The sequence below is a fragment of the Arvicanthis niloticus genome, chromosome 9, assembly GCF_011762505.2.
Source record: "Arvicanthis niloticus isolate mArvNil1 chromosome 9, mArvNil1.pat.X, whole genome shotgun sequence".
NCBI lineage: Eukaryota > Metazoa > Chordata > Mammalia > Rodentia > Muridae > Arvicanthis > Arvicanthis niloticus.
The window spans coordinates 29,896,399-29,968,487 of NC_047666.1; the positions used below are offsets into that span (position 1 = coordinate 29,896,399).

Consider the following 72,089-nt stretch of genomic DNA (forward strand, 5'->3'; position numbering starts at 1 on the left):
GAAGACTACTTTCTTGGTTTTTCTATGTTGTATTTCCCTCCTTGTGTTAGAGTTTTCCATCAATTGTCCTTTGAAGTGCTAGATTTGTGGGAAGATATTGTGTAACTTTAGGTTTGTCATGGAATACCTTGGTTTCTCCATCAGTAGTGATTGAGAGTTTTGTTGTGTATACTAGTCTGGACTGGCATTTGTGTTCTCTTGGGGTCTGTATGATATCAGTACAGGTTCTTCTGGCTTTTATAGTCTCTGGTGAGAAGTCTGATATAATTCTTATAGGTCTGTCTTTATATGTTACTTAACCTTTTTCCCTTACTGCTTTTAGTATTTTTTCTTTGTTTTGTATATTTGATGTTTTGATCATTATGTGACGGGAGGTATTTCCTTTCTGGTCTAGTCTATTTGGGGTTCTGTAGGCTTCTTGTATATTTAAGGGTATCTCATTCTTTAGGTTAGGGAAGGTTTCCTCTATAATTTTGTTGAAGATATTTACTGGCCCTTTAAGTGAGAGTCTTTACCCTCATCTATACCTACTATTTTTAGGTTTGGCCTTCTCATTGTGTCCGGGATTTCTTGGATGTTTTGTATTAGGAGCTTTTTGCATTTCGCATTTACTTTGACAGTGTGTCAGTGTTTACCATGGCATCTTCTGCACATGAGATTCTCTCTTCTATCTCTTGTATTCTGTTGGTGATGCTTGCATCTATGACTCCTAGCCTTTTTCTTAGGTTGTCTATCTCCAGGATAGTCTCCCTTTGAGATTTCTTTATTGTTTCTACTTCCACTTTTAAATCCTGGATGGTTTTGTTTACTTCCTTCACCTGTTTGTTGTGTTTTCTTGCAATTCTTTAAGGAATTTTTGTGTTTCCTCTTTAAGGGTTTCTACCTGTTTACCTGTGTTCTCCTCAAATTCTTTGAGAGTGTTATTTATGACCTTCTTAAAGTCCTCTAACATCATCATAAGAAGTGATTTTAATTCTGTATCCTGCTTTTCCAGTGTGATGTGGTGTTCAGGGCTTGCTATGGTGGGAGAACTGGGTTCTGGTGATGCCAAGTAACTTTGGTTTCTGTTGTTTAAGTTCTTGAGCTTGCCTTTCACCATTTGGTTAACTCTAGTGCTACCTGCACTCACTGGTTCTGACTAGAGACTGTCTTTCCATTTATCTTGCTTGTGTCAGAATTACTCAGGGTCCAGATGTCTCTGTGATCCTGTGATCCTATGATCCTGAGCTCCCACTGCTCTGAGTACAGTGTCTCCTCTAGAATGTCTCAGGATAAGGTGTCTTCATGAGAACAGACCAGCTAGGTGTTCACTGCTCTGAGTGCAGTGGCTGCTCTAGAATGTCTCAGGATATGGTGTCTGCTGTTCTGAGTTCCGTGGCTCCTCCAGGATGTCTCAGGGTATGTTGTCCCCTGCTCTGAGGTTGGTGACCTCTCTTTGATGTCTCAGGATATGGTTTCCACATGGGAGCATAACAGCTGGGTATTTGCCACTCTGAGGTCAGTGGCCTCTCTGGGATGTCTCGGGATATGGTTTTCCACAAAAGAGCAGACTGGCTGGGTATCTGCTCCAGCCACAGTGATCCAAAAAGGGGTGGAAGGGGAATAGTATTCTGCAGGGGATAGTATTCTGTGGAGTTTGTGTGCCTGAGGGCTCCTGAGAACTTTCTACTCCCAGCTGTGGCTCTGGGGTGTAGGGCGATGTGTGACTGATCTTACCTGCCTCTCTGAGGTCAGTGGTCTCTCTGGGATGTCTTAGGATATGGTTTCCACATGGGTGTAGACTTGCTGGGTGTCTGCTCCAGCCACAGGGGTCCAGAGAGGGGCAGAAGGGCACCATTTTCTCATTCTTAATTTTAAAGGAAATTCTTTCACATTCTCTCTATTTAGTATATCATTGGCTATAAGTTAGTCATATATAGCTTCTCTTGTATTTCGGTAAGACTGCTCTATTCCTGCTTTCTTCAGGCTTTTATTGTGGACAGATATTGAATGTTTCCAAAGTTCTTCTTCTGAATCCTTACATGCCATGCTGCATTTATTGGTTTGCCTATTGAGCCTCTCTTACATCCCTGGAATAAAGTAAGATCATTAATAATCTATGAAGCTTCTTCATGTGTTTTTTTAATTCCTTTGCAAATGTTTTATGAAGAACATTTGTAGCTATGCATATCAGAGAATTTGGTCTATAGTTTTGTTTTTGTTGTATGTTTATCTGGTGTCAGTGTGATGCTGGGTCACAGAATGTATCTGGTGGTGTTTCTTCCTTCCCCATGGTCTGGAAGAGTTTGAAAAGCATTGCTGTTGGCTCTTCTTTAAATATTGGGCAAATTCAGCAGTGACTGCATCTGCTTCCAGACTCTTCTTTGTTGAAAACTATTACTGTTCAAATTCCATTATTTGTGGGTATTTTAAGATATTTCTATTAATTTTGGTTAGTTCATTTTTGCTAGATTTTCCAGTTTTTAAAATATAAGCTTTCAGAGTGTCCCCTAGGTCTCATTGTAATCTTTTGTAACACTTCCTTTTCATTCCTAGTTTTATTAATCTGGATTTTCTTTTTATTGGGGTTAGGTTCGGCTTTATCAATTTTCCTTATTTTTGTAAAGAACTAAATCTCCCCCCTTTTAAATGTATATGGGTGTTTTGTCTGAACTTATGCCTGTGTAGCACATGTATGTAGTACCAGCAGATGTCAGAAGAGGGTATTGGATCCCCTGGGACTGAAGTTCCAGATGGTTGTGTGCTGATATGTGGGTGCTGAGAATCGAACCCAGGTAATCTACAAGAGCAGACAGTGCTCTTAACTGCTGAGCCATTACTCCTGCCCAAAGACTTAACTCTGGATTAACCTTATGTATTGTTCTTTTAGTCTTCATTTCATTAAATTGTTCCCTTCTCTTCAATATATCCTACCATCTAATGTTTGGGGTTGGTTTATTCTTGTTTTTCTGAGACCATGTGTTTGTCATTGTGTTATTTGTTTATGACCTCTCTGCTTGTTTAAGTACTCAAAGCCATAAGCTCTCATTTTAGAGATACTTTTGCTGTACTTCAGATGTTCTGGTAGGTTGTGCTTCATTTTCATCGATTCTAGGGACTTTAGAATTACTCTGCATTGTCTTCCATGGTCCACTCTTCACTCAGGGTATTATTGTTCAGCCCCGAAGTACTTGCACTGCTGAAATGTGCTTCTATTCTGTATCTTTTGAGTGGAATTCTCCCTTATATTAAATCTACTTAATCTGTGGTGAAGTTTAACTCTGAACTTTCTTGACTGATTTTCATTTGGATGACCTTTCCAAACAGGGGAAGACATTGAAGCTACCTATTGTTGTTATTTTAGGATCTACCTACCTTTAATGTTAGAAATCGGGAGCCCTAATATTCACTGCATATATGTTTATAATTGTTATGTCTTCCTGAAGAATTTGTTCACCATGGTACTATGTAATGGCCTTATTTATCTCTTTTAATTTTGAAGTCTATTTTATCAGATACCAGAATAGCTACACCAGCTAGTTTTAATCTTTTCTTTGCTTTATAAATGGATATTTGCCAGTTGACATTTATTTCTATTTATGTGTATGGTATGCATGTATGTCTATGTGGGAATATGCCACATTAGTGCAGGTGATCATAGTGGCCAGAAGAGGTATATGGATTCACTGGAGCTGGAGTGATAGACATTTGAGAATCACTGATGTTGATACTGAGAACCAAAGTAGGATCCTCACAGGAAGTGTTCTTAATGGCTGAGCCCTATCTCCATCCAAGTCTTTGACAGTTATATGTATTCCTTGGAGTCAACAGGTACTTGTATCTGTGTGATTTTTTGTTTTGTTTTAGTGTATTTGTGTGTGGGGGGGTATAATTTGTCTGTGTGCATGTATGTGAAGGCTAGAAGATGACATCAGGTATTATCCTTTGGAACATGGTTAATTAAACTCCTTTGAGGTGGGATCTTTTTTGCCTGGAGCTCATTAATTAGTCTACATTGGCTATTTAGAAATCCCCAGAATGGATGGATGGATGGACAAAGTGATTGATTTCAGCAGAATCTCATTCTGTATCTCTGGCTGTAGCTCATAGGTAGCCTTGCACTCATGAATGAGCTTTCTGCCTTGGCCTCTAGCTCTTCCTGCTCCAAGTCATCCACAGACCCCATTCTACATGACTCTCACATCAGCCAGCACAGCATCTTCATGTTTATTCACGTGGTACCATGTGTAAAATCCTATTTTCTTTTAAAGCTGATTAACAGTCTAGTGTAGAGGGCCTACACTTTGTTTATCCATCCTTAGAACTGTTTTATCCATAGACTCCATTTTGTTGTCTGTCTGTCTGTCTGACTGTCTTTCTCTGTTTCTCTCTCTCTCTCTCTCTCTCTCTCTCTCTCTCTGTCTCTGTATTTTTATCTCTCTTTTTCTGTAATGTGTGTGTGAGAGAGAGAAAGAGAGAGAGAGAGAGAGAGAGAGAGAGAGAGAGAGAAGGAGGAGGAGGAGGAGGATATGAGATGAGATTTTCTGGTTATTTGATAATTATATTAATAAGTGTTTATATACATACTTTGGCAAAACAGAGGTAACTGAGAAAATTGAATAAATGAAGATTACCACAAGTTGTCATCAATTGCTGTGGATGATCCAGGCCATGACAAGAAATAGTTGTTTTACATTTCCCCAAACGATACAGTGGGAAGTACAAAACACTCATGTATCTGGCATGTGGTTTTTCTTTTATGTATACCATCACACATTTGACAATAAATAGGTTTAGCAACAACAAAAAGACAACTCTGTTTTTCCAGTGAAGCTCATACAAACTGCTTTACAATGCATAACTGATGCTAGTACCTTGGTTCATCTTAAAGGAATTTATCCATCCCTGAGTAGCATCATGCTTACCATCCTTCCAAATGTGGATCTGAAAATGGTAATTTTATGTTTTTCAGTACTGAGAATCAAAAAAGGACTGACTGTGGCATAGCCATGGACTGTGAGAATGTGGACACAATACAAAATCTGACCATCATTGATACTTCTTATGTAGGAGACGATACTGTCCAAGGTGTACATCAGCACGAAGAAGCTCATGAGACACAGAATGGTCCTCATGGCTCTTTGTTCTGCAGATGGTTTGAGGGAAAGGCTGGTGCTATAAAGAAACTGGGACTGCTTCCTATGTCTATATAGAAAAGTTACCATGGACCCACTTGAGAGGAGCATGAGACCTACAAAGATGATGTCCCTGGAGGTCAACAGTATAAAAAAGTGTGATGGACAGAGTAACTCATGGGTGCCAGAGAGCAAGATGCTGTGAGATATATAAAGCTAGGTGAGGTCAAATTAGGCTTTGCAGTTATGTATGTAATAAGGGGACTACTAATGACCGTATAGAAGACACCCAGGAGAAGAAGGCAACTTAGCATATGCCATGGAGATTTGTGCTTGAACTTTGCTAGGCAGGAGCTTCTGGGACTGAGGGTAACAGCCTGGAGGATACTGAGCAGGCTGGTGGAACAAAGAGAGAGGGTCCTAAAAAACCTGTACAAGGACATAACAAACTTGCATGTGGTGTCATCCCACCTCCTCCATGGCATAAAAATGTCTGTAGTGACTAAAATCAAGACTATCAGCATCAGCAGGTGGATTAGAGACAAGAGACCAATGGGCAGGTCAGTGAGTCTGGACCTCTGCCCATGAATGAACTTGAGGATGTAGAAGAGAAAAAGGAAGCTGTTGCCTAAGATCCCAATGCCAGCTCCAGAATAAATAGTGTTTCTTATCTTAGTGTTATGTGACAGTCTATTGATGTTATTCATTTTAAGGCTGAAAGAAGCAGGTGGAAACTGTGCAGGGAAAATAGCATAAAGATTCCTTACTCCAGATCTAGCCTTGCTCAACAATTTTAGACGATGACAGCCCCACTACTCTCAGTACGACATGTCAATGTTCTTCAGTTCAGCCTTATTCTACTTACTATTGCCTCCACCTAAAGGTGGCCAGAAGCCACAGCCACTCTCTCTGCTGTTTCAACAGTTATGTGACCCATCCGTATATAAGCTTTCTTACATATTAAAACTGCCATGTGTTGGACTGGAGAGATGGCTCAGTAGTTAAGAGCACTATCTGCTCTTCCAGAGGTCCTGAGTTCAATTCCCAGCAACTACATTGGGGCTCACAACCATCTGTAATGAGATCTGATGCTCTCTTCTGGTGTGTCTAAAAACAGCAACATTGTACTCACATACATAAAATAAATAAATCTTAAAAAGCCTGCCATGTATCATGGAAATATTTCTTTTCCTATTGATTCACATTTGAGGTTTTCTGAGAAAACAGCAATGTCTCTCAGTTCCTAGCCTGCACAAAGCCAATGAAAACCTTAATTCTATATCAAGATATAATTCTATACCAATGTAAGAAATTATAACTTCAATTTTAAATGAATTACAACGATTTCTACCACTGTAAGATTATGGCTACACAATGATTTGTTCAATAATAAAATTAGTAATCCATCCTATTTCCTCCCTGTTCAAACTTATGACTATTTTATCCCTTAAAATGACAACCTATCTATAATTGGTAAAGTAACCATAGCTCAGACACTCAAACCCAAGGGATTGGGCTGATGACTCTTCATGGCTTCTTCCTGCTAAATTGGGGCAATGAGAAATTCTTTAAAGGGGTGTTCAGGGGAAGGAAAATTAGAAAAATTGGTTAGACTTCAGAATTCTAGCTTTAGCAGCTGTTATCCAGTCTCTGTAGCTTAGATGGCTCATGGCTTGACTGAAGTTCTGACTGAATCCATCTGAAAGGTTAGATAAGGCGACATCATCTGGAATCAGTAGCAATTTCTGAATCTGTTCTGGAAGCAAGTCTCTGGACAACATCAGGAAGCAGGGGGCTGGAAAAGAAAGTCAGTTCAACATCTCTGAAGATGGCTCTTTTAAAAGCTGTACATTCTGTAATATATGAATCTTACAACCAAAATTTTAGTACCTTGAAGACATTCATATGTCTTGTGCAGGGTGCACAGATCAGTTAAGGATGAAATTTGCTCCTTGTTTGAGCAGGGGAAAGACAACTGTCTTTTTCATGAGTTAACTTTATCAATAGCCAATTGTAATAAATCTCCATTCATGCCATATGAAGGAGGGCACAAAGAATATTAAGGATTCCATAATCAACAAGATTTATTGTCTCATTTTAGCTGAAGGTTTGGCTAGAGACATTTTTATATCTAAGCCAGTTACTGAGCTGTTTCAATATCAAAGAAGCAGAAGATAAAGTTATCTGTCCTGTTTGATTTTCTTGAGTTTTTCAAGATCTTTAGGGAGTCTTCCTCTGTCATATCTGATCCTTATCACTCTGAAAGGGGTCCAAAGCCTTTTCTCTTTTTCTGCCACCACAAATGAAGAGGCTCTCTCCTAAAATAGCATGTTCTTGGTCCAGTAACCAGAAATCACTAAAGGTATAGCTTGACTTCTCTCCTAGAGAAATTTTAATATAACCACCAAACAAATAACAACACACATGTTGATAATTAAAGCAATTCAAAGCAATTAAAACAATCTAAACAAATGTTAACCATGGAGACAGTGCCTCTTCACCATCTCCTGTTTTTCATCTTTTAATTAAAGATCAAAAGCTCAATATTTTATACATCTATGTATATTTAAATCCCCCCTACTATGGAGATTAATATCTCTGTTGGTACATATTGTAGTATGCCACTTTCTCTTTATATAATTCTCAGATCCTAAGTTTCTACTGTCTGAGATAGGTTAGCTCCCTATCCCCTGCTTTTGATCTAATTTTTAAGGTTTGAAAGCCTCAATATTTATTATCTATATTTAATTCTTTTATAAGCCTATTTTCAGGCTCTCTTTTTGTCATACCAGGCTAAACAATCCCAGAAATCCCATGTGAATTATGTTCAAAGATTTTGAGAATTTGCCCTGGTAAGACTTATAAATTTCTTTAAAGCATGTTTTCATTTAATCTCTCTTACTTCTCCCTGCTGTGGAGCTTAATATCTCTGTATACTTAAGAACATTTAACCAATTACCATTATATTCTTTTCTATCCTTAAAATGAATTAAATCAAATTCATAAATCTTTTATTTATCTGGTGCCTGGAGGCAGGCAGATTTTGTTGTCTGCTTCTCATTGTCTTTTTCCTAGCACCTGGCCAAGGAAACAGCCAGCCTTTTGCACAGCAGGGGCTCCCAGTATCTCTGAGCTGAGGCTCTCTCTAGTGAACTGTGACTTTGATAGCTTAGAAACAGCTTCTCCCCTTCTTTGGACTTATATATCAATTGTGTGTGTGTGTGTGTTCCATCCAAGAATCTCTAAATAATTTCAAAAAATGAGTTTTAACCCACCAAGTTGTGTGCCATCCTGTAGAGGGAGCTGGCTACACCTTTTTGGCTCCTGGAGGGTTGTACATGCACAATCTGGGTTTGCGAATGAAAGACACACACACACACACACACACACACACACACACACACACACCAGTTATTTTTAAATGCCTTGGCTAACTCAAAGGCTGGGTGGTTGTAATCTTCTCCTGTGGCTAGCATTTCCCTCCTGTAATTCTGGTTTAAAGCCCTCTAACACTATATTTTATCTTTGTTGCCTTGGCTCCTTCTGGGCGGCTCCCTAGTCTCTGCTGCCCAAGATACTTCTGAGCAGCCCTTTCAGGGCCACATTACTTCTCACCTACATTTTGGATGATTTTCCTTCTGAAGCTTTAAATCTGATCATCTCCCTCTGAATCATAGTGTTTGTTTCTCTTTTTTTCTCTTAGTTCCCAGTCCAGGCAAATCAGTCTGCCTGCCAAGCCATTGGCCATTGGCTCTTTACTGATCAATCAAAAAAAAAAAAATTGGGGACAAGGACTTTCAGTGATTGGATATGCAGATTCCCAATTTTGGGGGTCTGATTAATTCAAAGCATTGGAACTAATCCCCAACAAGATTTGGTGAAGGATCATCTAGAAGATATTATTCTCATGCAATGCAAGCATTTAATTTAGTTCAACTATCATAATCCTAAATTATGTAATAATTTAGAAATTATTATACAATAAATAAGCAATAATTTTCATTTGAATATCAAGAGCATATTTGTTGTCTGCTTCTCATTGCCTTCTTCCTAGCATCTGGCCAGTGAAACAGCCAGCCTTTTTGCACAGCAGGGGCTCCCAGTGTCTCTGAGCTGAGGCTCTCACTGGTGAACTGTGACTTGGATAGCTCAGAAACAGCTTCTCCCCTTCTCCTGGATATATATATATATATATATATATATATATATATATATATATATATATATATTGTGTGTGTGTGTATGTGTGTTCCATTCAAGAATCTCTAAATAATTTCAAAACTGAGTTCTAACCCACCATGTTGGGAGAAAGGGGATGGCATCTGAAATGTAAATAAAATATCAAAAAAAGATGTATGCTGTGGCATACACACCCCAACCCAATTCACAAAATGAATGAAATGAAAAAAAACTAAGGTAGATGGTCAGTTTAAAACTTTAAAAATGAGATGCTCAGTGTTAAGAGAGTTTGCTGCTCCCACAGAGGACCCAGGTGTAATACCCTCCACTCCCATGGCATTTCAAAACTGTAACTGCAGGTGCGTAGGATCCAAATATTCTGAGAGCCTCAGACAACAGCCATGTGTTACAAATACATACATGCAGGGAAAAAAACGCTAACACACATTAAAAAATAAACAAATCTAAAAAATTAAGTACAAATTTTTCTAAAATAAAATGATATAGCATTATTAGGAAGAGTTAAACTTTTACAAGATTAATAGACTGTGAGTTCTGTGTACTAGAAGAGCTTTAAATAAGTTTATCAAAGTTTTACCAAGTGATTCATGTTGGATTACCCTGTTCTTTATATAATGGGTTTGATAACCTTGATCTCAATTTCAGCAGAATTCAAAAACAAAACAAAACAAAACTGGCAGAAAACAAAAGAAAGAAGAAGGAGGAGGAGGAGGGGGGAGGAAGATGGAGGAGAATACAGGTTGATTCACAGATATGTTATACTCTGTCTATTAAGAAAAAGAAATGAGTCACAGAAGAGGTGACATAGGCTTGGGAAAGTTTCCTCCATGTGAGAGTCAGAGGATGAACCAATTTGATGGACAGATCGCGGAAATAATATAGTCAAGGAGGAAGAAGTGACCAAGAAAAACCCAAACCCTCTTTTGTTAGAGTCAGCCATAGTAATATCACCTGCAGGATTATAGAGGTAATAATATAATATTATTATATTATTATATATATATATTATATATATAATAATATAATAATTATTATATAGGTAATAATTATTATATTATTGCCCTGAACTACAGACTTCAAGGAAGTGAGGACTGCAGACTGTGCCATCCTGCAGTTACTGCAATCAGGGAGAACCCTGTAGTGCCTGGCATAACCAAATGAGCCTCGCACAGATGACAAGTGCTCAGGGCAGGGACCTGAACTTGTGACCTGGAGGAAGATAGAGAGTGAAATGGGAGGGGAAAACCCCTCTGCAGATGCCCTGCAGGATGGTGCTTATGGCCCTGTGTGTGCACTGATCCAGGGAGAAGTAGGAAGGACAGACACATCTGTTTCCTCCTCCTCAACATGAAGTCAGCCTGCCCATGTCCTGGTGCAGAGAGGGTGTGAGTAGCGCATGGTTTCTGTCAGGGCGATCAGCACCTGTCCACTCTCACATTTGTGAATCAGCCAATTGTGTTCGCACCATCACACAGCTCACGTTTACCATGTTCTCATCCCCTCACCCCCTCTGTGAGCCAACGTGAGATGGACACAGGAGTTTGGACGTGGAACAGACTCCTCCATCTGCTTGTGGGACTGTGATGGGGTGGAACTGAACAGTGTGCTCTCTTTGTTGCACAATTCTGTCTGGAAAACTAAGAGGACTCAGGGAGACGCTGATGCATCAAGGAAGAAAGCCACCAGCAAGCAGGTGTTAGTGCTGTGTCTAGAGAGGCCATGAAGAACAGAAACTGCAGGAACACTGGGGCAGATGCCTGGAGAACATCCTGATTAGGAAATGATGGCTACTTCTGAAAAGTATCTTGACAATTAATCTCTGTCATCTTTTAAAAACTAAAACTGTTGTGGGTACCTCTTGGGGTTCATACTTGCAGCTAGGATGCCGACCAATATTTACACATGTACCCAGAAACAATAGCAGAGTTAAGTCCTCTTTTGAAATACAGACTCAGGAGGCTGCAGCAGAGAAGCCTCAGGTCTGACCCAGCTGCCAGCCTGGGTGACCACAGCCTGCAGCAGACTCTTCTTGCCTTTTCAGCTCAGTGAGAAAACACCAGCCAAGACTGGCTCTCTGCACAGCTCTCACTCTCCCTCTTAATCTTATTCACTGCGTGCAGCAGTAAGAAAGATGTGTGCCCATGTTTGCCTGTCCTGATGGGTTTATGAAAAATATAGACAGAGAAAATCTGAGAGCTAAGCACAGAGCAGGACAGGATGCAGCTTGACCAACTTTCTCTGACTAGGGCAACAGAAGGATGGATGGACACAGGCTTTGTTTCTCATAAGCTCTTGGAATTTGGATCCTGGTTCTTAAGACACCAGGAAGAAAAACTATAAATGTGTTCACTGTGTGATTAATATCTGGGAGCTGCCTCATGAAAGTGCCCTCAGAGAACATGTGTAGTGCACAGACAGTGAACCAAGAACACTAGTGTATAATTTCTGAAAGTAAATCTGGATAAAATTCCTTCAGGAGAAAATATTGGTGAGAACCTTGAAGTAATGGGAGGTCGTTCCTTACTGGATGACACTGGTACATCAAGGACATTTCTTTCCAAACACAATGGAATTGTTTTTAATTACTCAAAATATAGAAGTTGCATACATCATAGTTTTGTTTCAGTTAAGAATATAATAAAAGTAAAGATTTATATGAAGCTATGAAATGAAAACATCAGTTTTTATAATAAGTACACACATAATTTTAAATCACTATAATATACTACATCATCCAAGGAAAAAAGATAGAATTCTTCATGGTGGGTGATTTAATTAAAACAAAATGTAAATATGAAACTTTGGTGTTTCCAATGGAAAATTAACTAATTTTAGGGGTTTTAGGAAATATCCTAAGTAGAAAACATGCTCTTTACCTGTGTAGAGCATAATCTCCTATGGCTGTCAGAGCTCAGCGTCTCCTTTACAGACACTGAAAACCTTCCTACAGCCCCCAGCTCCACCTCCCACAGCCTGCCTGGGACCCGACCACCTTCTGATTTTGCACTTGGGTGCAGGGCACTTACCCAGATGGACATGTCATGGGGGGACTCTGTGACTGAGGAGATCCTGCTTAGGTGAAGGGAGTCTTTAATGCATTTCTACAGCTTTCAGTTTTCGTGTCTGTTGAGGATGAGAAGTTCCCGCTGGGGAGCACGGAAGCATGGCATCCCAGTGGAGCACCCTACCTCCCTGTTTATCTCACTCACTGTGTCCTGGATGACAGCCATCTGCAGAGGGCTGAGGACAACTTTGAGTTCCCTTGCCACACCTGTGGGATGGACCAGAAAGTTTATATCATACAGACAAGCCTAATTTTTCTCACTTTACACCTTAGACTTAATTGGGACTAATTTTATTCTTTGTAATCCCTGTCTTTAAGATGTGCCCCTTCCATTACTTCTCAGGGCTCTGGGGGTCCTCTCCCTACAGTGTTGAGTGACAGCCTGTCCCTGGGCCAGCCCTCCCATGGAGCACCTGGTTTCCATTTAGTGTTGGTTCTGTGTTCCCTGGTTTCTGAACTGTGTTTCATGCTGTAAGACGTGAGTGTGAAACCAGATACTGTGGTAGGAGACCATGGAGATGAAATCTACTCTGTCTTTGGTGCCCCAATTTTAAGAGGTGGAACCTCAGAAAAAGAGATCAGTCTCAGAAAGATGATGATGAAATTCTGGGCAAACTTTGCTAGGAATGGGAATCCCAATGGTCAGGGGCTGCCCCATTGGCCAGAGTATGACCAGAAGGCAGGTTATCTGCAGATTGGAGCCACCACCCAACAAGCCCAAAGACTGAAAGATAAAGAAGTGGCCTTCTGGACTGAGCTTCTGGCTAAGAAGCCACTGCAGACAGGACACACTGAGCTGTGAATGAGAGGCTATGCCAGCCTCAGCCTCAGCCTCAGTCTCAGGGGAGCCTAAATGAGACTACTTCACATGGAAGATGATTGTGGCCAAGGGTTTGGGGAGACTGCAGAATTGTGTGGTGGGAGTGGGCAGAGGCCAGGGAGAGAATATTTGCACATGTGGACTCAATTTGAAAAATAAATTTTGTTTCATAAATCAAATAAATATCCTAGATCCTAGATTGGAGATGAATCTGTGCTCCTCAGAGAGAGGCAATGTCACAGGAAGATACCTCTGCAGAGAAAGCTTTTGATTATCCAGAAACCTAAAGACAAGCAGAGGGGAAAGGAGTGGGGATTTTGGTTCACCTTCTCTTTGCTTCTGATTGATGACATCAATACATGAAGACATTTACTTTAAAGGGTTTGGTGAGTTGTTAAGGGGAAGTGGGGGATAATAGGAGAGTTCCTGGAATCACAGATCCAAGCAGAAGTTACACACATAAACTGATTTTTCCGTGTATATCTATGATAAGTGTATGAGAAAAATCCAGAGCAGGTATGAAACATCAGAAAGGCATGAGGCCCTGCTCAGATTTTCTAATCCTAATGAATGAAATCTGAAATGAAAAATGAAATAAAAAAGTACAGGCTTTAAAAAAAAATAAAAGTGAATCTAAAATAAAGTGATATCAAAACCAGAGATGAGAGTCAAAGCTGAGAGCCACAGCCAGGTGAAACATGGCTTGGAGTGAGGCCACGTCTGCTTAGATCCCAGCCTCTGAGGAGCAGGAATGGCTACCACTCCCTTACTAACCTCAGGAAGAGTCAGTGCTTTGTCTGAATGGAACCATATGCATTGTGCTTCAGTCTCATGTGCAGGCATGGTGCACTACCTGCATCCAGGACTCAGGAGATTGAAGCTGGGCATATTTAGTTCAAGAGCAGCCTGGGTGATTCACAGAAACCTTATCAAGAAAAGCAGCCATTTTAAGGAGATCTTCAATTAGCTATTCAAAATAGAAAACAATCTCAGTGTGTTCAAGACTATTCCCCACTTTCTTTTCTATGAGGTTCTGTCGATCTGATTTTACATTAAAGTCTTTGATTCACTTGGACTTGAGTTTTGTGCAGACTATAGATAAGGATTTGTTTGCATTCTTCTATATATGGAGACCCAGTTAGTTCAGCACCATTTGTTGAAAATGCTTCCTGCTCCCCATTACATAGTTCGGGATTCTTTATCAAAAATCAGTTACCTATTGGTGTGTGGATTTACATCTGGGTTTCAATTCCATTCTATTGATCAACCTGTCTGTTTTTATGCAATGTGGATTTCATTATTATAACTCTGTAATAGAAAATTGTTTTAGCTATCTGCGTGTTTTGTTTTTCAACATGAAGTTGAGTATTGTTCTTTCAAGGCCTTTAACATGTTGTATTGGAATTATTATGAGGATTTTTCTTGACTGTAGTTTGCTTTTGGTAGAAAGGCCATTTGACTATGTTAATCCTAGTGAACCATTAACATGGAAGATCTTTCCTTCTTTAGATATCTTCTTCAATTTTTTTTCGAAGATGTTCAGTTATTGTCATACAGGCCTTTCACTTGCTTTGTTAGAGTTACTCCAAGATTTTGGATATCATTTGTGGCTATTGTAAAGGGTGCTGTTTCTTTGATTTCTTTCTCAGGCTGTTTATAATTTGTTTGTAGGAGGACTACTGATTCTTTTTATGTTAATCTTATATCAAGACATTTTGCTGAAGGTGTTTATCAGCTATAAGAGTTCACTTGTCAACAAATTTGGGGTCACTTATGTATACTATCATATCATTTGCAAATAATGATATTTTAACTTCTTCCTTTTCAATTTGTATCTCCTTGATCTCCTTTAGCTGTATTATTGCTCTAGCTAGGACTTTAAACACCACATTGAATAGATATGAAGAGGATGAGCAGCCTTGTCTTGTTCCAGATTTTAGTGGAATTGCGTTAAGTTTCTCTCAATTTAATTTATTGTTGGTTATTGGCTTGGTGTTTATTACAGTTATTATCTTAATGTATGTATCCCTGATTTTCCCAAGACTTTATCATAAATAGTGTTGGATTTTCTCAAAAGCTTTTCAGATTCTATTAAAATGCTTGTAGTTTTTACTCTTAGCTTATTTATATGGTAGATTTCATTCATAGATTTTCATATGTTGAACCATCCCTGCATCTCTGGGAGGATGCCAATTGGATTATGGTGAATTGTCATTTTGATGTGCCCCTGAATTTGGTTCAGAGTATTTTATTGAGAATTTTTGAATCAATGTTCATGAGAAAATAATTGGTCTTTTCTTTCTTTGTTGAGCCTTTGTGTGGTTTGGGCAACAAGGTGACTGTGACCTCATAAAATGAATTTGACAATGTTTTTTCTGTATCTATTTTGTGAAACAATTTGAGAAGTATTGGTATTAGCTTTTCTTTGAAAGTCTGGTAGAAGTCTTTACCTTCTGTCCTTTGGGTTTTAATAACTGCTTCTATTTCCTTAGTGATTATATATCCATTTAAATTTTTATCTGATCTTGATTTAACTTTGGTGAGTGGCATCTGTCAAAAACATTGTCTATTATTTTTAGAGTTTTCAGTTGTCTGGTATACAGGTGTTTAAAGCATGAGGAAATGATTCTTTGGATTTCCTTGTGTGTTTTTATGCTCTCCTTTCCCACTGATTTCCGTAATTTGGATATTTTGTCTCTGCCTTTTAGTTAGGTTCAGTAAGGGTTTGTCTGCCTTGTTGATTTTCTTCAAGAAACATTTTTTTTTGTTTCATTGATTTTTTGTTTTTTTATATTTTATTTTATTTTTTTACATTTTATTTACATTTCAGATGCCATCCTCTTCCCCATTTCCCTTCCCTAGAAAACCCCTATCCTATGCCCCCTTTTCCTTCTTGCTTTTATACATTTTTAAAAATGTTAAACAAAGGCTTTATGAGTTTGGTAATGTTCAAGCAGAAGTGTAACCCAATACCCAACCTAGATATACCAACTATATTTGACTGGTGGAGACCTGTGAAGATCTGCCTCCATGCCCCCTCTCTTTCTCTCTCTTCTTCTCTCTCATCAAATAGCTTCTCTTATCCTTCATCTTCTCCTCTCCTTACACCATCTCTTCCTCTCGGTACTCCTTCCCCCTTTGCTCCTCCTACATGTTACCATTTCCTGTTAAAATAAAATTTTTTTCTCAAAATACAGTTAGAGCATACTTATTCCTAATTGTACCAGTGAGGTACAAGATAGTCCTAATACCCTGTCCATCATTTTGTTGACTAACCAGAACCTCTGTTATCTCTACTAACTAAAACACTTAGTTTTGAACCTGGCTTTTTTCTTGGCTTTAGAATGAATGGCAGCTGAAAATCATCCACTCACATCTTTTCTCTCAAAGTAAATATCCAGGATTGGCTATGAGACTATAGGTCTTCAACCCCGTCAGAAATCCAGAATGACTGAGTTAACTGAAGTTATGGGAAGCACTAAATATAGCTTCTAAGACTTAGCAAATTTATAGAGATCGCTGAACACCTGGAAAGCCCCTATACTACTGAAGTTTGGAGCATCAAATCTTCAGCCTTCTAGCCCAGAATCATCTGACAGACCTTTGTGATGCAGAATTATTAAGGGCTGATTACTCTGTCTAGGCAGATATAATCAGTCGACTATTCTGCATGTGTGTCCTTTTCTGAACAGTAATTTGTCTGTAGATGGAAAGAGGCAATTCTTGCCTAGTGGCTGTCACCGCACAATTGGAGTATCTCCAAGGATGCTCAATTTCTTCTTAGAATCCACAACAGGAAGCTGTCAGGAGCAGACAGGTCTCTAATCAAAATGAACATTAATATATAAATAATTGTTACATCAATTCTATGGATTTCTGATGTTTTGAAAACCAACTGTCCATGTAAGGTAACCTGGACTGTTGTCTGTTAACTCCTCTCAGCTATTTCTAAATAAAATATGGAAAACACCCTAACATTAAACTCAAAGCCATGAATATGCTATAGTCCCCTAACTCATAGGCTAACTGTCCCCAATCAGTTAAAAAAGTTAAAGAAGGACTGGGTCTAAGCCTTGTATTTCTAAATGTGTTATACAGGCACAATGCCCATGAGAGTATCAATATTCATCTCACTTTTATATCAATAAGAAGCTCGTACCAATGAAAACCTTAAATTTGAAATCAAAGTAAATTTTGTACGATTTAGGAAATTATAGCTTCATCTTGATATTAATTATACAGATTTCTACCAATAGGTTATGACTATGCAATAAGTCCTAGCTAGTCCTCCCAGTTCCAACAAAACCACAACTTTTCCCTAGAAAGACAGACCAATATTAACCATCTTAGTCGCCAAGCCCAAGGAATAGGGGTGCTGACTCTTCTTTAACTTCTTCAAGCTGATTACAGGCATTGAGATATTAGAAGAGGGGTGGGGGGAAGAGTAAATTGATAAGCCTCTGATGCTGTGTCTTCACTGCATCCAGATGGAATTCCAGGACATTGGAGGTTTGGGCAGGTCTGCTCAGTATGCTCAGGATTTAGAAATTTAGGAGGCAGTTTATGTTAATGAAAACAGCATCATAGAAACAGGAAAATCTCACCCTCATAGAAGCATAAGTAGTGGGGATGGGATAAGGGGTTCCTGGGTGGTGGGGGGAATAGGATAAGGGGATAAAAAATTGAAATGTAAATATTACAACCAATTTTTAAAAGGGGGAAAAAAGTTGTTAGAACCAACATCTTTTAAAAAAAATGTCATCCCTCTTGGGAAAAATTTTTTTCTTGATACTAAAACTGTTCCTGAGAATTGTATATTGCAGAATACACAGCCTTGGTGTATCTTCTCATTATTGATTCTTTGTATCCTTCTCTTGGTTTCTATTTTATTGATTGCAGCAGAGGACAGCTGAGTCCAGGATGAGACTGGACTGTGGTGAATCTCTTTTTCCAGTAACAAAGGACTGTGGGCTCCTTCCTCCCTGGATGCCCCCACCTGGTTACATGTGTACAAAGGCTTAGTCAAGGACTTATTCTCACTTTGTTACAGCCACTGAAAGACTGGTCCAGCTTGAGACCTATGCCATGAGAGGAAGTCCACCCTTGACACTGCTAATGATTTTTTGCTATACTTGCAGACAGGAGCCAGCATAACTGTCATCAGAGAAGCCTCACACAACAACTGATGAAAACAAGCAGAGAGAACTACAGCCAATCACATTAGATGGAACTCGAGGAATCTGTATTTCTATTTCTATTATTATCTATCTCCAAGCTTTCTCATTGAACCTGAAGCACACTATTTCAGCCAGACTGGTAAGGCAGTGAGGTTCTCATTACTTGAATTACAGGCATTTGCATACATCCTTGACTTTCATTTGAGTGTTGTGGATCTGACCTCTGAAACTCATGCAGGTACAGCAATTATTTGTCAAGTGAGCCATCTCCCAACTCTCTCCCGAAGGTTACTACATGAAAATCACTCCTTGTCCATTAACAGTGAGGATCAAGTAAGATGGAGGACACAGTATACTGGTCCTGGACCCTACCACCTCTGGAATAAATAAGATGCTGCAGAAAGTAAGTAGCTCACAAATGTTGGGTTTCATTGAACCTTTAAGAGAGGTCTTAGAATATATCCATTAGTACTTGTTAACAGTCTGAGCTCTGGAGTCAGTCAGCATGGATATGAAGTCTCCTCTGTTACATAATGATGGATCCAGGAACAGATCTGCAGCCCGTCAGAGACCCCTTTACTCATCTGTTAGATAAGAAGGGCTGTGCTTACTTCTCAGGATGTTGTGGAAATAAGAAAACAGTATATAGTAGGTGCATTGTGCCCAGCGAGTGCTCCTTAAGTAATCCTGGGGGAGGGGGGGTCTGACTATGTAGCCTCACCAGAGGACACCATTTCTGTGGCTGGCCCACAGAAGGCACTGCAAACATTATCTATGAGAAAGTATTGTGGCTGTTGTCACTGTAGACATAGCTGTGATGAGGAATATCAGCCTCTGTGATGAGAGAGCTTGTGAGCATAAAAACTGTATTTCCAATATCCATTGCAGGTTTGAAGAGGCATGAATGATCTGACCAGTGCTAACTAGGCTGAAACTACTGGGCTTTTTGTTCTTTTCATTTACCTGTCCCAAGAATCATTCTTTTATTGACATGTGACCCTTTGTCAAGCAATGTGACTTATTAAAAATGAAGAGAGTACATGTAAACTACCCTTTTGCCAGCTTCTTTCCTCCCATGACCCAAAGTTTGAGTTATATCCTTCTGTTAAAAAAAAAAAACCCTAAAAATTGTTATTAAGTATATGGCTTTGTAAGTCTGGAATGTGTGTATAGCATTGACTCATTTGTGTGAATTGGTCTTTTAAAGCATTGAGTGACACACATACTATCACTTATGTGAAAACATACATGACAAAATGTGATATTTCATTGCTCATGTAAAAGCACATTTCAAGCTCATGTCTTTAAGACATCAGCTAATACCAAAGACTCACATGTCTGATCTGCTATTTACATGGGACTTTTGCAGGAAACTCCTCCAGAAGACACAACACAGGACACACAACACTGGAGCTGCCTTTAGCTGAGTGCCAGAAGCAAGCATGGCTCTGGCAGGAGGTTTGCTTTCCCAGGAGAGACTGAGAACAAGATTCAGGCGAGCAGAGAATGGTTTTAAAATCTGTGTTTGGTACATGTTTGTCATAAGGTTTTATTATAAAAAAGACACTCTAGTGTTCTTAGATTCTTATTATTTGATGTTAGGGGAAATACTTTAAATTTGTGTGTGTGTGTGTGTGTGTGTGTGTGTGTGTGTTCATGTCTGAGCATATAGGAACCTATGCATCTTGGTATGCATTTGGAAGTCAGATTTCCACATATTACACTGGTCCTGCCTTTCCACTTTGTTTAAGGTTGGGTCTCTTGTTATGCTCTACTGTGTGGGCCAGGCTAAGCACTGCAGAGCTTCTTGGAAATCACCTCCCATCTGCCCATAAGAACTGTGGGGTGAAAGATGCTTGGTACTCACTGTCTAGAGCTATGTGGATGCTAAGTATCAGTTATTTTTGTACAGTGAATACTTCATCCACTGAACCTCAGGGGCACAAGAGACAATGCTGTCATGTCTGTATGAAGATAATATGTCTATATTATGAGGAATCACAAAAACCATACAAAGATGCCATTTGAGTATTCTAGCCACTCAAGTGCATACACATCATAAATCCCATAAACACACAGATCGAGGACACTTGTTTCCATGCTGAATTGAAAGTCTGTCTATCAAGATAAAACAAAAAATTGTTGCCTTTTTGTTGGGAATGACCCTGCTTAAACATTCATGTCCTAAATCTGCCATAGGCCTAAGTTAGCCATACATGCCTACTGACACAATGTCTTGGCCTCTGTGGGAAAGTACTAACCCTAGAATAGATAGCTATAGATCTTGTAGACAGGTAGCCTTGGTGGAAAAGTACTAACCTAATCAGAACAAATGAACAATAGATCTTATGGACAGGTGCATAGTGACCTGTTCTACCCTGCTTCTTCTGTGAACTCTTCACCCAGACCAATAGTTCTTATGGACAGGTACATGGTGACCTGTTCTGCCCTGCTTCTTCTGAAAACTCTTCACCCAGCCAATATCCTGTTCCTGAGAACACCTGCACTCTCCAGAAACAAAGAAGATCCTACACCATCCTCCTACCCACATCCTGCTTCTATGTGTATATAACCCCGTGTGGAAAAATTAAAATTTGACAGGTCAATCAGACTTCCAGACTTGCTGTCATTTCTTGCATACCCCTGTCCCCCATTATCTCTTTCAGGTGGTCCCCTGGTTCCAGTCTACCGCCCTGCTGGTTTGGGCACCTTTGAATTGAACTTCCAAAAAAGAATGTATTTTGTGTCTCTGAGTCTAACAGTATTGTCAACCTCTTCCAGTCAATTCAAGGAAGCCTTCTTTTCTCTCACTGAGTTATCTTACTTTCCACAGCAAGTTCATGGTTTGTCTGTGTTCCACTGTTGCTGAAAATAACCAAGAGCTAGACAACTAAGCTGAAGCCAGAAGTCAGCTTAAAATATGGAAACAATGAGCCCAGAGGACATCAATTCAAAAGCTGAGTTCCAAGTAAATTTTTAGAAATAATTTTATGTCCCCTGCCTGCTTACCTTAGCAATCTAGAATGACTTATATGCAACTGGCTTATTAAACTTCTTAATACGGTGTATTCAGCTGCCTCATAAGCAGTAATGCTTCTCCAAAACAGGATTATCTGAAGCTATTCATAGTGCAAATTGAAGGAGAGGAGCAGAATTTCAGGAGAGCTGTTGGGTAGAGTCTTGAACCACCAGGGAACTGGCCAGTGTGCTGTGGAGATTTCCTGTTGTTAAGGGCTCCATCCCACAGCACCCTGTGCTGGAATTGCCTTGCACTTAAGGATTGAACACTATCACAAACCATATAGAGGACTTGTTTTAGTCATACATTCTGTTAATTCTAAATGGTTGTTTCTACTTTAAATCCTGGAAATTTTAAAAACTTGTTATTCTTAGTATTACTGTGCAAGTTACTGTGTGACTTTTGCACATAGTTTTATTTTGAAAATAATTTGTGTAATTCATTTTCTTTCTGCATCATAGCACTACTTATGGCAAAAAAGTCTCTCTATTTGGCAAAACAAATATAATAGGAAATTTAAATATCAAAATGTATTAGAAGTAGTCACATACTTACAAAGAGTGTAGGATTTTTAAGAACAAGATGGGCAAGAAGTACTTCACAGGGCTCCCTTAAAGACTCATTTAGAAATAAAATAAAATAAAATAATATAAAATAAAAAACATATTTGTCATATCTCGAAGGATGTGTGGTTCAATCTTCTGTTACATGTTTTCCATCATGTTGTTAAAGAAATCAGTTTAACAGAAAAACAATTTCATATTTCACATCTGACAAAACACATAGCATGCCATGATTGACATTTCTGATGCCAACACATTGGCTTTTCTTAAAGGATCTTGCCAGTCAGTAAAAACTCAAACATTTATCACACATGGATCTCAAAAAGTTAACAATATGCATTTCACTGCTCATAAACACAAAAGGGCTGACTGTGGCATACATGTGTACCACAAAGATATGGATGTAGTAAGAGGTTGGATCACTCAGGAACATAGTTCTTGAGCAGGAGACAATGCTGTCGAAGATGGACATCAGCACAAAGAAGCTCATGAGCATCAGGACGGTCTGGGTGGCCCTTTGCTCTGGGGATGCTTTTGGGGAAAGGCTGGTACCTTGTAGATGCTGGGCCTGTTTCTTGTGCCTGCACAAGAGAGCCACCATGTACCAAGTCGAGAGGACCATGAGACTAATAAGAAAGACTTCCCTGATGGCCAGCAGTGTAGTAAACATTCTTTGCATGAGGTAACTCAAGCGTAGACTGCAGCAGGACTGAGTAACATAAATGAAGTCATTCATGGTCAGTTTGGGGGTGGCAATGATTGATATCCAGAGGTGACTGCTAATTAACAAATAGAGGACACACAGCAAAAGAATGGCACATGAAATATGATGGGGAGATTTATGCTTAAAATTGGCTAAACAGGAGCTTCTGGGACTGAGGATGATGGCCTGGAGGACACTCAACAGGGTGGTGGTACAAAGGGAGAGACCCCACAAAATTCTGTTCCGGTAGACAAGAAATTTACATGTGAGGTTGTCCCATACACTCCAATAAATGAAAATGTCTGTGGTTAAGAATACCATGACCAGTAGCATCAGTAGTTGGATTAGGGACAAGAGACCAATAGGCAGGTCAGTGAGTCTGGGCCTGTGCCCAGAAATGAACTTGAGGATGTGGAAGAGAAGAAGGAAGCTGTTGGCTGAGATTCCAATGCCAATTTCAAAGAAAAGGGTGTTTCCTATGTTAGAATCAGTATGGAGTATGTTTTTATTCATCATATGTGAGAACAGAAGCTGAGAAAAATGTGGAGCAGTGCCTCATCCTGAACAAATCCACAAGTATAACTCTCAGACCACTCTTCTACCCTCAGAAAAACACAGTGGCCCATACACCTTTATTCCACTGAAGACCTCAGCTCCACCTCACACCCCACAGACCATCTCACCTGTCCTAAGCTGAGCCATGATTGGGTCCTGTGTTCCTTGGTGGTTGTTTCAGTGTATGAGCTTCTTCAAAATTAAATACTGCACACAACATAGATTATGTCTTTTTTTATTTAGCATGTGTGGTTTTTCCTTGAGCAGCAACAGCATCTTAATGGATTTCTTATACAATATCTCAATTGCCAGGAACATTACAGTCAGAGTTTTACTATTTTGGGTGAGTTTGAATGAGAAGGATTGTGTGAAAGAAACCAGTCCTTCCCAATGAAAGAGGTCTCATGGATTGTGTATGCACTTATTCTATTTGGGGCTATTTCACTCTATTTTTTAAAACCAATTTTCTTAATATATTTATATAGCAAATGTTGGGAATTGTAATCTCTGAATCCAGAAGTTTCTTTTTCCACACACTATCTGTCATTTCCTCCAATTGTGACTTTGAACACTCTTAGGCTGGGCTCCAGTCACCCCTACCTGAACATACACACAGCCACATGTGCCTGTGTCAGGAGGATACTAGATACATAAGATCATGCTGTGCACACACCAAAACATCCAGTGTTTCAGCAAAAGATGGTCTCTGTGGATATTTTACCTGCTGGTTCTCTCATACAGTGCCTTATGTTTGTGGTCTGGAAGAGTTAAGGCAATTCCTAGTGACTGGTCAGCTACATCTCTGCCAGAAATAGAAGATAAAAGATAAAAAATTACAAAACAGCAGAACATTGGAGCAGAGTCCTTTCCAGAGAACTTTCATGAACAATTCAGGCTTTGAGTGATACTCTGTAAGTGCATCTTCCATGTTTCTACTCTCAGTCCAGATCATCCTCCAAGAGATGAGCAAAGTGGGCAAATGACAGCAGGAGCACACTCCATGTCTTCCTTCAGGATGTGAAGTCAGAAGGAAACAGAACTACAATTAAAATAGTTGGGGTTATTCCAACTCAGTCTTGAAAGAGAGGCTCTATAGGTGTCTACAGTCTCTCCCTTTCATAATTGAGGTTTGATAATTCTCTAGATTCCTGATATGACAACTACAGGTTTATATTCATCAATGTCCTGTATATTTTGTTGAATTGTTGCAGTTTCTTGACTAGACACTGACTTATTGAAACACCATGGCCAAATCCACCTTGGCAGGAACACCTTCATTTCAGGTTACTGCTAATAATCCATCATCTAGTGTTGTTGTGGGAAGAAGTTAATACAGATACTTATAGGCAGGAAGTGATGCACAGTCCTGGTAGAGTGCTATTTAGTGGCTTTTTGCTTCATGGATTTCCTGGTCTGTATTCTTAAGTATTCACCAGTGCAGAGTCTACACTCACACTGAGCTGGGCCCTCTCACATAGATCACCATCTGAGAAAATTTGCTACAAATATGCCCACATGTCAATCTGGTGGGGGAATTATCTGAACTGAAGTTTCCTTTCCTCTTTCCAAATGATTTACCGAGTGTCAAAACAAAGAAACAAACAAACCAAAACAATGGTCAAGGTGACCCCTTGACTAGTTGACACACAAAAACATCACTGGTGAACAATAACCATGTCTGTCTCATTTTCCTGTTCTTAATATATCATACTACTATACACATCACAATATAAAAGTTTCACATTTTAGAAATTCAACCTCCTTTAAATCTTTAATTCTCTATCAACACGCAAAGCCTCTCCAAAATTTTCAGTCTCTAACATATTCATTTTCTCTAATATTTTCAAAGTTTCTCTAAAATGCAGATAGTCTGTAAAACTCTAAAGTCTCCATAAAACTCCAAAATCCCTTTAAAAGTTTAAAGTTTCTTAATTGTAGGCCCCTGTAAAACAAATAACTTAAAATATTTTTTGTTCCAAAAGGAAGAACCAGGACACAGTCACATTCAAACTCAACAAAGTTGAACAGTGTCAAAGTGTGTCAGCTTTCTGAGACTCACTAACCATCCTCTGGGCTCCTACCCAGTGCTGCAAAACCCATCCATAGCACACACAGCTTGTCTCCTAGACTCACATTGGCTGCACCCCACAGCAGCTGCTGCTGTTCTTGGCAGCTATCCTGTGATACTGACATCTCAGATTTCTTGGGTTTGCACTTCAACTGGGCTGAAGCTTCATCTCTAGACTCTCCTTGGCTCTTTTCATGGACTCTTATCCTGCCATAAGGTAACAAGCCAGAGTGTCATTCCCTGATCCCTTCCTGCCTTCAGAACCAGTACCACCTGAGAAACTCTTAAGCTACCAACTTTGCTGCAAGTATAAGATGCAGCCTCAGAAATATCTGGATTATTCTTTCTGTGTGCTGAGCCCAAGAAAACGTAAGATTTTTAGTTGTTTCAGCCAAGCAAATGTTTTACTTTAGTGGTTCTTAACTTAAAATATAAATTACCCTTGTAGAATCTTTCAGGGACTACTGAAGTTCCCTCTGGAACTTCATAGGACAGCCTCCATCATATGCACTGGTCTCAGCATTATATTCTAAGACCATACCAAAAAATCCACTAAGATATCAGCATTCTATGTATTTTACAGCCCAAAGTTCCAAGTCTTTCCACAGTCTTCCAAAACACATGGTCAGGTCCGTCACAGGAATACCCCATACCCTAGCACCAATTTCTGTCCTGGTTAGGCCTTCTGTTGCATTGCATAAAATACCATGATGAAAAGCAAGTTGGGGAGAAAGGGATTGTTTCACCATACAGCTTCTAGTTCTTCACCTAAGGAACCTGGGGAAAGAACTCCAGACAGGAGCCTGGAGGCAGGAACTGATGGAGAAGCCATGGAATAGTGTTGTTTACCACATTGTTCCTTATAGCCTTCTCTGTCTACATTCTCATGGTACCTAGGACTACCATACCAGGTGTGGAAATGTCCACAGTGAGCTGGACCCTCCCACATAAAATCAATCATCAATCAAGAAAATGCATCAGGGCTTGCCCATGAGCCAGTCTGGTGGCTGCATTTTCTCAGTTGAGGTTCCCTCTTCTAAAATAACTCTAGCTTGTGTCAAGTTAACATGAAACAATGTAGCATAGACACCAAGCCTATGCGGCATGCAATTTTGTCAACAAATTCCTGTTAAAATTTATCACTGAAAGTCAAGGTAGTAGGTGAAACTTTTTAAACTTATTTAGAGCATGTAATATTGTAATGGATGATATTAACAAGAGGTATAGGAGATCAAATTCACAAGTATGAGGTACTGGATAAGGCCTTACACCTGAGGCAGGAAATTGGTGAAAACATTTAACAAATCTGATTTTCTGAAATAAAAATTCTGTAGCATCGTTAGAAAAGGTTAATTCTCTATAAGATTATGGATCATGTGTTCTAGATAGGTTACATAATATATATATATATATATATATATATATATATATATATATATTAAATTGATGGTGCTTAATTATTCCCATTGTATTTTGTAGTTCTTTACAAAACTTATGGCTTTGTTTTCCAAGTACCAATCACAAGAATGAGAACACAGTAGTGGGGAGAAAGAGATAGTTCTGTGTCCCAGTGGTCAAGGAAAATGGCAGTTGCTTTATAAGACATATGTCACCATGAGCTCCGGATGTCATTTGTGATCTGTGTGAAGTGAGCAGCAGGAGCCTGTTTTATATACTTCTTTTCATGGAAGGGAAACGTTTTTAGAGTTTAAAGTAGTAGCTGGCATCATATGCACGTTGGCACTAGCTGAATAAGAAGTACAAGAATTCCAAAATGCTTTCTCTCATGGTGTTTATGGAGATGTGCATTTTTATATAACTACACTGAAGTAATCAGAAAATAAAATCAAAGAGTGAATAAAAGAAGAAAGGGAATGAGAAACAGGGACAAAGAAAAGAGAAAGGAAACAAAACAGAAATTTATCTTTAAGAACAGACACATCAATTGCCCTGTCCCACCGCCCAGGCAGTTTGCTATCAGCTCTGCAGAGCAGGTGCAGGCTGTGCCAGTGTCAGGGTCATTTCAGAAACCTCAGCCCTGCAAACCTGAAGCTCTTAGGAAAGTCAGGCAAGCACAGAGGCTGTGACTCCTCAGTGGTATTCTCAACAACATAACTTCAGGGATTTTGTCCTTGAAAGCATTGTGAAACCTTATCTTTCTGGAGGTAGAATTCCACAGTAGCAAAGGAAAACTTACAGTGATATGATTGCAGGTTATCACAAACACCATCTTACCAGGAAAGACATAGACAACATTTCTCTAGTCAATTTGCTATCTCTGAATTTCCTGGAGCATAAGATTCTATATAATATCATATAATATGTATAAGTGCTAAGCAGTGGTGCCTTAATTCCTGTACTTTAAAGTCAGAGGTTTGTGGATGTTCAAGTTCAAGGCCAAACTGGTCTACAGAGTGAGTTCCAGGACATCCAGGGCTACACAGAGAAACCCTGTCTTGAAAAATCAAACAAGAAAAAGAATCGGTAAAGCATGCAGCTTCTAAACAGATGTATAATTTCTACAGAAAATGTGCCCTTCCCTCAGCCTTGAGCAGGACTGAAAGACCTTGTTTACCACAATAGACCAAATAATAGGACCTAGGTGGACTTACCCACCTTGGCTGCATGTACAGCCTGCTACAGGAACTCAGAAGAATAAGTGCCTGGTGAGCTTGCTTTGAGATACCTGGCAGAGGCAAAGAACGGGTTCCCCCACCCATATCTGGCTGAAACAAGAAGGGGTTTGGTGGGGCTTTCCCTTTAAATTTATAGCTGAACATTAAACTTCAGGCCTTCGTCGGAGAACTTTGTCTTGGCTCCATGTTTCTCTCACCCTCCATTCATCTCTTTCTTCTTTCCAGCCCCCTTTTCAGGTGAACTTAGTTGGTCCATGGCCACAGGCAGCTACAAGAAAACACTCTGGTGTGTATGAACTCTCTGCAGATACAAGCCAATAAGAATTCTCTAGTCTGTCTTTCAAAGCTGAGCCTCAGCAGCTCACACCTTCCTGGCTGAGAATACATTAGGAGACCAGGAGAGTGGACCCACACTCTCTAATGTGCAGAATTAAGGAACACTCATCTAAAGAGTGGGCAGGAAAGAGCAAGTTGTGACAGGCCTGGGATAATCTATTGTACCATGTGCTGTGACTGCATTATGTACATTGTAACAAAACGGGCTATTTTCAAGAGACATAAAATTCTAAATATAGTGTTCCCAGCACCAAGAAAGGTCACTGATTTCTGAAACAGGTCACATTAGAAGAAGCTACACTAGGGGAAAGAAAAGGAAGGCATTTGGCCAGATTAGGAAAGGAATCATGTGTGGAACAAGAAATGACAAAGTAGAATCTTAGCAGTTTCCAATTAAAGTAGATTGTGAAGGCTGTGGCTGCTCAGTGCGGAAAAATGGAAACTCCCTGTACAGCCTGAATCAAGGAAGCTCTGGCGTTAGCCTTTGTGTTATTCTACAGGTACCTAAATCATGAACAAGCATGACCTATAGGATAATCAACTAGAGGGGTTTGGTAGGTGACACTGGTCAACAGCTTGAGGTTGAGGTAACTCGGTCAGGATGTCTACCTTTGGGCCAGTCCTAAGTTAAACTAGAAAGACACTAGAGAGATGCCTGAAATAAATGAACTATGGGAATGTGATGGGCAAATCATGAAGAGCCCTTGGGCTGAGGGATAGCAGCTCTTTGTGAAAGACTGTGTAAGGATTGCATTTTTAAATAAAAAAAGCCTTGTGACTGAGTCTTCAGGCTCAGACTGCCAGTGGGATTGTTACCTGGTGTTTTTAAATAAGCCTCCAGAAACAGCAGAAATGGATACCTCAGAAGAGCAGCATGGCACAGACCCCCGCCATCAACATGGACCCCACAAGTCAGTGTTACAGCACAACCTGCTTCCCTCATCACCCAGTGATGGCTCCTGAGAGGCTGGGCTTTGCTTCTCAGCAACTCTGAACTTTCTCCCACTGCATATGTTGTGCATTTCTAGTATCAGAAAATTATAAGGGATATTAATTCAATGACTAGAACATAAAAATGATTAATGGACACAAATACCATGTCCATTAGGAACATGTTCACTGTTCATTAACAATCTGTGTCCTATGACCTCATCACCACAGTGATTCAGGTGACCACTCCTACCAGGCAGAGAAAGGCTAAGGAATGACATGATTGTCAAGTTAACCGGGGAATGGAAAGACTCTTAAGATGATTCTAGTAAATAAAGATCAGCAAGGAGATCTCTGTTAGGTGAGGGTTAACACATAACCTATATCTTTTTCAAAGGCTCTCAGAACTTCTAAATATTCATACTATTGAAGCCAGTATATCAACACTATTTCTCTTATGCTACATAATCAACAGAAACAAAATTAAGTACATTTGTTTATATTTAAATTTAGAACATTTCTCACTACCTTTCAAGAAGCAGACAAAGGATCACTTCTGAAATTTTCTGAAAATTATACCACACAACTTATGGATGATAAAGTAAACTTTAAAGTAAATTTAAATTACTTTAAAGTAAATTTAAAGTAAAATCAATTTTTCAGTTGATTTCAGAAAAATCAACTGAAATTAAAATTAACAGACATCTTATAAAAATTAAGTAATTTTAGGACCTTACACAGATGGAAGTGGCAGAGGCAGGTGGAATCTGAGCCTGAGGAGATCCTGCACAGGCTTAGGTGAAGGGCATTTAAAGTATTTCTGCAGCCTGTAATTTAAGTTACTGCTAGTGACAAGTTCGCACTAAAGAGCAGGGACATGTGGCACCCACTGGAACATTTTACCTGTTGAGTTGACTCTACTCTGTTGGATGACAGCCATCCAGAGAGAGCTGGGCGGAAACTTTTCACTGAGCTTCCTTGACACACCTGCAAGTTAGATCAGGACACAGTGTAGTCAACCAAAACTTGCTAATTTTCCCCTCATGCAAAATGAGTACAAACTAAATTTCTACTGCATAATTCATCTGCTTAACTGTGAGATCTCAGGTGCTGTTTTGAGCTTCCATTTTCTGAGTAAATCTACACAGTGGATGGCAGGCTGTTTCTTCCTAGGTCCTTCAACACTGGGAGAACCTTTATCCAAGAAATCTTGGTTCTGTGCCCTATGACTTCCAGATTTCCTTCTTTTAGTAAACAGTAAAATCAAATTTAAAGAAAATACAGAATTAAGGAAGTTTTGGAAGTTCTGGGGCTGTGTAATCATAAACAGCTTGAATGTAACTGTGCCCCAGGCCAACCCTAAACTGGATTCTTATTCCCAAGGAGCTAGCTTGAATTAGCTATTTCCAGAAAGAACTGGAGATTTAAGAAACTCAACATATGTAAAAAACTAAAGACTAAAACATCTAATATCTAAGATTTTACAGAAGGCACCTTGGGGAGAGGAACTCTGAGAGGAAAGAGAAGGCACCCATTTAATAAATACACAACTCATGACAAGGGGGAAGTCTGAATGCTGCACAGTGGCTCCATGAGCATTTTAATGCTCATACAACAAGCACATGTCAGCTGGGAAAGAGGAAGCCACAGCATGGAGGGCACTGGGAAATGTTCATCCCTTGCCCACCCCTCCCCTATGTGTGCTGGGCTTCTGTCCTAATCTCCTGCACAGGCCACTGCCATCCAGTTGTCACCAGGTTATGTTCTCTAAATGAACATTGGGGTGGGGTAGCAAAGGTGTTGGCCTGGCAGAGCAGGTAGTGATTGACCCCTGGCTACAGACAGGTGGAATGTAGCTGGCCAGGAGTGTGGCCTTGACTGACTGGATGTCAGCCACTGAGGAGCAGGAATGGCCCCCTCATCCTCAGTGATGCTGTCAGAAAGAGGCAGGCTTTACCTGAATAGAACCATATGCATTGTGCTTCAGTCTCCTTTGCAGATATGGTGCTCATGCAGACTGAAGGAGAGGAACAATGTTTCAGGAGAGGTGCTGTAGAGTCTTGAACCTCCAGGGAGCTGGCCAGTGTGGTGTAGATATTTCCTGTTGTTCAGGGCTCTATCCCAGAGCACCCTGTGCTTGAATTGCCTTGCACTTAGGGATTGAACACTATCACACACCATTCAGAGGCCCTGTTTTGGTCATATGTTCTGTTAATTGTAGATTGTTGTATCCATTTAAAATCCTGAGAATTATAAATCTTGTTATTCTTAGTATTAATGTACAATTCACTATGTGACTTTTGTACATAATTCTTGAAAGCTTTGTGTTTAATTCCTTATCTTTCTGGATCATAGAATTATTTATGCCAAATAATGTTTCTCTAATTTGTCAAAATACATAATAGGAAAATGAAATATCAAAATATATTTGAAGTGGTCAAACACTTACAAACTGTGTGGGTTATCTAAGACCAAAATGAGCAAGAACTACCTAACAGGGCTCCCTGAAGGCTCATTGAGAAATAAAACAAAATAAAAAATAAAATATTAAATACTTTTTCATATGTCAAAGTGTTTTGTTAAATATTCTGTTTCATGATTGTCATCCTGTTGGCTAAAATAAATCATTTTAACAGAAAAACAACTTCATATTTCACATCTGGTAAAGCACATAGACAGAACACCATGATTGACAGTTCTGATTCCTGTACATTGGCTCCCCTTAAAGATTCTTTTCATCAATAAATATTCAAACATTTATCACCCTCTTACACACGGACCTCAAAAAGTTAACAATATGCTTTTCACTGCTCATAAACACAAAAGGGCTGACTGTGGCATACATGTGTACCACAAAGAGTTGGATAGAGATAGATGTTGGATCATTCAGGAACATAGTTCTTGAGCAGGAGATGATGCTGTCAAAGATGGACATCAACACAAAGAAGCTCATAAGCATCAGGATGGTCTGGGTGGCCCTTTGTTCTGGTGATACTTTTGAGGAAAGGCTGGTACCATGTAGATGCTGGGCCTGTTTCCTGTGCCTGCATAAAACAGCCACCATGTACCAAGTTGAGAGGACCATGAGACTAATAAGAAAGACTTCCCTGATGGCCAACAGAGTAGAAAACATGCTTTGCATGAGGTAACTCAAGGGTAGAATACAGCAGGACTGCATAATATAAATAAAGTCATTTGTGGTCAGATTGGGGGTGGCAATGATTGATACCAAGAGATGACTACTAATTAACATATAAAGGACACTCAGCATAAGAACGGCACATGAGATGTAACAGGGAGATTTGTGCTTGAACTTTGCTAAACAGGAGCTTCTGGGACTGAGGATGATGGCCTGGAGGACACTCAAAAGGGTAGTGATACAAAGGGAAAGACCCCTCAAAATTCTGTACAGATAGACAAGGAATTTACATATACTGTCATCCCACCCCCCCCCCCCAATAAATGAAAATGTCTGTGGCTATAAATGCCATGACCAATAGCATCAGTAGGTGAATTAGGGACAAGAGCCCAATGGGCAGGTCAGTGAGTCTGGGCCTGTGCCCACTAATGAACTTGAGGATGTGGAAGAGAAGAAGGAAGCTGTTGGCTGAGATCCCAATGCCCATTTCAGAGAAAAAGGTGATCCTTATGTTAGAATCTGTGTAGCGTTTGCTGTTTTTATTCATTGTATATGAGAACAGTGGCCAAAGAGAAAAGAAAAGAACCTTACACATCCTTTCTTGGCAATTCTTTTTCTCTTACCATAATTCACTGAAGACCTCAGCTCCATCTCACACCCTACAGACTATCTCAATTGTCCTAAGCTGAACCGTGGCTGGATCCTGTGTCCCATGATCACTGCATCAGTGTGTGAGTTCCTTCAACATTAAATACTGCACACATCATAGATTATGGTTTTTCTTATTTAGCATGTATGGGTTTTCCTGGAGCAGTAACAGCATCTTACTTGGTTATCATCCATAATGTCCTCACTGTCAGCAACATGACAGACAGTGTTTTACTATTATGGGTGAGTTTTAATGAGAAGGATTATGTGAAAGGAACCAGTCCTTTCCAATTAAAGAGGCCCCATTGATTGGGTATGCACTTATTCTATTTGGAGCTATCTTTACTCAATTTATTGTAAAACCAATTTTTAAATATATTTATATAGCAAATGTTGAGAATTGTGATCTGTGAATCCAGATGTTTCTCATTCCACCCACAGTTTTCCATTTTCTTCAAGTGTGACCTAGAATGCCCTCAGGCTGAGCACAAGTCAGTCACCTCCTCCTGAACATATACACAGCCACGTGCCTGTGTCAGGCGGGCACTAGTTATAGAAGAACATGTTGTTTACTCACCAAACACAGCAGTGTTCCAGAGCAATATGGTCTCTCTAGATATTTCCCATGCTGTTTTTTCTCATCCAGTGCCTTATGTTTGTCCTCTGGGAGAGATAAGGCAATACATAGTGACTGGTCAGCTCCATCCCTGCTTGTAAAAAAAAAAGATAAAAGGTAAATAAATTACAAAACATCAGAACATTGGAGTGGAGCCCTCTCTAGAGATCTCAGGTCGACAATTCATTCTTTGACAATGCTCTGTATGAGCATCTTCCATGTTTGTAATCTCAATCAAGAACTGCTTCCATGAGAAGAGCAATGTGGGCTAATGTCAGGAGGAGCATACTCCATGTCTTCCTTCAGAATATGAAATCAGTGAGAAATAGAATTTCAATTAAAAGTGTTGGGGTATCCCTTATTACAGAATGAAAATAAAATGGTACAAGTCAATCTTGAAAGACGAGCTCTATAGTAGTCTGCATTCTTTCTTTACATAATTGAGAATTGTTTCTTTTCCAGATTCCTGTTATGCCAGCTACACATCTATATTGATCAATGGGTTAAAAATTCTTTAAGATTATTACAGTTTCTTGATTGGTTATTGAGTTACTTAACACCATACCTAAACCCATAAAATGCAGAAAAGAATTATTTTGCATGTTACTGCTAAGAATCCATCATTCAGTGTTGTTGTAGGAAGAAGTTAAGGCAGATACTTATAGGCAGGAACTGATGCACAGACATAGAAGAATGCTACTTACTGGCTTTTTGCTTCATGGATTTCCTGGTCTGTATTCTTAAGTATCCACCAGCCCAGAGTCTACACTCACACTGAGTTGGGTCCTCTCACATAGATCACCAATCATGAAAATATACTACAAATGTGCCCACATGTCAATCTGTTGGAGAATTATCAGAACTGATATTACCTTCCCTCTTTCTAAGTGATTTTCCTTATCTCAAAACAAACAAACAAACAAATCAAAACAGCTGACATAGCTGACACAGCTGACCCCTTGTCAGGTTGACACACAAACACATCACTGATACACTATGATCTTGTCTCTTTTGTTGTTCCCAAGATATCCTACTAATATCAACATTTCAATATAAAAGTTCCACATACTATAAAAGTTCAGTCTCCTTTAAAATTTCGAATCCCTTTACACATGCAAAGCCTCTCCAAAATTTTCAGTCTCTAAAATATCAAGTTTCTCTAGCATTTTCAAAGATTCTATAAATACATATAGTCTCTGTAAAACTCAAAAGTCTCTATAAAACTCCAAAATCCCTTTAACTTTCAAAGTCTCTTAAATTGTGTGCCCCTGTAACACAAATAACCTAAATATTTTTGTTTCCAAGAGAAAACAATCAAATCCCACAAAGTCCAACAGTTTAAAAATGTGTCACTGTCCTTTGACTCACTAAGAATTTCTCTGGGCTCCTCCACTGGACTGGGAAGGCCTTCTTGTGGGGCTGTGAGCTGTGAGAGGTAGTGGGGTAGCCAGTTGAGTCACCAGGGTGACCCTAATGGGATGGTAGGAGTTCAGTCTTGCTCCTGGGCCCTGGTTCCTTCCATTTACCTTCAGCCATTCACAGCCCCACCCCAAAAAGAAAGTCTTGTGTCCTTTAGTCACATAGCACAGGTAGAGGGCATGACTTCAGGCCACAGAGCCTCAAGAGATCTCCATATTAATGAGATACCTAAAGGCCAGAGGGCTTCACCAACTAAGCATTCCTTTCCAGACCCTCCTCCTTGAAAAGATATTTAACCTCAGGCCTGCCCTGAGGACATGTGGTAGAGCTTCATCCACTTTCCACCATGACAATAAATCTTTTTAAACCATGGACTTCCTTGTGTCTTTGGTGCCTTCAGTGGAGAAACTTGGAGGGGGCCTTTGACTAGTGAGCCACCTTCTAATCTCCCTTTGGGGACCTCTCTTTGTTCCAGCCTTGGAGCCCACCAACTCAATCAAGCTAGCTGAGCCATCCATGACCCAGCCAAGCAAGTCACCTTGATCAAGAGTCTTACTACCCCATGGGCACTGCCAGAGCTCACTCCCTCACTCCTCTCGGCTGTGAGCTGGTCTAGACATATGCCCCCTCCATCTCAGTCTTTTTGCAGTCCCCAACAGTGTCTGGGTGCCCAAGGGCTGAGACCAACAGTGTCCATGTCAACTGCCTCAACCGGGGATCCCCAACACAGGAGCTCTGCCCCCATGGGGTCTCAGGCTGAGATCTCCCCAAGCCCAGAGAAGAACTTTGTGGCTTCTCATAGCCTAGTGTTTGCCTGGCACTGTGTGGAATGAACTCAGTCAAATTCCCATGCTTCTGACTTCCTGAGCCATGGCAGACACATTGAGATCCACAACTCAGTCCAAGAGGACCCATGCCCATGCCTGAACCAGAGACCCACACCTTCTATAGCACACACAGCTTTTCTTGTAGACTTCACAAATTTTCCTAACACCATAGCACCTGCTCCTGTCCTTGGTAGATGTCCTGAGATGCTGATATCTCAGATTGCTTGGATTTGCACTTCAACTGGGCTTCACTTCAATTGGCAGCCTCCCTTTGGCTCACTTTAGGGGCTTTAACTCTGCCATAAGGGGACAAACTACAGTGTCACTCCCTGATCTCTTTCTGCCTTCAGAACCAGTACTACCTGAGAGACTCTTAAGCTACCAACTTTGATTCGAGCATGAGATGCAGCCCCAACTATATCTGAACCAGCATGTCTGTTTGCCGAGACCAAGAAAACACTATTCAGAAGATTTTTAATTGTTCCATGAAGGCAAAGGATTCACTTTAGTGGTTCTTAACTTAAAATATGAACAACCCTCATAGAATCTTTAAGAGACACTTGAAGTTCCCTCTGGAACTTCATAAGACAACCTCCATCATCTGCACTGCTCTCAGCTTTATATTCTAAGACCACAATGAATAATCCACTAAGAATTCAGCATTTTATGTATTCTACAGCCCAAAGTTTCAAGTCCTTCCACAATCTTCCAAAAACGCATGGGCAGGACTGTCACAGTAATACCCCATACCCTAGTACCAATTTCTGTCCTGGTTAGGCCTTCTGATGCTGTGTTAAAATACCATGATCAAAAGCAAGTTGGGGAGAAAGGGATTATTTCACTATACAGTTTCTAGTTCTTCATCAAGGAAATCTGGGGAAATAACTCCAGACAGACTCCTGGAGACAGGAACCAATGGAGAAGCCATTGAGTAGTGTTGTTTACCAGATTGCTCCTTATAGCTTGCTCTAGCTGTATTCTCATGGTGCCTCAAACACCAGCCCAGGTGTGAAAATGTCCACAGTAATCTGGGCCCTCTCACATCAAATCAATCATCAATCAAGAATATGTATCAGGTGCTTGCCTATGAGCCAGTCTGGTGGCTGCATTTTGTCAGTTGAGGTTTCCTCTTCTGAAATAAGTATAGCTGTGTCAAGTTGATATGAAACAATGTAGCATAGACACCAAGCATATGGGGCATGTAATTTTGTAAACCAATTCCTGATACAGAATAGAAATTCATCACGGGAAGACAAGGTTGTGGGTGAAATCATTTTATACTAATTTGGAACATGAGATGTTTTAGTGGAAGATATTAGGGAAAGGTAAAGGGGGTAAAATTCACAAGTGTATACTATTGATTAAGCCATTGAACCTGAGGCAGGTAGTTGGAAAAAACATTTAAAAGGGCTGATTTCCTGAAATAAAATATCTGTAGCATCTTTACAAAGGTAAATCCTTTATAAAATTACGGATAATGTAGTTTAGATTATATATATATATATATATATATATATATATATATATATATATATATATATATTATGTGTGTGTGTGTGTGTGTGTGTTAAATATTTCTATTGTATTGCGAAGTTTATGGGTTTGTTTTTCAAATCCCAGTCACAAGAATCAGGACATAATCGGGTGCAGATACAATTCTATTAACCAATGATCAAGGAAAATGTCAGTTGCTTTAAGGGACAAATGCCACCAGGAGCACACACTCTGGATGTCATTTTGTGATATGTGTGCACTGAGTGGCAGGTGAAAGTTTATACACTTCATTTCATGGAAGGAAAACACACCTGTAGAGTTTAAAGTATTCCTGGCATCATATTCATGTTAGCACTAGCTAAGAAGTACAAAATTTTAAGTGCTTTCTCTCAGATTTTTTTTCTGGAAATTTGCACTTTTATATAACTACTCAGAGATAATCATAAAAAAGAGTAAATAAAAGAAGAAAGGAAACAAGAAACAGAAACAAAGAAAAGAGGAAAGAAACAAAAAGGAACTTGATCTTTATGAACACATCTCCTTGTCTGACAAACAGGCAGTGTGGTATCAGCTCTGCAGAGCTGGTAAAATCTATACTTGTCTCATTGTCACTTCAGAAAACTAAGCCCCACAAACCTGAAGCTCTTAGGAAAGTCAGGCAGGTACAGAATCTGTGACTGACTCCTTAGTGATATTCTCAACCTCATTACTTCAGGGACAGTTGTTTTAAAATACTAGGAAACCTTATCTTTCTGGAGGTCAAATTCCACATTAGCAAAGAGAAAACTTAAACACTAATGTGATTGCCTGCCATCACAAACAGCAGCTTCCCAGGAAAGACACAGATGACATTTCTCTAGTTATCCTGCTTCCTCCAAATTCCACAGACAACACAATTTTATATAATTTTATATCATAAGAATCAGGGCCGAGCAGTGGTAGCACACACCTTAATTACAGCCCTTCAAAGGCAGAAGTTAGTGGACATTTGAGTTCATGGCCAAACTGGTCTACAGCTTCAATTCCAGGACAGTCAGGGCTACAGAGAGAAACCCTGTCTTGAAAAACCAAACATCTCAGGCAGGTTCCAGAGGATGGCTGGACTCTGTTGGATCTGTGGGTATACCTGTAGGATAATCACAGTAGGGAAGCAGCATCTCTGGCAGGGAGATGTCTGTAGGCTGGATACTGAGCATTAAATTGCTTGGGAACAAGCACCTTATGGCCTGTTGTTAAGATCCTGGAAAAGCAAAGGTGTTTGAAGAAAGTTTAGTCCTGGAAGATATCTTTGAGTCTGTTTTTGGATGACTGAGGGAGAAAAACAATGTTATTTTGTATCTGAGATTGGCAGCAACAGTTTGCCTGTAAAAGAAATTAGTTGTTAATTAAGACTCAAGAAATGGTGATCAGCACATTGACTTAACTGTGGAAGGAAATTAGATGGCTTTTAAACCTTGAAGAAATTATAAAGGTTGAAAAAAAATAATGTTGGACATATATCACAAATATTAGAGAGAAAAGGCAGCATTAAAATAAAAAAATAACACAAATTTTGGTTGAAAAACACAAGCATTGTTGCGCTAGGTGTTCCTGTTAGAAAGAAAAGGAAAATTTTTTGTTGAAAAACAGGAACGTTTGTTGCAGGCCCTCCTGTTGGGGAGAAGCAGTATGGCGGGTTTAGAAGCAGTGGGGAGGGGCCTTGCTCTGCCATGTGGCATCTGGGTGCTCTGGCAGAGAGGACCTGTATTCCACCTTTCTTTTTATTAGAAATTTTAATTGTACAGAAGGATCAAAAGGCTAACTTGAATAAAGTTTATAGGGAGAGACACATAGGCTTGGTAGGAGAGTCAAGAGTCAGAGAGTGAAAGGCTGTAGGAATCTCTCACCTAAGGAAGGAGTCTTAGGAGGGTCACAGCAGGCACTGTGACTTGAAAGACAGCTGTTGTCTGTGAAGGAGCCCTCTCTGTGGAGCTGGGGGATGGGCAAAGTGGAGGCTAGGGGATCGCTGCCATCTTGCCCTTGAGCTGGAGAGCGCATGGAGAGGGAGAGACAGAAAGAGAGAAAGAGGAGGAGGAGTTAAAGTAGAGAAGTTGACCAGGAACACATGGAGAAAGAGTGGGGCCTAGTCTTTTGAACTAGGCAGGAGCTAGTGGTAGCTAAAAATTAGAAGAAGCTAACAAGGAACACATGGAGAAAGAGAGGGGGGAGACAGAAAGAAGCCTGCCTAGTCTTGTGAATTAGGCTGGGGAATACTCACTGTCCTGGAGTTTCTGGGAGAGGTTTTCTGTGGGCAATAACTGGGGGGAACACTCTTGGAGCTGGCTCTTTCCGTGTTCTCTACCACCTGTAGGGAACGATATGGGCTCGTGCGTGGGTGAGCGGGTCCCCTGCGGAACCTCGGGCAGTAGGTTGGATTCCGATGGACCAGGAGTTGTGTTCCCTCGGGGACTCCATCTTTCATCTGTCTAATCTCACCAGCATTATGGGGAGGTCCACGGTGCCTGCCATATCGGCGCCGATCAGCAGCATAGCAGCTCCCTTCTACTGGAACTCCATCTGGGCCAGTCACATTTGTTGCTTTAGGACTCCCTTTTCCTGCAACCACATCAAACTCTACAATTTCTCCCTCCCCCACACTACGCAGATACTTGCGTGGATTATTCTTCTTGATGGCAGTCTGATGTACAAACACATCTTCTTTGGTGTCATTTTGGTTTATAAATCCATATCCGTTTTTGACATTGAACCATTTGACAGTGCCAAGGACTTTGATGGCGAGAACCTTTTTCTCTGCGTCCCTGCTGCCTGCAGAAGATGATGAGGCCTGGGTGGGCCTGGGGGCTGCGTCTCTGCCGGGGCTCCCTGCAAGCAGCGTGGCGGGTGCCTGGGCTTGGGGAACATTGCTGTCCGCAGGGCTCTTAGGCGCCGGGTCTGGGGGTGCTACAGATGTCGCGGTGTTGGCCGCAGCCTGTGGGAGCGTGGTGCCACTGGTGGTTGCCCCGCAAGCCTTGCTTTTGTAGCTTGAGGGCAGGGGACACGAGTGTTCACAGTCTCACTGTGTCTCCCGGCCCCAGGGATGGCAGGTTGTAGGGCAGTCATCCTTCCAATGTCTTGTCTCCCCACATTTGAGGCAGATTTTTTCTGTTTTTATTGCTGCCACAAATGCCTGAGCTATGGATGTGACCTGATTTGATGGGGTTCCTATTTCTCTGGTTGCTACAATCCACCTATCGTGATGCTCCTCTCGGAGACCCTGGCAAACTAGCCTAGACTCAGAAGTCATGCCTTCCCAAACAATGGTTTTAAGAAGAAGGTCTCTAGCTGTGGGGTTGGAGATTTTTCTTTCTAAGCTCATTTTAGTTCTGAGGATAAAATCAGATAGGGATTCTCCAGGCTTCTGATGAAGGGAGAGCAGGGAGTGGGCAGGGTCTTGTGACCCTGAAGGTGGAGTAAGCCTATTCCAGGCTTGAATGGCACAGAGGCAGACCTGATCATAGTAGCCTGCTGGCTGACTTGCCTGTTGTGCCCCAGTAGAGAAATCTTCCTGGCCAAAGAGTTCTTTAAAACCCCATGGAGTGTCATCTTCCCTTCCCTGGTTTTGCCTGACTTGCTGAAGACACTCATCATGATAGTAGGCCTCCCATTCTAGAAACATTGGATCAGGAAGGACAGAACGGCAAATATCTTTCCAATCTTGGGGGGTGTTTAAGTTGACAATATGGCTCTGTAGGAGGGATTTTGTCCACGGTGCATGAATGCGATCTTTCTTCACTGCCTGCCTGAGTTCTTTTAGGTCGGAGGCTTGGACTGGGTACCAATTAAGTGGTTTAGCTTGAGTGGGGTGGATATTAACTGGGAATGTTCGAGCAGTTTGGGTTTTAACTATGGATTTTGAAGGACTGCTACTTTTGTGGCTAAGAGGAGGGGGAGGGGACTTATATCTCTTTGGTTGGGAGGTAAGAGGGGAGGCAGGGGAAAGCTCCTTTGGTATTTTAATGGAGCCTTGCCTTTGGATGGGAGAGGGAGGGACTGGGGGGGGGCATGGTTTCACTTTCTCCAAGGCATAAGGGGTGAGGGGTGGGTATATGGATTTTATCTTTCTTATTAGTTGGGTAAGGGCCTCAAGGTCTGAAACAAGGTGATTTTTGGGACCTTGATCTTTGGGTTCATTTAACTGAGGAGCCCCAGGAGCTGTGTTGTTGTTCTCAGTCTGTCCTATTTTCGATGGTCCTATACATTGCCGAATTGCAGCTAAGATGGGCAAAAACTCACAAGGGCGTTTTTTATCTCTGTTTTTGATAAGGGAAGCTACTTTGCTCCATGAGTCTGGACTGTAAATATTATCCTCTGCCATGCATGGTGCTGTCTGAAGAACTTCCTCCCAAAACAAGGAGGCTCGCTTTTTGCCTATTCTTATCCCGTGGGTCTTTAGTAGGGAATATATTTGCCTGGCCTGAGGTGAACATTTATGTGAGGTGGAATTTCCCATGATAGAAAAAGAGGAGAAATGCCTTGTCCAATGGGAACGTTCCCTTGGCCTATTGGCTTTGGGGGATTCCACAATGGTCCAAGAGCGCCAAGCCTTCCTGCAGATTTAAGAACTGGCAGCAAGTGGCCCTTATGGCTTTTAAATGGCTGCTGCATCACCAGTTTTCTTTTTGTTTTAAAGAGAGTCTAGTTAGAGAGTCTTTGTCAACGCCCGTTTCGGGCTGTCGGGATTTAAGCAGAGCCCAGGGAAGCCTTGAACCAACACCAGAGTGGCTCTGGCCAGGAGGTAACAAAAGCTACCTTGGCTTACTTAAATCCGCGCGATGACTTCCAACTGAAACACAGGAGGAAAAAATAGATTGTTTGTTTCAAGAGTTGGGTGGCTTACTTTTCCCGAGGTATCAGTGGCTGCGTGGCTGTGTGGCTTCCAAGGCCCCACGTTAGGCACCAGATGTTGGGAAAAAAAAAGGCTGGGGATCCCAGGGTTCCTCCCGCCATGCTGTGGGTACTCGGCTGGGAACGCTCTGGGTTCCTCCAGCTGAAAGTTGGGCCTGGCTGCTCATTAACTAAAAGCCTCTCCCTTGCTCCCCACGGTTCCTCATAGCGGTGCAGCCCCAACACACGAGGAAGCCCTTGGGTTTCCAAAACTGGTTTATTCACATGGCAGATGGTGGATGGATCTGGATGCATACCCTCATAAACCCAGGATTGACCTGAGTTAAAAGGGGAGGGGAGAAGGAGGAGGGGCTAGGGAGGAATGTTTAATGGCTCCACCTCTGGCCTTCAGGTACCTCATTAGTATATAAATCTCTCTAGGGCTGGTTTGCGCCCTCCACTTGTGTACGTGACTGAAGGGTGAAGGTGGAATAGAGATTAGACCTCGTGTTAGGCCCAACAGGAAGGCATTTGGGCAGATAAGGAAAAGAAACTTGTTTGGAATATGAAATGACAAAGAGGAACCTGAGCAGTCTTTGATTGATGTCAATGGTGAAGGCCATGGCTGCTCAGGGCAGAAAAATTGACCCCCCTCCCCACATCCTGAATCTAGGAGGCCCTGGCTTTAGCCTTTGTGTCATTCCACAGTTATCCAAGTCATGGAAACACATGACACATAGGATCATCAACTAGCAGAGTTTGGAGGTGACACTGCTCAGTAGACTGTAGATGAGGCTACTCAGTCATGATGCCTACTTTTGGCACAGTCATAACCTTAAACCTAGAAAGACACTAAGAGGAAATGGTTGGTACACAGGGAAGGCAAAAACACCACCAAGTAGGTGCAGGTGCTGTTTTCCAGAGATGCCAGAAATAAATGAACTGTGGGAATGTGATGGGCAAACCATAAAGAGCCTTTGAGCTGAGGGATCACAGCTCTTTTTGAAAGACTGTGTATGAATTTTATTTTTGAATCTTAAACACTTTGCAGCTGTATCTTCATGCTCAGACTGGCAGTGAGAATGTTACCAGGTGTTTCTAAATAAGCCTGCAGAAACAAGAACAGATATCTCAGAGGAGCAGCATGGCACAGACTCCAGCCACATATACTGGACCCTACACAGTGCTGCAGAACAACCTGCTTTTCTCATCATTCAGTGATGCTTTGCTGCTAAGCAAATCTGACCTCCAGCCCAGTGAGTTTTTTGGGAATTTCTATTATCAGAAAATTATAAGGGGCATTGAACCTTCACAGCACCGAGGGCCTCTCCTCCCATTGATGGCAGATAAGGCCAACCTATGCTACATATGAAGCTGGAGCCATGGGTCCCTCCATATATGCTTTTTTGCTGGTTGTTTAGTCCCTGGGAGCTCTGGCAGGAGGGAGAATGGGATAGGCATTTTGTAGAGGGGAAACTGGGAAATGAGGCAAAATTTGAAATGTAAATAAATAAAATATCCTATAAAAAAGAAAATTATGAGGGATATTTATTCAACGACTAGAACACAGAAATGATTAATGAACACAAATATCATGTGCATTAAGACAATGTTCACTGTTTATTAACAATATGTGTCCTGCAACCTCATCACCACAGTGACTCAGGTGACTGCTCCTGTCAGGCAGAGTGAGACAAAGGGCTGACATAATTTGTGAAGTTAAACAGGGAATAAAAAGGCCCTTAAGATTCCAGTCAATAAAGGTCAGCAAGGAACCCTCTGGTAAATGAAGTTTGAACATACAACCCATTTCTTTGTCAAAGGCTTTTTGAACTTCTAAGTACTCACATTATATATATATATATATATATATATATATATATATATATATATATATTCACACTAATAGCCAGTATATCAACACTATTCCTTTTATGGTATATAATCAACAGAAACAAAATTAAGTTTTTATGTTTAAATTTAAAGTTAGAACATCACTCACTACCTTTCAAGATGCAGACAAAGGATCACTTCTGAAATCCTCTGGAAATTACACCACACAACTTATGGATGATAAAGTAAATTTGGTAATTAGTTCAAAAAATAAATTGAAATTGAAATTAAAATTAAAAGACATCTTATAAAAATTAAGTAATTTTAGGACCTCAAGGAAATGAATATCCCAGAAAGAAAATGTACTTGATCTGGAACACAGTGCCCTGTGCTGAGAGGCTGTCAGAGCTCAGTGTCACCATGGCAGAGGCTGAAACTCCTGCAGTGCCAGCGTTCCTCCTCCCACAGCCTGCTTTGGTCCCAGCCAACTTCTGATTCTGTACTTACCCAGGGCACTTACTCAGATGGAAATGGCAGAGGCAGGTAGAATCTGAGCCTGAGGAGATCCTGCACAGGCTTAGGTGAAGGGAGTCTTTAAAGCATCTCTGCAGCCTGTAATTTTAGTGACTGTCACTGACAAGTTAGCACTGGAGAACAGGGACATGTGGCATCCCACTGGAACAATTTACCTGTTGAGTTGACTCTACTGTGTTGGATAACAGCCATCTTGGGAGAGCTGGGCCAAACTTTTCACTGAGCGTTTTTGGCACACCGGCAAGTTAGATCAGGACACATTCTAGTCAGTCCAACTTGCTAATTTTCCCCTCATGCAAAATGAGTACAAACTAAACTTCTACTGCATAATTCACCTGCTTAACAGTGAGCTCTTTGGTGCCTTACTTGAGCTTCCATGTTTCTGATTAAATCTACACAGTGGATGACAGGCTGCTTTTTCAGGGTCCTTTAACACATGGAGAACTCTTCATTCTGTGTCCTGTGGTTTCCAGATTTCCAGCTCTTAGTAAACAGTAAAAATGAATTTAATGAAAATACAGAAGTAAAAGTAGCCTTGAGAGTTTGGGGCTATGAAGTCATAGGCAGCTTGAACATAAGTGTGTCTGAGGCCAACCCTGTACTGGATTCTTCTCCCCAAGGAGCTTGAATGGCCAGCTTCCTCCTCACCAATGGAATCAGGAAGTCTTAGCATCTGTATGGACAGAAATGACATGCAATTTTGCTTTCCTTCCTATGATCCTTTACCTATAGTAATATAAAGATCCTGACAAATGGAGATATGCACCATACTCAGAAGAGTCTAAACATCCAGAATGGCATACACCTGTTTTTGGATCTCAGAATTAGAAGACAGCATTTTATAATAACTGCTCTCAATATGCCAAAGGTTCATACACTAGCAAAGCCTGAAAGATTGCTTATTTCAGAGAGGACCAGCTAGCTTAGTCTGTAGAGCATGGGACTCTTATTCTCACTGTCATGGGTTCATGCCCCATTTGGGCATCATCTGTATCAGGTAGTGTTTAGAAATGCTGCAGCACCTTCTGTCTCTGTGCCACCCAGCTCACCATGTTCTGTCTCTGCTAGATATCTGTGCTGCCCACCATGTTCCTGCACTAGAAGTGGCCAGAGGCCACGAGCATCCCATGAGATGTAACTGTAGCAGCTGGTTCCACCGAGAGCTCCAAAGAGACCATGCCCCAGAGCATGAATTTTGGGCCAACCGTATCACCCTCATGGTTCTCTGCTAAGCCCCAGACAATACTCGCCATGCTTGTGGTTCCTGGTAGAATGGAGACTCTTAATGCTAAAGATTATGCAACAGATTTATATATTTGGAAATGATCAATACACAAGATACCCAACCAATTAGAATTGTTATCCAATATCTAACTTTTTGATAGAAATTGTTACCTGGAACTGCTAAAGATCCATGGTTCTTCCTCCATGCTGCTTCCTGTCTCCCTCATCTTTTCTCTTTCCCCTCCTTTTCCTCCCAACTCCTCACTCTACCTACCTCTTCTACTGCCCAATCACCAAGCTCCACTGCAAATACAATGTAACAAAAAATATCTGCTACATTAAGGAGCTAAACATATGTAAAAACTAATAACATGTACTGTCTAAGATCCCACACAACGCACCTGAGTGAGTAGACCCCTCAGAGGAAAGGCAAGGCACCCATTTAATAAATACCCAACTCATGCCAAGGGGGAAGTCTGAATACTGCACAGTGCCTTCATGAGCATTTTGATGTCATACAACAGGCATAGCTCAGCAGGGGAAGAGGAAGCCCCCAGCATGGAGGGCACTAGAAAATATTCATCATCCCATGGCGATCCCTCCCCAGAGTGTGTTAAACTTCTGTCCTAATTTACTGCACAGGCCATTGTCACCAGGTTCTCAGAATGAGCATGGGAGCTGGTGTGGCAGAAGAGGTGACCTTTGTTCCTCCTGCTTTTGGAAGTCATTGTTTTTGAGAAGAACAGACTCCTCTTGGATAAAGAGATAGAGGTACACATTCCAGATTCAAAATGGACTTGCTCTGTGACTCTGGACAGGTGATTTAACATGATGAATTTTTATTTCTCTGAGTCTTTAAAAATGATTATAAAAAACTTTTATGAGCATTTTGCCTATATGTAAGTTCATTGTATGCTTGCTTTGGCCTGATAGGTTCAGAGTAAGTAATGGATCCTGAAAAGCTAGAGTCACAGATGTCTGTCAACCCTTAAATAGATGTTAGGAACTGAACTGGAATCCCTCCAAATGCAGCCAGTGCCCTTGAATAATGAGAAAAATTTTCAGCACATAACATCTAAAGCATTTTTATTACTAAATATTCATGATGCCTCATCTTTTGTGTTTCATATAAATCCTTGGATATGTTTTCCATTTCTATGAAGAGTGGCTTTGGATTTCTGATGGGGATTATGTCTAGTCTGTGGGTGGCTTTTGATAGTAGAAGCATTTACACAATATCAATTCTTTTCAGTCCAGGACCATGAGGAGTCCTTTCTGACCTCCAGCATTTTCTTTATTCTGTGTTTAAACTTTTTCATTGTGTAATTGATTCACTTACTTGGTTAGACTTAATTCAAGGCAAGTTATTTATTTGCTTACTCACTTAAGCTTCTTGTGAATGGGATTCCTTCACAACATGTTTGTTATCACTGCACAGGAAAGCTGCACATATTTAATTGTGTATCCTGCTCCTTTGTGGTGTTTTACGTGGCCAAAATGTATTTAGGGTCTCTTAGGTACACAGTGCAGGTAGCCTGACTTTTTCACTTCTATCTCCCTTATCTCATTCCTATGGCTTCTTGCTCTAGCTAAGCCTTGAAGGATTGTAGTAAACAAGAGCAAAGGTGGCACCTTGTTAGCACTCTTGATTTTAGTGGACATGACTGAGGTTCTCTATTCATTAGAGTATAATGTTGACTACAGATTTGTCAACAATAGCCATTATCATATAAAAGTATGTGCATATATTCGGGCCTTCTTTTATCATGAAAAGTTGTTAGACTTTCACAAAGGCCTTTTCAGCACCTATTGACATGATCCCATGTTCCTCTTTGAGCTCTATCTTTTTCTCTCTTTGGACTCTGTCTCTGTCCATTAACTAAGACATCCTGGGGAGCAGGTCTCAGACATTGACATCTTATAGGAACTAGGTTGTAGCCACTATTCCTGAGTACTTGTTAAGGGCCAGATGTCCATGACACATTAGAATGGATGTGAAGCCTGACTCCGTTCTGTATTGATGGAGCCATGAATATTAACAACTTCAAAGAACCCTTGTTACTTGTTTGTCAAACTGGGAGGGAAGTACTTATTTCCCAGGCTGTTGAGGAATTAAGTACTAGGGAGTAGTAGTTTTGTACACAGTGAGTGCTCCCTAACGAAGTCAGGAGAAGATAGACTGGTGTTATCACTAAAGGATGCCCTACTGGTCACTTATCTGCTTGGCCCATGTTCATTTGTGGGCACAGGCCCAGACTCACTGACCTGCCCATTGGTTTCTTGTCTCTAACTCACCTACTGATGCTACTGGTCATACAATTCATAGCCACAAATATTTTTACTTATTGGAGGGGATGGGATGATATCATATGTAAATTCCTTGTCTACCTGTACAGATTGTGATGGGTCTCTCCCTTTGTACCACCAGCCTGTTGAGTGTCCTCCAGGCCATCATCCTCAATCCCAGGAGCTCCTGTTTAGCAAAGTTCAAGCACAAATCTGCCATTCTTTTGTTGAGTGTCCTCTATATGTTAATTAGCAGTTACCTCTTACTATCTGTCATTGCCACACCCAATCTGACCACAAATGACTTTATTTATGTTACCTAGTCCTGTTGTATTCTACCCATGACATACTTCATGTAAAGCATGTTTTCTACACTGCTGGCCATCAGGGAAGTCTTTCTTATTAGTCTCGTGGTCCTCTAAACTTGGTACATGGTTGCTCTCTTGTGCAGGCACAGGGAACAGGCCCAACATCTTCAAGGTACCAGCCTTTCCCCAAAAGCATCCCCAGAGAAAAGGGCCACCCAGACCATCCTGATGCTTGTGAGCTTCTTTGTGCTGATGTCCATCTTTGACAGCATTGTCTTCTGCTCAAGAACTATGTTCCTGAATGATCCAACATCTTAAACCCATACCTGCCCAGAGGAAGCTTTGTGCAGGGGAACACAAACTCAGCCACACACTTCACACAGATGAACACTCTCAGAGGGATACACACTTCACAATGCTGAGCATACCCAAGACACACTTCACACAGTAAAAGTATTATCTGTCACTCAAAGTGAGCAAATATTACCTCCATGTGCCCCACTATAAATAGAATCCAGTGGTTTCAGTGCTGATGCTGTGGGAAAAACCTCGTGGGGGGTCCAGTGGTGGGGACAAAGTCACGAGGCAGTCTGGAGAGAGATTCCTGGGCCGGCTTCCCACACTACAGGTGGAGAGTTACACATTAACTCAGCCACAGTGGGCCACAGTGAGCTGGTGGCTTCTTCCAGAAGGTTCAGGGTTCCAAAGGTTGGGAACCTAGATGCAGGCCCAGGAGATACCTGGAGTCCAGGAGTTTCCCAAAGCTTTTATTGTTCATGGCCTGGTGAATGGGTGTAGATGGTTCAAGCTCCCCCCCTAAAAGCCAGGGGAGCTTGGCTTTTATAGGGAGGGGGAAGAGAGGAGGGAATAACTTAATTAGCTATGCCCTCTGGCCTTTAGATAACTCATTAATATTTTAATCTCTGGAGGTGGAGACCTGTTAATCACACCCTGTAGCTGTACCTGTTATTTTGTGATTAGAGGTAGAATTATGTTTGTGTGGCTAACTTCTTTTGGGTTTATTGAAAAAATGTTACTTTCTTGCTTTTTCAAGGGAATACTTTCCCTCCTTGTGTTGGAGTTTTCCATCAGTTATCCTTTGTAGGGCTGGGTTTGTGGAAAGATATTGTATAAATTTGGTTTTGACACGGAATATCCAGGTACCTGTAGTACATGATGGAGCCAGCAAACCAAGGGTGCAAAGGGAGAACTCAGGAGACAAAGTGTAAACCAACAACAGAGTCTGGGCAGGAAAACATTCCTGCCTGTTGGCCTAGAAAGGTAATAAGACCTCACTAGATAGCTCAGGGTAGGGATTGGGTGATTGCACAGTGATGCTGGCTTCTCCTGCACAACACAAGACATCATAGTTTCACTATTTCCTTCAAGTTTCCTGGGCCAGGCAGCAGCATGGAGCTTCTAGACTACACAGAAACGGGAAGCTCCTGGACATCACTAGTCCTTGCTAGCCACACGGCATTGTGGAAGGTGCACACTCTCATTCTGAACAATTCCTTAGAAGCATGGAATAGGTGAGGGAAGCCTGTATATTATGAAATGGATATTAGGAAAAAAGATCAGAATATCTATGATACAACTTACAGACCATGTGAAGGTCAAAAAGAAGGAAGACCACAGTGTGGATGCCTCAGTCCTACTTAGAAGGAGGAACAAAATAATAATGGAAGGTGGAGTATGGGTGGAACGTGAGAGAGGAAAAGGGAGGCAGGATCAGGTATGAGAGGAGAGAAAATAAGGTCAGGAAATTGAACAGAGGTGTGTAGCAATGGGGGATGGGGAACTGGGGATAGACACCAGAAAGTTCCAGACACCAGAAAAGCAACAGGCTCCCAGGAACCAACAGGAATGACATTAGCTGAAATGCCCAACAAAGGAGAGAGATAACCTGTAGAGACCATATCCAGAGGTTAGGCATGGCCCCTGGTTAAAGAATATGGCCACCCACACTTCTGAAATATTTAACCAAGAATTTCTCCTGTATTTCCTTATACAGGGAAAAATAGTGGCACAGAGACTGAAGAAAAGGCCAACCAGAGACTGTCCACTTGGGGATCCATCCCATATGCAGCCTCCAAACCCAGACACTGTTGCTGATGCCAAGAAGTGATTGCTGACAAAAGCTTGATATAAATGTCTCCTTAAAGGCTCAGCAAGAGCCCTACTGATACAGATGGGAATGTTTACAGCCTACCATCAGCCTGAGCATGAGACTCCAGTAGAGAAATTAGGGGAAGGACTGAAGGAGTTTGTAACCCCATAGGAAGCACAACAATATCAACCACCCAGATCCTCCAAGTTCCCAGGTAATAAACTAACAAGTACATATGAAGGGACTCATGGTTCCAGCTGCATATAAAGCAGAAAATGGCCTTGTCTGGCATCAAAGGCCTGGGAGGCCCTTGGTCCTGTGAAGTCTAGATGCCTCTTCAGAGTATGGTTCATAGCTCTATTTGTCAGGATCTTTATATTATACTGTATGTAAAGTACCAAGGGGATTAAAGAAAAATTGCATGTCATTTCAGTCCATACAGATGTTAATACTTCCTGACTCCATTGATGAGGAGGAAGCTGGCCATTCTAGCTCCTTTCGGAGAAAAATCCACTCCAGGATTGGCCTCAGGCACAGTTATCTTAAGCTGCCTATGACTGCATAGCCTCAAACTCTCAAGGCTTCCTTTATCTCTGTATTTTCTTTAAATTCATTTTTACTGTTTACTACAAGGTGGAAATCTGGAAGTCATAGGGCACAGATTCAAAATTTCTTGGATATAATTCTCTGTATATTGAAGGAGCCTGAGGAAGCAGTCTGTTACTCACTGTATAGAAGATTTAATCAGAAACATGGAAGCTCAAGGAGAGCACCAGAGGTCTCACAGTTAAGCATGAGAATTATGCAGTAGAAGTTTAGTATGTACTCATTTTGCCTGAGGGGAAAATTAGCAAGTTGGGCTGACTAGATTGTGTCCTGATCTAACTTGCAGGTGTGCCAAGACAGCTCAGTGAAAAGTTTGGCCCAGCTCTCCCAGGATGGCTATTAACCAACAGAGTAGAGTCAACTCAACAGGTAAAATGTTTCAGTAAGATGCCACATGTCCCTGCTCTCCAGTGGGAACTTGTCACTGCCAGTAACTAAAATTACAGGCTGCAGCAATGCTTTAAAGACTCCCTTCACTTAAGCCTGTGCAGGATCTCCTCAGGCTCAGATTCTACCTGCCTCAACTGCTTCCATCTGAGTAAGTGCCCTGAGTAAGTACAGAATCAGAAGGTGATTAGGTCTGAGGCAGGCTGTGGGAGAAAGAACTCTGGAACTGCAGGAGGAGTTTCAGCCTCTGCCATGGTGACACTGAGCTCTGACAGTCTCTCAGCACAGAGCACTGTGTTCCCATCAACTGCATTTTCTTTCTAGGATATTCATTTCCTTAAGGTCCTAAAATTACTTAATTTTTATAAGATGTCTTTTAATTTTAATTTCAATTAATTTTTCTGAACTAATTACCAAATTTACTTTATCAATCATAAGTTGTGTGGTGTAATTTCCAAAGAGTTTCAGAAGTGATTTTTTTGTCTGCATCTTGAAAGGTAGTTAATGATGTTCTAACTTTAAACAAAAACAAATTTCCTTCTCTTGATTATGTACCATAAAAGGAATTTTGTGATACACTGGCTTCTATAGTGTGAATACTTAGAAGTTCTGAGAGTCTTTAAATAAGGAATAGGTTGTATATTCAAACCTCACCTAAGAAGGAGCTCCTTGCTGAACTTTATAGACTGGAATTGTTTTAAGCTCCTTTCCATTCCCTGTTTAACTTCACAAATTATGTTATTCATTATCTTTGTTCTTCCTGGTAGGAGTTGTCCTGAGTCACTGTGGTGTTGAGGTTAGAGACACAGATTGTTAATAATCAGTGAACGTGGTCCAAATGAACACATTTGTGATCACTAATAATTTCTGTGTTCTAGTCATTGAATAAATACCCTCTGGGGTACCCGTTCTTGCTGTTTCTGGAGGTTTATTTAGAAATGGCAGGTAACATTCCCACTGCCAGTCTGAGCCTGAAGACACAGTCACAAAGGCTTTAAGATTAAAAATAATGATTCTTACACTGTCATTCAGAAGCAGCTGCCATTCCTCAACCCAAGGGCTCTTCATGGTTTGCCCACCATATTTCACAGTTCACTTATTTCAGGCATCTCTGGAAACAGTGCCATCATCTGCAGGGTGATGATTTTGCCTTTCATGCTTTACCATCCATTCCTCCCTGGTGTCTTTCTAGGTTTAACTTAGGATTGGGCCAAATGTAGACATCCTGACTGAGTACCCTCAGCCTCAAGCTACTGACCAGCATCACATTCCAAACCCCTCTAGTTGATGATTCTATGGTCATAATTGTTTAGGATTTAGGTAACTATGGAATGACACAAAGGCTAAAGACAGGGCTTCCTTGATTCAGGCTGTACAGGGAGTTTCAATTCTTCTGCCCTGACCAGCCACAGCCTTCACAATCAACTTTAATTGAAGACTGCTCAGATTCTACTTTGTCATTTCTTGTTCCACACATAATTCTTTTCCTAATCTCTCCAAGTGTCTTTTTTTCATTTCCCCCCAGTGTAGCATCTTCTAATGGGACTTGTTTCAGAAATAAGCCATCTTTCCTTATGCTGTGTACACTATGCAGAGAATTTCATGTCTCTAGAGAGTAGCCAGTTTGTTACAACGTGCAAAGTGTAATAACAGTGCATGCTACAACACATTATGTCAGGCCTGTCACAGCTTGCTCTCTCCTGCCCACTCTTTAGATGAATATCCCATAAATCATTCTGCAGATCAGAGAGTGTGGGTCCTCTCTCCTGGTCTCCTAATGCATGCTCAGCCAGGAAGGTGTGAGCTGCTGAGGCTCAGCTTTGAGGGGACAGGCAGAGACTTCTTTGTGGCTTGTATCTGAGGAGGGTTCATACACACCAGAGTGTTTTCTATAGAAATTATGCATCTGTCTAGAATTCACATGCCTTACTGATTCTTTTTGTTGTTTGGTTTTTCAAGACAGGGTTTCTCTCTGTAGCCCTGACTGTCCTGGAATTGAAGCTGTAGACCAGTTTGGCCATGAACTCAAATGTCCACTAACTTCTGCCTTTGAAGGGCTGTAATTAAGGTGTGTGCTACCACTGCTCGGCCCTGATTCTTATGATATAAAATTATATAAAATTGTGTTGTCTGTGGAATTTGGAGGAAGCAGGATAACTAGAGAAATGCCATCTGTGTCTTTCCTGGGAAGCTGCTGTTTGTGATGTCTGACAATCACATTAGTGTTTAAGTTATCTCTTTGCTAATGTGGAATTTGACCTCCAGAAAGATAAGGTTTCCTAGTATTTTAAAACAACTGTCCCTGAAGTAATGAGGTTGAGAATATCACTAAGGAGTCAGTCACAGATTCTGTACCTGCCTGACTTTCCTAAGAGCTTCAGGTTTGTGGGGCTTAGTTTTCTGAAGTGACCATGAGACAAGATTTTACCAACTCTGCAGAGCTGATACCACACTGCCTGTTTATCAGACAAGGAGATGTGTTCATAAAGATCAAGTTCCTTTTTGTTTCTTTTCTCTTTTCTTTGTTTCTGTTTCTTGTTTCCTTACTTCTTTTATTTACTCTTTTTTATGATTATCTCTGAGTAATTATATAAAAGTGCAAATTTCCAGAAAAAAATCTGAGAGAAAGCACTTAAAATTTTGTACTTCTTAGCTAGTGCTAACATGAATATGATGCCAGGAATACTTTAAACTCTACAGGTGTGTTTTCCTTCCATGAAATGAAGTGTATAAACTTTCACCTGCCACTCAGTGCACACATATCACAAAATGACATCCAGAGTGTGTGCTCCTGGTGGCATTTGTCCCATAAAGCAACTGACATTTTCCTTGATAATAGGGAAATATAACACTATCTGCACCTATGTCCTGATTCTTGTGACTGGGATTTGAAAAACAAACCCATAAACTTCACAATACAATAGAAATACTTAACAGTCCCATATATATCTTATCTAAAATACATTACCCATAATTTTATAAAGAATTTACCTTTGTAAAGACGCTACAGATATTTTATTTCAGGAAATCCGCTCTGTTAAGTGTTTTTTCCAACTACCTGCCTCAGGTCTAATGACTTAAACAATAGCATGTACTTGTGAATTTTACCCCCTTTACCTTTCCCTAATATCTTCCACTAAAACATCTCATGTTCCAAATTAGTATAAAATGATTTCACCCACAACCTTGTCTTCCCATGATAAATTTCTATTCTGTATCAGGAATTGGATTACAAAATTACATGCCCCATATGCTTGGTGTCTATGCCACTTTGTTTATGGCAACTTGACACAACTATAGTTATATTAGAAGAGGTAACATCACCTGACAAAATGCAGCCACCAGACTAACTCATGGGAAAGCACTTGATGCATATTCTTGATTGATGATTGATTTGATGTGAGAGGTCCCAGATCACTGTGGACATTTTCACACCTGGGCTGGTGTTTGAGGCACCATGAGAATACAGCTAGAGCAAGCTATAAGGAGCAATCTGGTAAACAACACTACTCAATGGCTTCTCCATTGGTTCCTGCCTCCAGGAGTCTGTCTTGAGTTATTTCCCCAGATTTCCTTGATGAAGAACTAGAAGCTGTATAGTGAAATAATCCCTTTCTCCCCAACTTGCTTTTGATCATGTTATTTTATCACAGCAACACATACATAGAATACATACATAGAACACAATACATAGAATGCTGATTTCTTAGTGGATTATTCATTGTGGTCTTAGAATATAAAGCTGAGACCACTGCATATGATGTTGGCTGTCAAATGAAGTTCCAGAGGGAACTTCAAGAGTCTCTTAAAGATTCTATGAGGGTTGTTCATATTTTAAGTTAAGAACCACTAAAATGAATTGTTTGCCTTGATGGAACAATTAAAAATCTTCTGAATAGTGTTTTCTTGGGTTCAGCAAACACACATGCTGGTTTAGATATGATTGAGGCTGCATCTCATGCTCGAATCAAAGTTAGTACCTTAAGAGTCTCTGAGGTAGTACTGGTTCTGACGCAGAAAGGGATCAGGGACTGTCAATGTAGTTTGTCCCCTTATGGCAGAGTTAAAGCCCCTAAAGAGAGCCGAAGAGAGACTGCCAATTGAAATGAAGCCCAGTTAAGTGCAGATTCAAGCAATCTGAGATATCAGCATTTCAGGACATCTACCAAGGACAGGAGCAGGTGCTATGGTGTTAGGGCAATTTGTTAAGTCTACAAGAAAAGCTGTGTGTGCTATAGAAGGTGTGGGTCTCTGGTTCAGGAATGGGCATGGGTCCTCTTGGACTGAGTTGTGGATCCAATGTGTCTGCCATGGCTCAGGGAAGCAGAAGCGTGGGAATTTGACTGAGTTCATTCCACACAGTGCCAGGCAAACACTAGGCTATGAGAAGCCACAAAGCTCTGCTCTGGGCTTGGGGATATCTCAGCCTGAGACACCATGGCGGCAGAGCTCCTGGGTTGGGAATCTCCAGCTGAGGCAGTTGACATGGAGACTGTTGGTCTCAGTCTTTGGGCACCCAGACACTGATGGGGAATGCAAAAAGACTGAGATGGAGGGGGCATATGTCTCGACCAGCTCACAGCCGAGAGGGGTGAGGGAGAGAGCTCTGGAAGAGCACATGGCGTAGTGAGACTCTTGGTCATGGTGACTTGCTTGGCTGGGTCATGGATGCCTCAGCTAGCTTGATTGAGTTTGGTGGGCTCCAATTCTGGAACATAGAGAGGTCCCCAAAGGGAGATTAGAAGGTGGCTCACTAGTCAAAGACCTCCTCCAAGTTTCTCCACAGCAGGCACCAAAGACCCAAGGAAGTCTATGGTTTAAAAATGTTTATTGTGATGGTGGAAAGTGGATGAAGTTGTACCTCATGTCATCAGGGCAGGCCTGAGGTTAAATATCTTTTCAAGGAAGAGGGTCTGGGAAAGAATGCTTAATTGGCTAAGCCCTCTGGCCTTTAGGTATCTCATTAATATGGAGATCTCTTGAGGCTCTATGGCCTGAAGTCATGCCCTCTACCTGTGCTATGTGACTAAAGGACACAAGACTTTCTTTGGGGTGAGGGGCTGTGAATAGCTGAAGCTAAGTGGAAGGAACCAGGGACCAGGAGCAAGACTGAACTCCTACCATCCCATTAGGGTCACCCTCGTGACTCAACTGGGTACCCCACTACCTCTCACAGTGCACCGCCCCATAAGAAGGCCTTCCCAGTCCTGTGGAGGAGCCCAGAGAATTCTTAGTGAGTCAAAGGACAGTGACACAGTTTTACACTGTTGGACTTTGTTGGATTTGATTGTTTTCTCTTGGAAACAAAAAATATTTAGGTTATTATTTGTGTTACAGGGGCCCACAATTTAAGAGACTTTGAAAGTTAAAGGGATTTTGGAGTTTTATGGAGACTTTTGAGTTTTACAGAGACTATATGTATTTATAGAATCTTTGAAAATGCTAGAGACACCAATAATACATCACTAGTTCCCTTTAAAAAAAAGAAAATGCTAGAGAAACTTGATATTTTAGAGACTGAAAATTTTGGAGAGGTTTTGCATGTGTAAAGGGATTTAAAATTTTAAAGGAGACTGAACTTTTATAGTATGTGGAACTTTTATATTGAAATGTTGATATTAGTAGGATATCTTGGGAACAACAAAAGAGACAAGATCATAGTGTATCAGTGATGTGTTTGTGTGTCAACCTGACAAGGGGTCAGCTGTGTCAGCTATGTCAGCTGTTTTGATTTGTTTGTTTGTTTGTTTGTTTGTTTTGAAATAAGGAAAATCACTTGGAAAGAAGGAAGGCAATGTCAGTTCAGATAATTCTCCAACAGATTGACATGTGGGCACATTTGTCGTACATTTTCTTGATTGGTGATCTATGTGAGAGGACCCAACTCAGTGTGAGTGTAGACTCTGGGCTGGTGGATTCTTAAGAATACAGCCCAGGAAATCCATGAAGCAAAAAGCCAGTAAGTAGCACTCTTCTATGTCTGTGCATCAGTTCCTGCCTATAATTATCTGCCTTAACTTCTTCCCACAACAACACTGAATGATGGATTCTTAGCAGTAACATGCAAAATAGTTCTTTTCTGCATTTTATGGGTTTAGGTATGGTGTTAAGTAACTCAATAACCAATCAAAAAATGTAGTAATCTTAAAGAATTTTTAGCACATTTATGAATATAAACTTGTAGCTGGTATAACAGGAATCTGGAAAAGAAACAATTCTCAATTATGTAAAGAAAGAATGCAAACTACTGTAGAGCTTGTCTTTCAAGATTGACTTGTACCATTTTATTTTCATTCTGTAATAAGGGATACCCCAACACTTTTAATTGAAATTCTATTTCTCACTGATTTCATATTCTGAAGGAAGACATGGAGTATGCTCCTCCTGACATTAGCCCACATTGCTCTCCTCATGGAAGCAGTTCTTGATTGAGATTACAAACATGGAAGATGCTCATACAGAGCATTGCTCAAAGAATAAATTATCCACTTGAGATCTCTAGAGAGGGCTCCACTACAATGTTCTGATGTTTTGTAATTTATTTACCTTTCAGCTTCTGTTTCTAGCAGGGATGGAGCTGACCAGTCACTATGTATTGCCTTATCTCTCCCAGAGGACAAACATAAGGCACTGGATGAGAAAAAACAGCATAAGAAATATCTACAGAGACCATATTGCTCTGGAACACTGCCATGTTTGGTGTGAAAACAGCATGTTCTTCTATAACTAGTGCCCGCCTGACACAGGCACGTGGCTGTGTATATGTTCAGGAGGAGGTGACTGACTGGAGCTCAGCCTGAGAGCATTCTAGTCACACTTGGAGAAAATTGCAGATTGTGGGTGGAATGAGAAACATCTGGATTCACAGATCACAATTCTCAACATTTGCTATTTAAATATATTAAGAAATTTGGTTTTACAATAAATTGAGTAAAGATAGCCCCAAATAGAATAAGTGCATACACAATCAATGGGGCCTCTGTAATTGGAAAGAACTGGTTCCTTTCACACTATCCTTCTCATTAAAACTCACCCAAAATAGTAAAACACTGTCTGTCATGTTGCTGCCAGTGAGGATGTTATGGATGAAAACCAAGTAAGATGCTGTTCCTGCTCCAGGAAAACCCATACATGCTAAATAAGAAAAGACATAATTTATACTGTGTGCAGTATTTAATGTTGAAGGAGCTCACACACTGATGCAGTGATCATGGAACACAGGATCCAGCCATGGTTCAGCTTAGGTCAATTGAGATAGTCTGTAAGGTGTCAGGTGTAGCTGAGGTCTTCAGTGAATTATGGTAAGGGGAAAAGAATTGCCAAGGAGGGATGTGTAAGGTTCTTTTCTTTTCTCTTCAGCTACTGTTCTCATATACAATGAATAAAAACAGCAAACTCCACATAGATTCTAACATAAGAATCACCTTTTTCTCTGAAATTGGCATTGGGATTTCAGCCAACAGCATCCTTCTTCTCTTCCATAGCCTTAAGTTCATTCGTGGGCCCAGGTCCAGACTCAGTGACCTTCCTATTGGTCTCTTGTCCCTAATCCACCTACTGATGCTACTGATCATGGCATTCATAGCCACAGACATTTTTATTTCTTGGAGGGGATGGGATGACATCATATGTAAATTCCTTGTCTACCTGTACAGAAGTTTGAGGGGTCTCTCCCTTTGTACCACCAGCTTGTTAAGTGTTCTCCAGGCCATCATCCTCAGTCCCAGAAGCTCCTGTTTAGCAAAGTTCAAGCACAAATCTCCCTGTTACATCTCATGTGCCATTCTTTTGCTGACTGTCCTCTATATGTTAATTAGCAGTCACCTCTTGGTATCAATCATTGCCACCCCCAATTTGACCACAAATGACTTCATTTATATTACTCAGTCTTGCTCTAGTCTACCCTTGAGTCACCTCATGCAAATCATGTTTTCTACTCTGCTGGCCATCAGGGAAGTCTTTCTTATTAGTCTCATGGTCCTCTCCACTTGGTACATGGTGGCTCTCTTGTGCAGGCACAGGAAACAGGCCCAGCATCTACAAGGTACCAGCCTTTCCCCAAAAGCATCCCCAGAGCAAAGGGCCACCCAGACCGTCCTGATGCTCATGAGCTTCTTTGTGCTGATGTCCATCTTCGACAGCATCATCTCCTGCTCAAGAACTATGTTCCTGAATGATCCAACATCTTTATCTATCCAACTCTTTGCGGTACACATATATGCCACAGTCAGCCCTTTTGTGTTTATGAGCAGTGAAAAGCATATTGTTAACTTTTTGAGGTCCATGTGTAAGAGGGTGATAAATGTTTGAATATTTATTGATGGGAAAGAATCTTTAAGGGGAGCCAATGTACAGGAATCAGAACTGTTAATCATGGTGTGCTGCCTATGTGCTTTGCCAGACGTGAAATATTAAGTTGTTTTTCTGTTAAAATGATTTATTTTAGCTAACTTGATGGTAATCATGTAACAGAATATTTAACAAAATACTTTGATATATGAAAAGGGTGTTTAATATTTTATTTTTATTTTGTTTTATTTCTCAATGAGCCTTTCAGGGAGCCCTGTTAGGTAGTTCTTGCTCATCTTGGTCTTAGATATCCCATACAGTTTGTAAGTGTTTGACCACTTCAAATACGTTTTGATATTTCATTTTCCTATTATGTATTTTGACAAATAAAAGAAACATTATTTGCCATAAATAATTCTATGATCCAGAAAGATAAGGAATTAAACACAAAGCTTTCAAGAATAATGTACCAAAGTCACATAGTGACTTGTACAGTAATACTAAAAATAACAAGAATTATAATTTTCAGGATTTTAAATGGAAACAACAATCTACAATTAACAGAACATATGACCAAACAGGGCCTCTGAATGGTGTGTGATAGTGTTCAATCCGTAATTTCAAGGCAATTCAAGCACAGGATGCTGTGGGATAGAGCCCCGAACAACAGGAAATATCCACACCACACTGGCCAGCTCTCTGGAGGTTCAAGACTCTACACCACACCTCTCCTGAAATCCTGTTCCTCTCCTTCAGTCTGCACTATAAATAGTTTCTGGTAAAATATGTTGCTTGGTGAAGCATTACTGCTTATGAGGCAATTGGGTAAACTCTTCTAAAAAGTTTAATAAGCCAATCCCACACAAGTCACTCTAGATTGCTAAAGCAAGGAGACATAGGTGGCATAAAAATCTTTCTAAAATTTACTTGGAGCTCACCTATTGAACTGATGTTCTCTGGGTGCTTTGTTTCTATACAATAAGCGGACTTCTGACCTCAACTTGGTTGTCTCAACCTCAGTTGTTTTCAGCAACAGTGGAACAACAGAAAAACCATAAACTTGCTGTGAAAATCATGATAACTCAATAAGAGAAAAGGTAAGTTTTATGTGGATTGACTGACAGAGAGTGTCAATACAGTTAGACTCAGACACACAAAATACAATGCCATTTGTGAGGTTCAAGAAAGAGGTAACAATTTTTGGTTATTGATAGATTTTCAATTCAGTAGAAAAACAAGTGTCCCAGATCTGTGTATTTATGGGACATATGATGTATATGCCCTCACTAGCACTTATTAAGTAGCTAGAGTGATCAAATGGCATCTTCATGTGGGTTTGGTGCTTCCTAATAATAAAGACATATTATCTTCATAAAAGTATCACAGTATTGTCTCTAGTGCCCCTGAGGTACAGTATATTTACTGTACAACAAAGACCTGAGTCCATATACCCTGCACCTGAGTTCAGATACCCAGCATCTACATATCACTAGACAAAGAGGCATCTTTCACCCCCAGAGTTCTTATGGGCAGACAGGAGGTGAATTCCCAGAATGTCTGTGTTACTTAACCTGGACCATATAGTAGAGAAAAACAAGAGACCCAAAAGAAACAATGTGAAAAGTCAAGACTAGTGTAAATAAGTTGAAATCTGACATGTACAAGCACACCATGATGCATAGGTACCTATATTCACAGACTTGAACACACACACACACACACACACACACACACACACACACACACATTTAAATTTTTCCCCCTATAGTGAAATAATGACAAGACTCTATAAACACCAGAATGTAATTTTTCAATAATAAAACCTTGTGACAAACATGTACTAAACACAGATTTGAAAACTGCTCTCTGCTCATCTGAATCTTATTCGAAGTCTCTCCTGGGAAAGCGAAGGTCTTGATGGAGTCCTGCCTGCTCTGTGCTTGCTTCTGGCACATGGCTGCAAAAGCAGCTCCAGTGTTGTGTCTCCTGGATGAGTTTCCTGTGAGTGCAAAAGTCAAATGTAAAGAGAAGATCAGACATTCAAGTCTTTGATATTAGCTAATGGCATAAAGACAGGAGCTTCAGATACGCTTCTGCATTAGAAGTGAAATATCATATCTTGTCATGTGTGTTTTCACATAGGTGACAGTACTGTGTGTCACTCAATGTTTTAAATTGTTTATACTTGAATAGCACCAGTTTTAGGAATTTTACTGAAAGAAATAACTCAAACATTGGATGAAAGGAAGAGACATAATGGTAAAAGATTAGGTTATATGTACTATCTTCATTTATAATAAGTACCACTGCCTGATAAAGTATCTAATGTCAACAAAATGGAGTGGTATTTAACCATTACAAGTAATAAAATGTCAGGAGTGATTCTAGGACAGGAAATGAAGAGGACCCAAGGTCCAATGGCTTTGGCCTAGTTAGCACTGGCCAGATCACTCATGCCTCTTCTGACCTGCAAATGATACTGGGAAATGTAGTTTTATGCTCATAAGCTCTCTCATCACAGTAGCTGGTATTTTCACCACAGCTTTGTCTACAGTGACAACAGCCACAGTACTCTCTCAAAGATAATATTTGCAGTGCCTACTATAGGCCAGTCACAAAGATGGTGTCCTTTGGTAAGGATACACAGGGTCAGACCTCCAAAGTATGACATAGAGAGCAGTCACTGGGCACAAAGCCCCTACTATCTATGATTTCCTTAATCCCACAATACCCTGGGAAGTAAGCACTGCCCTTCCCATCTGACAGATGAGTAATGGGGTCTCTGACAGGCTGCAGATCTATTCCTGGATCCATAATTATGTAACAGAGGAGACTTCATATCCATGCTGACTCCAAAGCTCTCTGTTAACAAGGACTAAGGGCTACATTCTAAGACCTCTATCAAAGCTTAAATGAAACATAACATCTTTGAGCTACTTACTTTCTGTAGCATCTTATTTAGTCCAGAGATGGTAGGGTCCCGGACCAGTATACTGTGTCCTCCATCTTACTTGATCCTCACTGTTAATGGACATGGTTTGATTTTGATGTTAATTAGCTATGCCCCCCTACTTTAGATTTAAATCTCTGGAGGTGGAGACCTGTTAATCATGCCCTCCACCTGTGTCCTACATGACTGACAGGTGCAGATAAAATGGAGTTTAGACCATGTGTCAGGGCCCTGGGTTCTGGGGGCATGGCTGAACACCAACAACCCAAGAACCAGGATACCCTTCCATGGCCTGACTATTGTTGTCCTTCCCACTGCACAGGCCAGGAAAGAAACCCTGAGTCTTGGTGTTTGAGATACACACACATCACACACACACACACACACACACACACACACACACACACACAAAGAATCATAAGCTAGGACTCTTGAGCCCTGGCATTACATGATTTGGTAGGGGAAAAAGAGTGCCTTCCAGATAACATTTGTTCAAACGGAGAGGCAGAATCACACAGCTGGAGAAAGACCTATTTCACCTGGGAATAAGTAACTTATTCCAGTATTGGTGACCAGTGTGTTTTTACAGTGAGGTCTCAGATGATTGGGAATACTTAATTATCTCTTTCCCATAGCTCAAGAGTGGGCTTTTCACTTCAAGAATAGTAACTCCTGCCTCCTTCAAAGGCAAGATCCATCTGCACCATGAGAGTGCTATCAAAAAAAGGGAAGTGCAATATTCAGGCACCAGGTTGGGCTCCCTTTTGTCTGCCCTCTTCAAAGGTCATCTGCACTGGGGGTTAGGAGAAAGGGAATACTAACAGTTCTGACTCAGTACAAGGACAGGAGAGTGCAGGATTTGATGGGGTAGGTTATCTGTGTCTCTTCAGTCAGATCCACAACACTCAAATGAAAGTTGTGGATGTTTGCACATGCCTGTAATTCAGGTAATGAAAACATTACTGCCTCACCAGTCTGGCTGTAATAGTCCCCTTAAAGTTCAATAAGAGATCCTGCAGATAGATAATAATAGAAACAGAAACAAATAGAAATAATGATTCCCCAAGCTCTATCTAATGTTTGGCTGTGGGTCTCTGCACCTGTTTACATCAGTTGCTGAGTGGAGCTTCTCTGATGACAGTTATGCTAGGATTCTGGGTGAAAGTATAGCTTAATATCATTAGTAGTGTCAGCCGTGGGCTTCCTTTCATGGTATGTGTCTCAAGGTGGACCAGTCATTGTTTGGTCATTCCAAAGTGAGAGTAAATCTTGACTAAGTCTTTGTACACATCAACCTAGGTGGGAGTTATCCAGGGAGAAGAAGTACACAATACCTTGTTACTTGGAAAAGAGATTCACCACAGTCCAGCCTCATCCTGGACACTTCTGTCTTCTGCTGCTATCAATAAAATAGAAACCAAGAGAAGGAAACAAAGAATCATTCATGAAACTAAGAATTGCTTCTTGGAAAACATCAACAAGGTAGACAAACCCTTATACAAACTAATTAAAAGGCAGAGTCTGTATATCCTAATTAACAAAATGAGTGGGGAAGGGCATACATAACAAACAAACAAGGAAACCCGAAGAATCATGTCATCATATTTCAAAAATCTGTACTCTGCAAAACTGAAAACTTTAAAGACATGGACAGTTTTCTTGATAGATGCCACTTACCAAAGTTAAACCAAGATCAGATAAACAATTTAAATGTATCTATAAACACTAATGAAATAGAAGCAGTCGTTAAAATCTCAAGGCCAAATTGAAATGAAAAAGTTAAAGTATCATTATTTGCAGATTTCATGATAGTATGAATATGTGACCCCAAATCTTCAACAAGAAACTCCTATATCTGATAAACATATTCTGTAAAGTGTCTGAATGCAATATTATCAAAAAAAGATTTAGTAGTCCTCCTACATAGAAATAATAAACATGCTGATAAAGAAATCAGAGAAAAACATCCTCCACAATAGCCACAAATTATATAAAATATTTTGGAGTAACTAAACAAGTAAGTGAAAATCTGTATGACAATAATCTGCCGGGTGGTGTTGGCATATGCCTTTAACCCCAGCACTTGGGAGGCAGAGGCAGGTGGATTTCTGAGTTCGAGGCTAGCCTGGTCTACAGAGTGAGTTCCAGGACAGCCAGAGCTACACAGAGAAACCCTGTATTGAAAAACAAAACAAAACAAACAAACAAACAAAAACAGATAGCTAAAACAATCCTCTCTATAAAAATAACTTCTGGAGGTACCACCAACCCGGATGTCAACCTGTACTACAGTAATAAAATCCACCTGGTATTTGCATGAAAACAGAGAAGTTGATCAATGGAATTGAATTAAAAACCCAGATGTAAATCCACAAATAACTGGATAACTGATTTTTTTTATTAAGAAACAAGAATTATATGATGCAGAAGGCAGCATCTTCAAAGAATGTTGCTGGACTTACTAGGTCTCTCTGTGAGGAAGTATCCAGATAGATCTATATCTATAACCCGGAACAAAACTCAAGTCCAGTGAAGACTTTAATGTAAAATCAGATACACTGAACCTCATAAAGGAGAAAGTGGGGAATAGTCTGGAACACACTGGCATTGTTTGCTAATTGAAATACCTACTTGAGGGTCTCCTTAAAATGGCTGATTTTCTTAATAAGGTCTCTGTGAGTCAGCCAGGCTTCTCTTGAAGTAAATATGCCCAGTCTCCATATCCTGAATCCTATGTGCAAGCACGAGCACCATGTCTACAAAGGAGACTGAAGAACAATGCATATGGCTCTATTCAGGTAAAGCCCTGCCTCTTTCTGACAGCATCACTGAGGATGAGGGGGTCATTCCTGCTCCTCAGTGGCTGACATCCAGTCAGTCAAGGTCACACACCTGGCCAGCTATGTACCACCTGCCTGTGGTCACCACACCCCTGAGCTTTGATTCTTGTCTGTGTTTCTTATTTCATTTTTTAGATTCATTTTAGAATTCACTCACATCTTGCAGCATGAAACACAATTCAGAAACCAGGGAACAGAAAACCAAGACTAAATGGAAACCAGATGCTCCATGGGAGGACTGGCCCAGAGACAGGCTGTCAGTCAAAACTGTAGGGAGAGGACCTTCAGAGCCCTGAGAAGTAATAGGACAGGCACAGAATTCACCCATCATTTTCTTTTCTTTTTTTTATCGGGTATTTTCTTTATTAACATTTCAAATGTTATCATCTTTCCTGATTCTCACCCTCCCAAAACCTTTATCTCATCCCCCTCCCCATGTTTCTATGAAGGTGATCCACCACACACCCACCTGCTGCCACCTACCCACCTAAGAATTCTTATACACTGGGGCTTCGAACCTTCACAGGACCAAGGGCCTCTCCTCCCATTGATGTCTGAGAAGGCCATCCATTGCTATCTATGTGGCTGGAACAATGGGTCTCTCCATGAGTACTCCTTGGTTGGTGGTTTAATCTCAGGGAGTTCTGGAAGTTCTGGTAGGTTGATATTATAGCTCTTCCTATGGGGATGCAAACCCCCTCAGCTCCTTCAGTTCTTGCCCTAACTCCTCCAATGTGGACCCCAAGGGGACCACTTGCTCAGTTCAGTGGTTGGCTGCAAGCATCTGCCTCTGTATTTGTCAGGCTCTGTCAGCACCTCTCAGAAAACAATTATATCAGGCTGCTATCAGCATGCACTTCTTGGCATCCACAATAGTGTCTGGGTTTGGTAACTGTATCTGCGATGGGTTCCCAGGTGGTACAGTCTTTGGATGGTCTTTCTTTCAGTCTCTGCTCCAGACTTTGTCTCTGTATTCACAACTGTGTGTATTTTATTCCCCTTTATAAGAAGCACTGAAGCACCCAAACTTTGGTTGTCCTTCTTCTTGAGCTTCATGTTGTCTGTGAATTGGATCTTGAGTATTCTAATCATTTGGGTTAATATTCGCTTATCAGTGAGTACATACCTTGTGTGTTCTTGTGTGACTCTGTCACTCAGTCAGGATGATATTTTCTAGTTCCATCAATTTGGATAAAAATTTCATGAAGTCATAATTTCTAATATCTAAATAGTATTCCTTTATGTAAATGTACCATATTTTCTATATCCATTCCTCTGTTGAGGGACATCTGGATTTTCCAGCTTCTGCTTATTATAAATAAAGCTGCTATGAACACAGTCGAGCATTTGTTCTGGTGATATGTTAGAGCATCTTCTGGGTGTATGCCCAGGAGTGATATACCAGTGTCCTCAGGTAATACTATGCCCAACTTTCTGAGGATCCACCAGACTGACTTTCACACTAGTTGTACCAACTTGCAAACCCACCAACAGTGGAGGAGTGTTCCTCTTTCTCCACATCCTTGCCAGCATCTGATGTCACCTGAGTTTTTCATCTTAGCTATTCTGACTGGTATGAAGTAGAATCTCAGGGTTGTTTTGATTTGCATTTCCTCGATGACTAAAGATGTTGAACTTTTCTTCAGGTGCTTCTCAGACATTCGATATTCCTCAGTTGAGAATTCTTTGTTTATCTCTGTACCACATTTTTAATAGGGTTGTTTGATTCTCTGGAGTCTAACTTCTTGAGTTCTTTGTATATATTGGATATAAGCCATCTATTGGATGTAAGATTGGTAAAGAACTTTCCCTAATCTATTAGTTGCTATTTTGTCCTGTTGACAGTATCTTTTGCCTTACAGAAGCTTTGCAATTTTATGAATTCCCATTTGGTGATTATTGATCTCAGAGCATAAACCATTAATGTTCGCTTCAAGAAATTTCCCGTTTCCCATGGTTTAGAGGACCTTCCCCAATTTTTCTTCAGTGTATCTTGGTTTTATGTGGCGATCCTTTACACACTTGGATTTGAGCTTTGTACAAGGAGACAAGAATAGATCGATTTACATTATTCTACATGCTGACCTTTTTGAAAATGTTCCTTTTTCCACTGGATAGTTTTTGCTCCTTTGTTACAGATCAAGTGGCCATAAGTGTGTGTGGATTCATTTCTGAGTCTTCAATTTCACTCCATTATTCAACCTGCATGTCTCTGTGCCAATACCACACAGTTTTTATCACTATTGCTCTGTAATACAGCTTGAGATCAGGAATGGTGTTGCCCCCAGAAATTTTTATGGTTGACAATCATTTTCAATGTCCTGAGATTTGTTATTCCAAATGAATATGCATATTGCTCTATCTAACTCTATGAAGAATTGAGTTAGAATTTTGTTGGAGATTGCATTGAATCTGTAAATTGCTTCCAGCAAGATGGACACTTTTACTATATCAATCCTGCCAATCCATGAAGATGAAAGATCTTTCCATCTTCTGAGATCAGATTCGATTTCTTTTGTCAGAGACTTGAAGTTCTTGTCATACAGACCTTACACTTGCTTGGTTAGAGTCACACCAAGATATTTTATATTATTTGTGACTATTGTGAATGGTGTCATTTCCCTAATTTTTTTCTCAGCCTGTTTATCTTTAGAGTAGAGGAAGGCTACTGATTTGTTTGAGATAATTTTATATCCAGTCACTTTGATGAACTCGTTTATCAGGTTAAAAGTTTCTGGTGAAAGTTCTGGGGTCCCTTTATTGTACTATCATATCATCTGCAAATAGTGATATTTTGCCATCTTCCTTTCCAATTTGTATCCCTTTAATTTTCTTTTGTTCTCTAATTGCTCTGGCTGGGACTTTGAGTACTATATTGAATAGGTAGGGAGAGAATGGTCAGCCATGTCTATTCCTTGATTTTAGTGCAATGCTTCAAGTTTCTTTCCATTTAGTTTGGTTTTGGCTACAGGCTTGCTGTATATTGCTTTTACTATGTTTAGGTACTGGCCTTGAATTCCTGATCTTCCATCTTTTACCAAGATGAGGTACTGAACTTACTCAAATACTTTATCAGCATCTAATGAGATAATCATGTGTTTTTTTTTCATTTGAGATTTATTATATAGTGAATCACATTGATGTATTTCCATATATTTAACCATCCCTGCATCCCTAGGATGAATCTTATTTGATCATGTTGGATAATTGTTTTGATGTGTTCTTAGAACCGGTTTGCAAGAATTTTATTGAGTATTTTTACATCAAAATTCGTAAGGGAAATTGGTCTGAAGTTCTGATTCTTTGTTGTGTCTTTGTGTGGTTTAGGTATAAGCACAATTATGGCTTCATAGAACAAATTATGTAGTTTTACTTCTGTTTGTATTTTCTGGAATATTTTGAAGAGTATTGCTATTAGGTCTTCTTGGAAGGTCTGATAGAATTCTCCTCAAAAACCATCTTGTCCTGTACTTTTTTGGTTGGGAGATTTTAATGACTGCTGCTATTTCTTTAGGGGTTATAGAACTGTTTAGATGGTTTATCTGATCCTGATTTAACTTTGGTACCTGGGATCTGTCTAGAAAACTATCCATTCTATGCAGATTTTTCAGTTTTGTTAAGTATAGGCTTTTGTAGTAGGATCTGATGATTTTTTTAAATTTTCACTCTTTCTTTGGTTATGTTTCCCTTTTCAGTTCTGATTTTGTTAACTTGGATTCTCTCTCTTTGCCCTCTTGGTAGTCTGGCTAAGAGTTTATCTATCTTGTTGACTTTCTCAAAGCACCAGCTCCTGGTTTTGTTGATTTTTTTGTATAATTTTTTTTGTTGTTTCTACTTGGTTGATTTCAGCCCTGAGTTAGATTATTTTGTGACATCTACTCCTCAGGTGTATTTCCTTCCTTTTGTTCTAGAGTTTTCAGGTATGCTGTCAAGCTGCTGGTGTATGCTCTCTCCAGATTCTTTTTGTAGGTGCTTAGAGTTTTCTTCTTAAATCTGCCTTCATCATGTCCCACAAGTTTTGGTATGATGTGCCTTCAATTTCATTAAATTTTTAAAAGTCTTTAATTTCTTTCTTTATTTTTTCCTTGACCAAGTTATCATTGAGTAGGGCATTGTTTAGCTTCCATGTGTATGTGGGCTTTCTGTAGTTTTTTTCGTTATTAAAGACCAGTCTTAGTCCGTGGTGCTCTGATAGGAGGCATGAAGTTATTTCAGTATTTTTGTATCTCCTGATGCCTGTTTTGTGGCTACTTATATGGTCAGTTTTGGAGACAGTACCATGAGGTGCTGAGAAGAAGGTATATTACTTTCGGTTTTTTTTTTTTTTTTTTTGGTTTTTAAAAAAGATTTTATTTATGTATTTTATGTAGGTGAGTACACTGTAGCTATCTTCAGAAACACCAGAGGAGGGCATAGCATTCCATTATGGATGGTTGTGAGACACAGTGTGGTTACTGGGAATTGAACTCAGGACCTTTTGGAAGAGCAGTCAGTGCTCTTAACCACTGAGCCATTGCTCCAGCCCCTATTCTTTTGTTTAGGATGAGATGTTCTTTTTTTAAACAAAATTCACATTTTATTTAGACTGAAATAAACTATACAAAATTGATTTTATTCACCAAAAATAACAGCGATATTTTCTGTATTTTTTTTTTTTGGAGTGCTTTTATTCCCCCACAGAAGAGGAGTTTCCCAGAAGAAGGATTGAGTGCACTTTTTTCTTTTTTAAAATATTTTATTTACATTTAAGATGCCATCCCCTTTCCCCATTTCCCCTCCCTAGAAAACCCCTGTCCCATGCCCCCCCTTTCCTTTTTGCTTTTATACATTTTTTTAAAATGTTAAGCAAAGGATTTATAAGATTGGTAATGTTCAATCAGAGGCATAACCCAATACCCAACCTAGATATAAAAAACATCTTTGACTAGTAAAGACCTGTGAACATCTGCCTCCATGCCCCCTCTCTCGTTCACTCTCATCACCTAGCTTCTCCTCTCCTTCATCTTCTCTCCTTACTCCATCTCTTCCTCTCAATACTCCTTCCCACTTAGCTCCTCCTACATATCACTCTTCCTGTTAAAGTAGAACTTTTCTCTCAAAATACAATTAGAGCATACTTATTTCTAATTGTACCAGTGAGGTACAAGATAGTCCTAATACCCGGTCCAACATTTTGTTGACTAACCAGAACCTCTGTCATCTCTTATAACTAAAACACTTACTTTTGATCCTGGCTTTTGGGGGGGGGGGCTTTAGAATGAATGTCAGCTGAAAACCATCTACTCAGATCTTTTCTCTCAAAGTAAATAGCCAGGATTGGCTATGAGACTATAGGTCTTCAACCCCGTCAGAAATCCAGAATGACTGAGTTAACTGAAATTTTGGGAAGCACTAAACATAGCTTCTAAAACTTAGCCAATTAATAGAGACTGCTGAACACCTGAAAAGCCTCTATACTACCGAACATTGGAGCATCAAATCTTCAGCCTTCTGGCCCAGAGTCATCTGACAGACCTTAGTGATGCAGGATTATTAAGGGCTGATTACTCTGTCTAGGCAGATATAATCAGTCAACTATTCTGCATGTGTGTCCTTTTCTGGACGGTAATTTGTCTGTAGATGGAAAGAGGCAATTCTTGCCTAGTGGCTGTCACCACACAAGTGGTGTAACTCAAAGGATGCTCAATTTTTTCTTAGAATCCACGACAGGAAGCTGTCAGGAGCAGACAGGTCTCTAATCAGAATGGACATTAATATATAAATATTTGTAGCATCAATTCTATGGACTTCTGGTGTTTTGAAAACCAACTATCCATGTAATGTAACCTGGCCTGTTGTCTGTTCACTCCTGTCAGCTATTTCTAAATAAAATATGGGAAACCTCCTAACAATAAACTCAAAGCCATGAATTTGCTATAGTCCTGTAACTCATAGGTTAACTGTCCCAAATCAGTTAAAAAAGTTAAAGAAGGACTGGGTCTAGGCCTTGTATCCCTAAATGTGTTATACAGGCACAATGCCCATGAGAGTATCAATATTCATCTCGCTTTTATATTAATAAGAAGCTCATACCAATGAAAACCTTAAATTTGAAATCAAAGTAAATTTTGTACCATTTAAGAAATTATAACTTCTGGATAAACCACATGAAACTCAAGAGGAAGAAGGAAGTGTGAGTGTGTTTTTTTTTTTAGAAGGAATAGCAAAATATTCAACCAGAGCTCCCAGGGTCTAAACCTCCAGACTGAGAACAGAAAGGGAGGGACTCATGGCTACACTTGTATAGGTAACTGAGGGTGGCCTCATTAGGCAACACTGGAAGTGGAGGGCCATGTTCCCCAAAAGATTGGATTCATAGTGTTGGGAAATTCAAGAGCAGGGAGGCGGGATTGGGAGAATGGTGGGAGCACACCCTCATAAAAATTGAAAGAGGGGGTATAGGATTAGGGGTTTGGGGGAGAAAGGAAGTGGAGATAGCAGTGAAAGGTAAATATGTAAAATATCAAAAAAACAACCCAGATAATGAGTCTG

At 40.5% G+C, this 72,089-nt stretch overlaps 1 protein-coding gene and 4 pseudogenes across 1 annotated transcript; 2 read left to right on the forward strand and 3 right to left on the reverse strand.

The window, feature by feature from the left end:
- Positions 1 to 4,874: 4,874 nt before the first annotated feature.
- On the reverse strand, positions 4,875 to 5,821 carry LOC117715701 (vomeronasal type-1 receptor 54-like; annotated as a pseudogene).
- A 16,419-nt stretch (positions 5,822 to 22,240) lies between these two features.
- LOC117715434 (vomeronasal type-1 receptor A11-like) lies at positions 22,241 to 23,194 on the reverse strand. The gene has a single exon (XM_034512243.1). It carries the CDS (start codon positions 23,174 to 23,176, stop codon positions 22,241 to 22,243), a length of 936 nt encoding a protein of 311 aa, XP_034368134.1. The 5' UTR covers positions 23,177 to 23,194.
- An 8,740-nt stretch (positions 23,195 to 31,934) lies between these two features.
- On the reverse strand, positions 31,935 to 32,919 carry LOC117715423 (vomeronasal type-1 receptor A11-like; annotated as a pseudogene).
- A 15,092-nt stretch (positions 32,920 to 48,011) lies between these two features.
- On the forward strand, positions 48,012 to 48,694 carry LOC117715702 (vomeronasal type-1 receptor 51-like; annotated as a pseudogene).
- Positions 48,695 to 58,777: 10,083 nt separating this feature from the next.
- Positions 58,778 to 59,789, forward strand: LOC117715390 (vomeronasal type-1 receptor 45-like; annotated as a pseudogene).
- Positions 59,790 to 72,089: the final 12,300 nt, after the last annotated feature.

Bases quoted from the DNA above. Each gene is read 5' to 3' on its own strand.
- LOC117715434 (XM_034512243.1), bottom strand. From the start codon at position 23,176: ATGATGAATAAAAACATACTCCATACTGATTCTAACATAGGAAACACC.